Source organism: Myotis daubentonii, chromosome 11 (assembly GCF_963259705.1).
Source record: "Myotis daubentonii chromosome 11, mMyoDau2.1, whole genome shotgun sequence".
Lineage (NCBI taxonomy): Eukaryota > Metazoa > Chordata > Mammalia > Chiroptera > Vespertilionidae > Myotis > Myotis daubentonii.
The window spans coordinates 71,760,804-71,832,892 of NC_081850.1; the positions used below are offsets into that span (position 1 = coordinate 71,760,804).

The 72,089-nt window shown below is 44.3% G+C and overlaps 1 protein-coding gene across 1 annotated transcript; it reads left to right on the forward strand.

Moving 5' to 3' along the window:
- Positions 1-6,210: 6,210 nt before the first annotated feature.
- TNFSF8 (TNF superfamily member 8) lies at positions 6,211-35,843 on the forward strand. The gene is made up of 4 exons (XM_059657858.1): positions 6,211-6,690; positions 18,309-18,351; positions 28,639-28,710; positions 31,763-35,843. Exons 1-4 carry the CDS (start codon positions 6,496-6,498, stop codon positions 32,155-32,157), a joined length of 705 nt encoding a protein of 234 aa, XP_059513841.1. The 5' UTR covers positions 6,211-6,495; the 3' UTR covers positions 32,158-35,843.
- The last annotated feature ends 36,246 nt before the right edge of the window (positions 35,844-72,089 follow it).

The window sequence follows — 72,089 nt, forward strand, 5'->3', positions numbered from 1 at the left end:
GCATGCTTTAAATTCATCGATTACAATCATCTGCCATTTCAGAAAAGGTATATTTCAAAGCACCTATACAGCAAGCAAAGGATCCATTTCTCCTTTTGAACTCATATGCTTCTTATGATCAAAGAGAGTTATGCAACCCAATGTGTTTTCTTCTTTGCCTTGGTTACCGGGAAGCTCAGAGGTATACATGTTGTGCTCAGCTGCTGAGACTGTCATCAGCCAGGGTTTCTTAATCCATTCACTCTCTCCACTTTCTCTCTATCTTTATATCCTGGCTCCTACCTTTGTCTTTGTCTTATGGCTTCAGTTCTTATAAATTTGTGTATTTATGTAAACATTTTTTGAGTCGGCAGTAATAACATAGATAAGTATGTGTATATGTATTATATAATTAATGTATATATATGCATATATTCATAGATATGTATATGTGTATTATGTATTATTTATAAACACACACATATATCCAAAACTGAAAATATATCATGTTTATTTTCCAGATGGCTTCTTCCACATCTCTCTCCCAGCCCCTGTGTCCTCTATTTTTGTCATGCACCAATCAGGACATCTGACTCCTCTACAACTGGTGAATTCCAAAAATGAATATTCTCCCAGGAAGGCATGAACTAGCAATGTAAATGTAAGATTTTGTAGAGGAGTCAGGAAACACATTTCTCTTCTATTCTCCAAATCCCTTCTTTGTTATCCTGCCTTGAGTTTATTTTAATACCCTAAACCAGGGGTCAGCAAACTTTTTCTGTAAAGGGCTAACTAGTAATATTTAAGACCTTGTGGGCCACGAGGGCTCTGTTGCAGCTACTCAGCGCTGCCGTTGTAGTGCAAACTCAGCCATAGATGATGAGTAAGTGAAGGGACCAGACTGCATTACTATACATTTTTATTTATAAAAGAGTGCCAGGCTGGATCTGGCCAGTGACCAGTTTTGTGACCTACTCTAAACCTTCCCCCACTGTGTCTGTCCTCGCTGCATCTTCTCAGTGAGTATCACTCTGGTCAACTCCAATGTCCAATCTATTCAAGGTAACCCTAGCGAACCAGAGGGCTCTCAGCTCCTGGGACAGGGCCCTCCCTCCTCAGTAATCAGTGTCATTTCATATTTTATTGCTTGAAAATACTCTGGGGAAGTTTATCCTTCTCTCACATATACCAACAGTTTTAGATATATCTTCCTACCACAGACAATGATCACCATAAGAGAACTTCCAGTGCATATTACAAATATATCTCCATCTGCATAAGCAACAGTATTTTCACAGCCATATTTGAGGTTGGAAAGAAGGTTCAATCAAGGGGCAGAGAAATGAGTCTTCATGTTAACATTCCCCAGACGCATGACCCTAGACAATAACCTCTCAATGCATCAGTTTTCTCATCTATAGGACGGAAGTAGGCATTCACCTACCCAAAGGCCACAGTCTGGACCAGAAAATCCCTTGGAAGTTCATCCTAGAATAGACTGGTCATTTCCTTAAACTAGTGATTTCTGAAGGGTTTCAGGAATCAAAACTCCCTGAGGTGCTTGTTAAAATACAAATTGCTGGATCCCAGCCTGAGTTTTGATTCTTGGATGGAACCCAAGAATTTTCAGTGCCCCAAGTTTTGCTACTGCTGGTTCAGGGACCACACTTTGGGAACCACTGGTCTACATGGTAGTGCTCTCATAGTCCTTCTATGGGGAAGCACTAGTGGTGGTGGTGGTGATGAGGTGTTCTTGAAATCGTTCCTCTTTTTGAAAATGGGAATAAGCAATTAGTTCTTTTTGCCCACTGAGTCTCAGAAGCTGCAGCCTCACCTCACCACTAATTATAGGCTAAAAAGAGGCTGGTGGTCACTCTTGAGGGGCCAGGTGAGCCATCTAGAGAAGGACAGGGAAATGGGGGACAGCTAAGAAGAGGCAAATATGCCATCATGCAATTTCTTTGTATAAGCCAACCTTCCAGAACTTTCTCTTTCCATAAACCCAAAATCAACACAGCATTGACTGAGGGTGGTTCATACCTAGGCCCAGTGCCAAGTCATGCAGGGTGGGATGCAAGGAATCAGAAGAAGGCTGAGAAAGTGCAGGCTTCCCCCAGGGATCTCATCTTATGGGGAAGAAAAAATTCACATGTGTTCACACATTTGATAGGCGTACGTCAAGGCAACTAGTAGATCATTAGATGCCATGTTAGGTGGCATGGAGACAGAGTTCTGGAGAGAGGATGTTGGTGGACTTGAGAGATCTGGACAGGCCTTCCTGGAGGAGGGGAGGCAGGCTGGCAGGGCCTGGAGGGACTGGAAGGGTGCAGGGAAAGGTGAGGAGAACATGGGGAGAAACCTGGGTGCTACTGGAACATTAGCAGAGAAGGGATGAGAATGAGCACAGGGACTTCTAAGCTTATCTCTACCCTCCCCATGTGAACTCCCACAAGTCATTTCCACTTATTTGTCTCAGTTTTCCGATTTGAGCAATGAGTGTTTTGAGCTAAATCACAAGTTTTCAAATGCTGTTCCATCTTTAACAGACCCAAGGCCATTAGCAGGTAAAACGAGCAGCTGGGCTCAGCCCTTCCCCGTGTCCCATCCACCTCTCCAGAGAACCTCTGCTTTCCTACAGTTTCACGCCCTGCACTTTCACCTTCAGAAAGGATTTGAGAACCACACAACAAGACAGTTTGCCAAGACTCTCTCCATTGGTATGTTGGTTGGCCGAACAGAAAGAAGAAAGCAGCCTGTAAGCACATGGATGTGGCCGGGCTAGCTTCTGGAACAGCGCAGCACAGAGAGAAGTTTAACGCACGGGGGCAGTGGTCAAGAAACCGCTTAAGTCTATGAGTGGAGGAGTGCCCAGGGAGAGAAGTGAAATCAGGCCCAGGAGCTGCCAGAGAAGCAAACTGACCTGGAAATCTCAACTGCGCAGAAGGTTCTGAGTAAACACAAAGCTTGATTTTCCCCCCTGTCAGCCTTCCCTCCCAGGACATTGTACTGTATGCAAAACGGGTGACTGTGAGACAAACATTTTTTTCCACTGCCCTTCTCAGCCCCACGGGCCTTCAGGAAGACCTGCATTTCAAGCAAAGATTTTTTATTTTCAACACCCACAGCTTCCATTTAACAATCAGAAGTTTTCCACTTTCATCAAAGAAACTGAAGAGAGAGGCCGAGGGAGCAACTTTTCTCAGCAGCTCTGGGCAGATGATTGAGCCCCCGCTACCCACTCACTGCCCATGCCCATCACAGGACACAGCCTTCTCCTCACATCAGGCACACATGCAAAAAGAACAACAGCACTAGCTTTCTTCATTCCCACCCCAGTTACCAGACCAAATGAGTATGTGTGCCGACTTCTTCCTAAACAAAGTTCAGAAGTTAGCTGAACCTATTGTGGGAATCATTTCACCATTTAAAAAAAATTGTGCTATACACCTTAAATGTACACAGTGATGTGTGTCAATTATTTCTCAAAAAATAGGGTGGGGATAAAATCCCAACTTGGGATCGGGGGACTTCAGCTTTCTTGAGTATAAAATAGGTACACAGCCTACCATTCTATTCAGTCCAAGAAAACAAGTTATTTCTTGATGGCTCTTCCATATCCAGAATCTATGCTGTTATAGATTCACTGGGAAGGAACAACTAGGCCAGTTCCTAGAGCAGGGGTGGACAAGCCCTGGCACGCATGCCAAACATGGCACACCAGTAACTTTCGCTGGCACGCGAAACCCTCTCTTATAATCTTCCATTTACAATTTTTGTGAACATTTGAATGACTTAAATGTTAAATTACAAGGAACTGGCAAGACATTTGATGTTGTGTTTGGTTACATAAAGGCTTTTGAAAAGAAACTAGAAGTCCTTAAGAGGGATGTGGATGGTGAGAGATTTAGATATTTCCCAAATCTCAAGAGACACATCAAAGACTCCCAAAAGATGACAAAACAGACTGTCAAAGCCTTCAAAAGCTGTTTTTAAAAATCATCGAGTCAACTATTGAGCAGTTCTTCTCAAGATTTGCGAAATTCAGAGAACTGGGAAGAGACAGCAAAATCCATGAGGTTTCCAGACAGCATAAAACTGGAGGAACTAAACTTACAAATGTTTTCATGGATAGCCATGGCTGACTTTGAAATGCAGTTGATTGAATTTCAGAGTAGCTCAATTTGGAAGCAGAAATTTATTGACCTTCGAGTTGACTTAGAAAACATTGAAAAAAAGTGATTATAGACAGGAGTATCAGAGGGAAGTGTCGAAAACGAAAAGTCCTATTGAGGACTTGGAATGCCATTCCAGAAAATTTTTTCCGTTTAAAAAACTTTGCAACAGCATTACTCTCCATGTTTTCATCCTCATATGCTTGTGAATCTTTGTTCTCAGTGATGAATTTTGTTAAGTCTCGTAATAGGAGTAGCCTGACAGATGAAAAGTAGTAGCTCGTGCATATCTCTGAAGGTCACAAAATATAGACCTGATGTAAAATCTCTGTCATCAGTGATGCAGCAACAAAAGTCCCACTGATAATATCAAACGGAGTCATAAAGTTTTCTGTCGGACTATCAGTGTACATGTATACATTAACAAATAAATGTATTTTTCATCATCATATACTGTGTTCTTATTGCTCGAATGAATTTTATTATTTCTTCAAGGTTCTTCACATACATATACCTTAAGAGATACCAAGTAGGCGTAACATGTTCTCAAAAAATTAGGGTTGGCACGCAGAAGAATTTTGAGTCAGAGATTTTGCTGGTTTTGGCACGCACTCACAAAAAGGTTGCCCACCCCTGTCCTAGAGTCTGACTAACTGGGTGATGCTCAGCAGCCTGGGATCCCCGCAGAGGCCGCAGTGGTAATAATCCAAGCTTGGCTCGGGCCACATTTCCTTGGGCGGATCTGGGGTTTCTGCTGGCACTCGGAGATACACTGCAGCCAAACAGAGAGCAGAAAGGGGAGGGGTGCTGCAAAGAACTGAGTACTTCCAGAGGAAGTTTTCAAAGAGCTGTATCCAGAGGCACGGGCTCAGCAGTGGCTCACATTTTCAATGGTGTTTTGACATGGAGAGCATTAGTAAGCAGTTCTGTCCCCCAGAGAATCTACTCACTGAACCCATCTGAATTCCAGACCGGGCCCAGGGGACCACTTCAGATGCTTAACCGGAATGGTACAACACCACAGCCAAGTCTATTCCCACTCACAAAGCGCTGTTACACCACCATCCCATTTCATCTTCACAGTGGCTGTCAAAGGGAGGGCCATAAGGATCTGTACAAGGACCCAAGACCAGTAACAAGCAGGGCTGAGGCCCAACCTCAGGCTTCCAGCCTTCAAGTGCAGAGATGGTTGAATGGTTTAGCATGGGCTTGGGGGCTAGCCAGGTATGGCTATGCACCCCTTAGCTCATTGATCAACATTAGCAACTTTGCTTGAAACAGTTTTCATTCTCTCTGACTCTCAATTTTCCCATCTGGAAAAAAGAAGTATCACCTGCCTCAGACTGTGGAGGTGAGGGTGGAGTGAGGCCATGCATAAAGTTCCTAGCACTGTGCTTCAGACAATAAAAATTCAAGTGTAATAGTCACATACACAGACACCACACACAGTACACCACACATACATATGCACCACACTCGCATACAGCACAGGCACATACCCCCACATTTGGCACAAGATCACTTCCCCACCCTCTCCTTCACGGCCCATCCCTTCCTCTTTTTGTGCGTTTTATGAAAAGCCCAAGTTTGTTTGCAACTTCAACAGATCCCAATACACTCGGCAGAAAGTTTTATTCCAAAGATCAGTGTTTTCAGATTTCCTGTGCACAGTCCCTTTGCACCTGCCCCACATTTCATACTGCCACAAGTCTGTCCTTTGGATCAATCTCTACATCAATGAATGGACTCTTCCTTCCTGGATATCCAGTAGCAATCCAATTTTCAGCAGGAGGGATACTGTCCAGCTGAACCCAAGGAATCCAGCTCCCCCCCACCCCGCTCCCCCCGCTCACAAGGCCCCCGAGAGAGGCATTTCTGACAGGTCTTCTGACCCGCAGGCCTCCCTGAAGAGAGTGTGCAGCTTCTCAAGCAGGAAGGCACTTTGCGGCTAAGTCTAAACGAAACAGAAGTGACTATGCGCGCGCGCGCGCGCGCACACACACACACACACACACACACACACACACACACACACACACACCAGAATAGGGAAACCGTCATTTTCCTACTCGCCCTCTGACATCAGCCACCTCCTGAGTCTCTGCAGAGTGTCTGCGCTAAACCTAATCCCTGGCGATGAAAAATGAGCCTCTCCCCCACTCGTGCTGCTGCCTTGTGCCTCACGCCCCCAGAGAAGAGTTTCTTTGTGAGGCAGCTGGTGAAGGTTTTTTTCCAAGTCACATGATCAAGGATGCAGGGGAGAATCCTTCTTGGAACCGAGATGGGCCCAGAACCGGAGCAGATGTGGAGCGATAAGGTGTGATGTGGGGAAGACTATATAAGAATGGGCCCTGGGCTGCAGCGAGCACTCCACCGAGTGGCCCCTTCTCAAGACACAGCCATGCACGAGCCAGCAGGCTCCGTCGCCAGCCACTGGGGGACCACGAGCCGCAGTTACTTCTACTTCACCACGGCCACGCTGGCTGTGTGTCTCATCTTTGCTGTGGCGACCATCATGGTGCTGGTGGTTCGGAAGTCGGTAAGTGGACTTCTCCTCCTCGCCTTTCCTGATTTACGTTCAGTTTTCCCCAGAGAGAGCCTTGGGAATCAGCTAATAAATTAGCGGCGAGGTTTGAAAATAAAAAATGCATAGATCATGTGGAGAAAGGGAGTAGAGAAACGGGAACTTAACTCTCTGAAATATTTTGGCTTTTGGAAAGAAAAGTTTGTTGAGCTATCTCAAAACTTTCCAGACTCCCTGAGCCAAGAGAGGGAGGAGAGCTCTCAGCTCTGAGAAATGAAGGTTTAAATCATGTAGAGCCAGGGACTCTGAGCAAGGAAGGAGGCAATAAGGAAACCGGGTAACATTATTTGCACAACTTCTCACGTTTTCAAAGTCTTCAGACCAGATTCCCAGGGTCTGTATTCTCAGATCAAATATTCCTGAGATTCCTGTGACCTCGTCCATTGCCAAGGGCTTTTTTCTCTTTTTTTTTTAACAAGAAGCTAAGTATCCAAGACCAAGGTCTGAAAGGGAAGGGGGCAAAAGGGAAGACCAGGGCCGCTTAGAGCTTTGAGCATTTCAGCATTAAAACCCACAAGAAAAATTGAAAGCTCCCTCGCAAGTCAGTGCTTTGAAGAGCTGAGGGTCACAAAGAAACAGAGCCCAGAGATGGATCATAGAAATGTTTTTAACGCCTGTTCCCTCCGAGACTGCTCAGAATGCTGAAGCTACAAGCCATGACGGGTGCACATGGTAGAGTCACACCTCTCAGGAGGCTTTGTTTGAAGTAAAGTGTGAGCTTTGGTGCAAAAACAGAAGCGATGAAGGAGGAAGCCTTCTCATATTTTAAGAAATTGGAGTTTACAGAGAATCCACCCATAGGTATGATAAAGAGCAGTGTCTGGAAGTATATGTTGTTGAATTCTGGAGTAAAGGTTTTGTTAATTTCAATAGCTTAAGAACTGTACCCTCTCCCCACCCTGCCAGAGTGAGAACATTTCTGTTTGTTCCTTCATAGTTCCCACTTGTGGTGACATTACAGCCCTGCAGAATTGGCCCTGGTTTCCCTCCCACTCCCTTAGGCTGAAGGCTCTGTAACTCGTGGATTACTAAAAAGAATTGGGCTTTAAAAGGCTTTGGTATCTTTTCTTAAGTGTCCTCAAGCTTTGAAATTTACATGACGCTTTGAGTCTCATATCTCCATAAAAGTGAAAAAAAAAAAACACCCAGAATTGCTCTATTTGATTTCGTTGGTAGAGTTTATGAAACTCGTCATTTAATGGCCTTATCTACATCTACTAAAACTAATACTCTGAAAACATTCTAGGGCACTCTTTTTTTGGTAGAGGCTGTATAATTTTCTGTAATTCTAATTTGATGTAAACACAGGTGTATCATTTTATAGCAATGGCCAAAGAAAAGAAATTGAAGTGGCCTTTAAGGTATTTAAAGTTTGCATCTAGAACTTGAGAGAGAGAGAGAGAGAGAGAGAGAGAGAGAGAGAGAAAGAAAGAAAGAGAGGTGATTGCAGTGGGATGGTGATGGTGACATATAAAGCCAGAGAACTCCAGAATGGTTCTTATTAAATCCCAGTTTTAGTTGAATTGATTCTTTTCATAAAGGAACTGGCATGGATCTTTCTGCCTCATTTTTGTAAACATGGAAAATGAGGAACAGAAAGGGGACAGAGCTTGAACTAAGTCATCTTGAGAAAGTGGTAGAGTGAGCTGCTTGCTTGTTTAATGAGAAAACATTCCCTTTTCCAATACAGACAGCAATAGAAGCACTAAGAAACTTTGTTCTCAGTCTTCTCTGGGGAGCTTTATTATCTTGTGCATCCATTTCTTTGACTTAGCCCTCATGTTTGGATGTGAAAAGATTCATTTCACAATCTGACTGTGTGGTTTGGTATGTTATGATTTCTTAGCCTGAGAAGTATCAGTTACTCAAAAGCAGTGCTAAGTATTAAGTGTTTTACACATTATTGTTTCTAATAACTTGTTTAGATATTAACTGTTATAAGAGATGAGAAGGGTTATCTCCATGAGCTCAAGCATTCAGGGAAGGCTTCTTCAGGAAGAGGGAATTCAGGCGGACTTTAGGGTAGGTGTAACTTAGACAAATAAAGAGACTCTAAAAGGACTTCTGCTTTTTAAAAAAAATCAATGGGAGGTACCCAAGGAACGTAAACTCACATCCCAATTATTGAAAACGAAATAGGTTCATGGCCACATAGCACTCTGTGAGGATGGATGGGGGCAGGGGTAGAGAACCATGAGAAAGGTTTTACTGGCATAAGAAGTGACAGTTGTACATAAAAAGGCACATGTACAGACAAAATTAAAGTAAGTCATAATCTATTTTAAGTGATGGAAAGGAGGCACCTAGGGCTACCATAAGACCCCAAGTTAAGGAGACAGAACAGGAAAGTTTAACAAAAACTCCACTGGAGATTGAAGATTTGGGTTGGCTTGAGAGATGTGTATAACTTCAAACAGGTGAAGAAGGGGGATCAAAATAAAAAGGCCCTCCTGGTCAATAGAACAACATGAGCAAAGGGATGGAGAAGAGAAGATGTAAGTCATGTAGGAAAATCAACAAAGATTGCCTTGAGGTTTGTCCTGAAGATCAAGTAACTCCAAAGTCAAACTCCTTGAGTGAGACAAAGAAGGCACTTGGGTTTCAATCACAAATTTTTATTGAGCATCTACTGTGTGCAGACACTGTTCTGAGAAATGGGGATATATACAGCCTTGAAATAGCCAACAGAAGTCCTGCTTTCATGTTGCTTATAGAACAGTGGTCTAATAATGCCTCTGTGTCTGTGTGTACTTTGTTTTATTTACATTTAAACCAGTACACTTACTATAAAATATTATATTTAAATTACTTAAGAGAAATAAAAAGGAAACAAGGAAAAAGGGAGAAAAAAAGTAACAGTCTCTTACACCCTTCCCACCCAACCACCAATCCCCCTTTCCTGAGATAACCACCATTAACAACAGATACTTTGTCCTTCCCGAAATCTGTGTATCTACAAATATATAGTACACACATATAATTATAGTAAACTCATAAATTTGCATCTTACTTTATTGACTGGCAGTATATCTTGGGGAGTCATCCATGCCAATACATGGAAATCCACGTATTATATTGAATAACTGCATTATAATTCGTCTGTGTCTAGAATTGTGCTCGCTGTGCATGTCTACAAGTATATCTGTGGGATAAATTCCTAGCTGTGGGACTAGAATGTGTATTTCTCATTTCAGTAAATATTGTCAATCAGCTTCCAACGAGATTGTACCAGGATACTCTTGAGGAAGTAATAGTACTACCAACAAAGAGACATCTCTTCCCCTCAAGACAAAGAAAGAAAAGTAATTTATTATAGAGTGAGCACAACATAGTACACACAGGTATGTCAGGATGAAATTCCACACAGTTTACACAGCAAAGCAAAAACAGTAAAATTTCTCTTGTCTCCTCCAGAGACAAAGGGTTAGTTAGAGAAGGAGGTAGGCTGCATGCCAGGTTGACTCTAGAAAGGACCATCTCTGTTGCAAACCTGAGGCTGGGCTTATCCAGCCCCTTGAGAGATCCAATTACATTCAACAAGGTTAGAGCAAAGCAAGAGGCTCAGGATCACTAGGTTTGAAAGGAGGCCCTTTGTAGAAAGAAAAGAAAGCAGCTGCCTCTTTATAAGCAAAGAAAATTCCTTTTTAAAACAGTGTATCCTTGCCAAGAGTGGAGCAGTGCCTGTTTAAGGGTAGTGAGTGGGGCGGTGGTCTGGTTTTTCTAGTTTACTTCTTAGTTTAAATAAAATAAAGAGGTGTGTTGAAATACCCTGTGATGCTTCCCTCTACCCAAGTTACTCTCTTCTCAGGGTCAAGCCCTATGCTTGATCCAATGGGCTGTGATGGGAGGACCGAGTGGACAGGGCAGGACTTCCGTTTTCTGGGAATTCTCTAGTTTGGGGCAGAATGGCACACAATGCCATAGACCACACGAAAGGAAGGCAGTTTCTGCTTAGGAACATCTTTGCAGTGAGGGAGGGGTTTACAGAAGAGCTGGAATGCAAGCTGAGTCTCCTTCAAGGTTAGAAGGATCATGTCTTATGCCCAGAGTTTTATTTTGAAAATGTTCAACCTTCAGTAAACTAGAATAGTAAATACTCATATAACCTATATACAAAGTTGCAGTGTGACCTTTTGCCTACATGGATTTCAGCCTGTCTCCTACTTACTGCAAAGACATTCTCATAGCCAAGAGAGTTAATGTTAATTCAGTAATATCACTTAATAATGATATGCAGCCCATACTTTAATTTCCCCACTTGTCCAAAGACATCTTCTACAGGCACTGTGCCCTGTTTGGTTTGGAGATCCAGAATCCACTCTCAGGTTGCACACTGCATTTGGTTATTCCTATTAATCTAGAACGTTGCTATTTCAAGGGTGGTCCTGGAAGCTGATTAGAAATGCAGAATCCCAGGCCCCATTCTAGACCTACTGGATTGAAATTTTCGTTTTAACAAGGTCCCCAGGGATCTATGCACATTCAAGCCTGAGAAGCAATGATCCAACCACCTTCTCTGCCCTTTGTTCTTTGTTTCCATGACACTGACTTTTTCGGAGGGTCCAAGCTAGTTTCGTTGTAGAATAACTCACCTTTTGGATTTGACTTAGTGTTTACTTGTCATTATATGAGAGGAAACATTTTGGCAGTTATAGTGCACAGGTAATGTTTTATATACTTCTTATTGTAGTACGGCTAGAGACATATGTCAGGTTGTCCCATGAGTGGCAATGATGGTTAGTCACTTGATTAAGTTAGTCTCTTCTGTAAAATTCTTTCTTTCTTTCTTTTTTTCTTTCTTTCTTTCTTTCTTACTAATGAGTAATCTATGGGGTGATGCTCTGGGGGTAGAAGGTTAATGATTGCCTAATTCTATCACTACTTCCACATTTATTAGCCGGCATTCTCCAATGGAGAAGAGCTTTCCATTGGAAAGATGGGGCAGGTGGAGTTGGGACAGAGCATTCCAGGTGAGGGAAAGAGTGAGCAGAGGTGCATTCCAGAGGAAGGCAAGCCCAGGTGTGAGGAGAGTAATGGAGAGCCAGAACTGTGGTCAGTTAGACTGCACAGGGGAGCAGCAGGAAGTAGACCCAAGTGGCAAGAAGCATTGATGGAGGAAGGGGAGAGGATAGGATTCCATCCCCATCAGCAGTCCAGGAAGAAGTTTTCCTCAACCCACACTCAGCCTCCTATAGCCATTCCCCATTCCTTGGAAAAGGAAGACCTCAGTTGTTCTAACTGCCTGTTGAGTGATGACTTTAAGCCCTGGTTCGTCAAAGTATGGTCCATGGCTTAGCAGACTGGCATCACTGGGAGCCCATTAGGAATGCATAGCTTAAAGACTCATCTCAGACCTACTGAACCAGAACCAGCATTTGAACAAGACCCCCACTGGGAGAATCGTTGCTTGGAGCCACTCTATTCCAATTTCCACTTTCACTAACCATATCAAGACAAAGACTGCTAATACAAATCTTCTTTCTCCTGGGAATTTTCTATGACCTCCATCCACTTTCTCATAATGTCCCAGGAGAATTTTCTGCCTCAGCTTAATCCTGCCCTACCCTAAGAAAGTCACTGTGGTATGCCATCCAACTCAACACACCTGAGTTTGAATCCTCTCCCTGCTATTTACTATCTGTGGGGCCTTCTGTAATCATTAAGTCACTTCTCTAAGTCTTGTTTAGTCACTAACGCTTGGAGTAAAAGCCAAATAAAATAAGGCATTTCACCTCAGAGGATTAAGTGCTTTGTCATGTTAACTTGAAAATAAGAGGCATTTCTGGCAAAGATCCACCTTGTGACCCACCTTACAAGACAGCGTGAGGCCAGCAAAGAAGGGGATATGGAGTCCCCTTTGGCCATTTTCAATCAAAGAGAGCATCTTCTGTCAAAAGCAAATTTGGGAGCTGATTCCCCTGCACAGCATTAGGATCAAGACAGTAGCCAAAATAGGTACAATTTTCAAGCATTCACTAACACTTTATATATAACATTTTATCATGCCTGTAACAACTCAGTGGAGGGAAGGATAATTAGCCCTGTAATCACAGTGATTAAAGGAAATGAGGTAACAGAGTCCTCGGTAGGCAAGATGATTGGGATTGGGTCATTTCACCTGGATGAGCAGGTTAAAAGTGACAGTTCCTCTCTCCATGCACAGAAATGTTGGAGGCACCCATCAGACACCCAGAGTCTAAGCTAAAAGAGGTACACTGAAGGAAGTGTAGCTGGTTGGTAACCATGGAGATGAAGTTTCCTGAGCTACTCAGTGAAGCTAAGAATGACAACCTGAGAGTCCATTGGTTTGTGCCTGTGTCTAGCCTACATACTTTCCCCCTCAAAGCCAAATCACTGAGCAAGATGGTTCACATTTCCACAGCCAGGATCCAGATCCCCAGGCAAGACATGGGAGAGAATTCTAGGATGAGAGGCACCTGCCAAAGAGAAACTAATGGACAGCCCTTAGCATAGTACCCAGGGCACATACAGTCCTCAGCAAATTTTAAAAGCCATCATCCCTTTGTACCTTGCGTTTCTATCTCCAAATGGGAGGGGAGAGGGGGGAAGAATGAGCTTTCCTATTATTGGCCTCTGAGGATAGCCACTGTTCTGGGGAAGTGGAAAGAGCACCAGAGAACTTTGGTTCAGATCTGCCACTAGCTGACTCACGAGTGCCTCAGTTTCCTCTTCTGAAAAGATAGTTTGATGGACTGAGAGATGTCTAGGCTCCCCTCTGGCTCTGATTCTCTGATCTTGCCTACCATGGGCAGCCAGGAGAAGTAGGAGACTTTGTCCCAAGAGCTCTTCAAAACAGGAATAGCCACACTCCTGTCTTGGATGCCCTGGGCACCCAAGGTTTAAGCCACAGGACTCTTTCTTGTCCAAAGATGCTTTGTTTCTGACCTCTCCTGTCTGAAGTTAGGAAACCAGAAAGCCCTCAAGTGACAGACAGAGGCCTCCCCTACCTCCTATGAATGAGGTCCTCCTCCTAGATATTGCCTCTTACAATCGTACTATCTAAAGTGTGTTCTGTGGGCCAGCAGCGGCAGCAGCATCACCTGGGAGCTTGTCAGAAATGGACTCCCAGGCTCTGCCCAAACCTGCCAAGTCAGAATTTGCATTTTAACAAATGCCTAGGAGGTACAGCAGTCCCCTCCCCACCCCACCCTTAACTGTGGTTTCAGTTGTCCGTGGTCAACTTTGATCTGAAAATATTAAATGGAAAATTCCAGAAATAAACACTTCTGAGTGGTGTGATAAAATCTCAACACATCCCACTCCACCCGCCTCCGTCCAGTCCAGAGGATGTGAATCATCCCTTTGTCCAGTGTCCCCATGTTGTGTGTACTCCCCACCCACTAGTCTTGCATGGCCATCTGAGTGGTCAGGCCCACTGTTGCCCTATCATATTGCTGTGTTTGTGCTCACATCACCCTCATTTACGTCACAATGGCTCCAAAGCCATCGGTAGCGGTAGTGATGCAGGCAATTTGGATATCATTTAAGTGAAAAGCTATGTATATACAGAAAAACCACAGCATCTACAGGTTTCAGTATTTTCCATGGTTTCAGGCATCCATGGAGAGTCTTAGGGTGTATCCCCCTTGGTTAAGAGGGAACTAGTACACAATCTTGAAATATTCAGACTCTTTTCCTTTTTGGCTCTTGCTGCCACCTGAAATTCTTATTACATATTTATTTGTGTATTTTAAATAACTACTTTAATAGCTAAGCCATAAAACCCACAGGATGTTTTTCCAGCACTAACTTGGTGCCTGGCCTACACCAGGTGCTCATTTAATATGTGCCGGATGTATGATTCTCTGGTAGTTCCCACCTGCCCATGGCCCTGGGATGGCTCCACGTTTTTGTTTTTGTTTTTCCTGCGGTGGCATTCTCTCATGGTACCTGCATACTTTCCTGGGCAGCCAACCAGGTCGCTGATCTTAGTACCGCACCCAAACATAGATGATTTTCTTTGTACATTTGAACATCACACTAAGCAATGGTCATGCTCAACAGTAAATGAGGTGCTGATTACATTTTGAAATGCTGTTTATTGTCTCACAGAGGCAACACAGGGGGGAATTTTATGATGTCAGGATTTCCTATGAATTGCAAGCATAACTAAGAAACCACAATGAACAGCATTGTTATTTAAGTTAAGAGCTTTCAACTAAAACAATAAAATCATAGACTATTAGTGCAAAGAGAGAAGGACCTTCCAAATCAAGTTCACTTTCTTTCCCCTGAAAAGCTGACGCCCAAAAGTTTAGACTGACTTCCACCATCTCCAGATTAGTGCTATGCTAGGGCTTTGCCTTCAGGAGACTTCTAAACTCATTACAACCCACTTGGGCTGGAGAAGAGATCCACTTACCTGGAAGGCAAAGGACAGAGCCTCTGGGGAAATCCAATATAATAAAAGCCTAATATGCAAATTGACCAAACGGTAGAATGACCAGTCGCTATGACATGCACTGATCACCAGGGGGCAGATGCTCAATGCAGGAGCTGGCCCCTGGTGATCAGTGCACTCCCACAGGGGGAGCACCGCTCAGCCAGAAGCCGGGCTCACAGCTGATGAGTGCAGCAGCAGTGGCGGGAGCCTCTCCCACTTCTGCAGCAGCACTAAGGAGCAGCAAGCCGAGCAGTTAGGAGCAGCGAGAAGGTTGGCAGTAAGGAGCAAGGGGTCCAGAACTACGAGAGGGATGTCCGACTGCCAGCTTAGTGGGCCTAAGCCAGCAGGTGGACATCCCCCAAGGGGTCCTGGACTGCAAGAGGGCACAGGCTGGGCTGAAGGACACCCTCCCCCCAGCCCAAGTGCATGAATTTCATGCAGCAGGCCTCTAGTGATAGAATAAAAGGGAACTCCAGATGGTCCCAGGTGTTTGTACTAAACGCTAAGAAAAGAAGATATGGGCAACTGCTAACTTCTTGCTCTGCTGGATTGGGAAGGTGTTTTCATCTATGCATTATAAGGTCTCTAGGTCTTTATTAATATTGTAATCCAATGAACCATAGGAGATTCCCAACCTGGACAGGTCAAAACATGAGTAAGACATTTCATTCCTCCTTGGCAGGACACCTGAAGGGTGTCCCCATGGCTGAGGTGGGAAGTAGGGGGAGGGAGACTAGGTGTGCGGAAGTTAGTCTCTGTAGAGTTAGTTGGGGTGAAAAACTATGCCCAACTGCTCTACTGCCTACTTGCTCAGTGCACCTCAAAAAGACCTCCCTTTCATCCACTGCAACCCCCCAGCCCAGGAGGCCCCTCCAGAAGACAATCTCTTTCTATCAAACTCTTACTTATCTGTGTCAAGATTGATGTATATATTCATGTTTATTATAGAACTAGAGGCCCGGTGCACAAAAATTTGTGCACTTGGGGGGGAGGTGGGGTCCCTCAGGCCGGCCTGTGCCCTCTCACGGTCTGGGACCCCTCAGGAGATAACGACCTGCTGGCTTAGGCCTGCTCCCGGGTGGCAGAGGGCAGGCCCAATCCCTAGGTGCAGCCCTTGGTCAGGCTCAGAGCAGGGCCGATTGGGGAGTTGGGGCGCCTTCCCCCGTCATACACAGAGCAGGGCAGATCGGGAGGTTGCGATGCCACCCTCAGTCACGCTCAGGGTAGGGCCGATTGGGGGGTTGGGGCACCGCCACCTGTCACACTCAAGGTAGGGTCGATGGGGAGGTTGCAGCGCCACCCCCAGTCATGCACAGAGCAGGGCCCATCAGGGGGGTTGGGGCTCCATACCCTGTCATGCACAGAGCAGGGTCAATCAGGGGGTTGTGGAGCTCCCCCCTGTCACTCACAGAGTAGGGCCGATAGGGGAGTTGGGGCACCGCCCCCTGTCACACTCAGGGCAGGGCGGATCAGGGGGTTGGGGCGCTGCCCTCTATCACCCACAGAGCAGGGCCGATCAGGGGGTTGGGGCACTGCCACTGTCACACTCAGGGCAGGGCAGATGGGGAGGTTATGACTCTACCCCATCACACACAGAGCAGGGCCCGTGGGGGGGGGGGGGGGCGCCGCCCTCTAACACCCACAGAGCAGGGCCGATCAGGTGGTTGGGGCGCCACCACTCTCACACTCAGGGCAGGGCCAATGGGGAGGTTATGGCTCTACCCTGTCACACACAGAGCAGGGCCCATGGGGGGCGGGGGGGTTGGGGCCCTGCCCCGTCACACACAGAGCTGCAGGGCGATCAGGGGTTTGGGTGCTGCCCCCTGTCACGTTGATCCCGGTGTTGGGAGGCCTCTCGGCTCCGCTGATCCCGGCGCTGGGAGGCATATTACCCTTTTACTATATAGGGTAGAGGCCTAGTACATGGGTGGGGCTGGCTGGTTTGCCCTGAAGGGTGTCCTGGATCAGGGTGGGGGTCCCCACTGGGGTGCCTGGCCAGTCTGGCTGAGGGGCTGAGGGCTGTTTTCAGGCTGGGACTGAAGCTCCCAACTGCTCCTTTTTTTCTTTTTTTTCCTTTTTATTCTGGGCCAGCTTTAGCTCTGAGGCCTCGGCTGCTGAAAACAGGTTTCTGGCCTTTGTTTACCGTCTGTATTTGATACAATGTTGCCGTCCGGCTGGCTGAAGCCCCGCTGAGTAAAGCAGGTTTCTGGGGTTTTTTTAGCTTCTATATTCGCAACATAGTTGCTTAGAGTTGCAGCTGAGAGGCCAGCAAGTCAGGCGGGGAACGTTGGAGTCCTCCGTCACTGAAGCAAGCAAGCCTCCCTATTTGCATCAGCTGCCTGGCTGCAGGCCGCCATCTTGGCTGCCAGTTAATTTGCATATCTCGGCCCTACTCTGTGAGTGACAGGGGGATTAGCCAATGGGAAGGGTAGCAGTCGTACGCCAATTACCATGTTTCCCTTTTATTAGTGTAGATAAAGAATATGAAATATACAGTGAATATATAAATATATAAGATATCTGCATTTATTTATATGTTTAAAAATATTTGGATAACCTATCCAATTTTAAGCTGGTAATAAATCCAGAGGACAGGGACTCAATTTAATTATTTCATTATCCTCATGATGTTTGGCACATAAACATTCAATTAATTCAGAATTTCCAACCACAGGAGGGATATAAATGTACCTTCCCAGGTATGTTTACAACCTATTTTTACTGTTTGATGAAACAAAGATGGAAAAAACCCACATGTATTTATATTTGATTGTTCTTATGTTGACTGAATGGGGGGGGGGGGGTAATAACACATGTGGAGGTGAAAAAAAAAGCACTAGACTGGGGGTTGAGTTGTAGATACTGGTCCCTGAGCTGCCATAAACTTTTCATTTTCTCTCTCAACCCTGGCTCCTTGCCTGTGAAATGTGGATAGTAACTGAATTGCTTTTCTGATAGGCATGTTGTCAAGCAAATGCATGAGCAAGTTCATCATAACTAAGTCAGTGAATTTATCTTTTAAAATTTAAGAGTCAGATGGAAGGTGAATTCTAAATTGCACAGTACTTTGAGGACAACCAAAATGGAAAATAAAAAGGTGAGTTGTTTCAATTGAATATCTTCCTCACACCATTTTCTTTTTTTTCTTTCTTTCTTTCTTCTCTTCTAGGACTCCATTCCAACTCCCCCAGGAATATTCCCCCTTAAAGGAGGTAAGACCTCGGGGTTAGGAGTAAATGTGTAGTGAATCATCCACATGACATCATAGTTGTTCAACAGCGAGAGACATCATGGCAGCGCCCAACAGAAAAGAGGGTGGAGGCAGAGGTGGGCTGCTTAGGTCGGAGCTGCTGCAAATTGATTCACCAGAGCAGGCTGTGATCCACAAGCTCATCCCCACAAGTCTCCCACCACCCCTCACCTCCCCCACTGATGGAAATTCTACCTCTGGCATAGGCTGTCGCACAGACATGGACAGGAACACAAAGCAGTGATGTGTTAAGAGCCTAAAATCTGGAGTCAGGCAAATGTGAGTTTGAGTCTTGGCTCTACATTCCACGTAGGAGCCTCAGTTCCTTATCTATGAAATGGGAATAATAATACTACCTTACTAAGGTATGCAAGAAGCCAATCACATCTCATCCATACATTGCTTGGTATGGCGACAAATACATAGTAATCATTAAATAACTGGTAGCAGCCAAAATGCATAATGCAGTTAAGGACTTGGGAAAACAGACCTTCTTCTCCACCCCACCCCTCCACACTTCCTATCATTGAAGTCACTAAAATGCATTTGTCTCTACTCCAGAGGACTGGTAAGCAGAGTTAGGTTCACAACAAAGGTGAAAACATTGAGATCATCTGAATAATCTTTCCATAGCACAAAGGAGGAGAAGTGTTGTGTCCAAGGACATATGGAGCCAAACCTAGAATCCAGATGTCCTCATCTCTAATCCAGTGGTCTTATCACCCAAGAACATTAACCCATCTCAGTTCTGTAATCTTTAGAATCTAGGTAACAAGCACAGCTGGATAACCAGACAGCTCAGAGAGAGAAAAAAAGGAAAAGGGAAAGGATGGGTTATCATAGGCACCCAGGTAGAGACACCAGAGCATCCTTAGGACCAAAGGAGGACACAGTGTCTGGACACAGCCTCTCACACCAACAACATCACAGCACGGCACCTGGAGAGAGCTCCCATCATAGGCTGCCAAGCACAGGGGCTTTACCTAGTGGTTCTGCCCCTATGATAGTTTCCACCAGTCCAGAGTGGAATCAGAAAAAGGAAGACAAGGTCACCCATTTTCTCAGAGCCAATTATTTGTAAGTAAGGGGCACTCCTTTGCTCTGAGAGAATATACTTTTCTAAAATGTTAAAATGGTCTTTCTTTTAAAAGACGAAGCTGATATGGATGGAAGTTAAGTTGGTTTGCTTTTTGTCCAACTTATTTTTTTGTTTTAATGGTCACAATAGGCAAAACCAAAAGCTGCCTGCTCTGTATGGGTCACTGAATTTTCACTTGGGGTAATTTCATCGATCCATGAAATCCAAAATGTGGGCGCCATGGACTAGATCACAGTCAGATCTCTTCTTATCTTGGCCATCACTGTGAATTATCAGAAGAGAAACTAATCCAGTCTCAGTTTACAATTTAATGTTTCTGCAACATTAGCATAAAAATCTAATAAAAATCCCCACTAGGGCTATGGAACTTTTGGAAAGGGCCTTCCAGTACCTCTCTTGGTAGATCTTGCCTCCCTCCTGGGAGCGAGCAACATGGGGATTTAGTGATCCCATTTTGCAGGTGAGGAGCTGAGGCCCATGCAATCAAGGCGACTTGTCTAAGGTCGTCCAAGGAGCTGCTGGTCGTCCGGGTTCCTCTTCATTTCCCTGCATGACATGCTTCAGCCATAAGCGCCCATCACCCACTGTGTGTGGTCCCTAGCTTGCTCCTGCTTTTAATGCAAGCCTACTCTCCCCTTCACGGGGCAGACTGCAGGCCTGCTGGGAAGGAGAGGTAGAAAGTATAGTCCCGGAGAGCAAGACCTGGTCTCCAGAACCAACCTTCACTCTAGCAGCTGTTTCTCTGGGCACATCTTTCTTCCTCCCCGGGCCTCGTCTGTAACTGAATATACTCAATGAACTGGAAAGTCCTTCCAGCTCTGACACTTTATGATCATCCTGTTGTTTAACAGGTGAATATATAAGAAAAACTCTAACAAAGCCCTTGAGGCAATCTGCAGCCAGGGCTCCTGCCCCCAGCAAGCCAGCCTTACACAGGCACACACAGCACCTTGTCTCCTTTGAAAAGCCATTGCAAGATATTCCAGGCAGAGCGGAAGCAGCTCCTGGGGGGTGCTCCAGAGGCAGCATGTGGTTTGTCACTGGAGCGGACCAGGGCAGAAGCCAGACACTTTGCGGGAGCCCTGTGCCACCGGCTGATGGAAACTGTCCCCCAGGAGCAGGAAATGGGCAGCAACCCAGAGCCTGGGAAGCAGGGCCGTGACTGTGCACTAAAGTAACAGCACAGCCTGACAACTAGCTGCAGGGATACCATGGAAAACCAAGCCCTTTGTGTAGGAAAAGGAGTTCTCAGTCCCAAGACAAAAGCTTCCTATTCCCGCCCAAAACACTGGTCACCTGCAGACACCTCACACTTGCTCTGTTGTGCTTAGGACTCAGTGGACTGCTCTGGGGTTCAGCCAGGACTGTGGGCCAGCAAGAGCCTGGGGAGAACCTCCCATCACACACTCCTCTTCTCATCCAGAAAACAGAGTTAATAAATCTCACACAGAGCCACTGAGAGGGTGACATGGGACAGCACGTACAACCATCTCTGTCACCCGTGTCCTTTGGACACATGGTCCACTCTATTCTTTCATTGTCAATAAGATGGCTTAACTCCAGCCCATATATGGCGAGGAACCCAGGGGGGCTGCCGGGAGGGCGAGGCTTGTGCTGCTTCTCCTCACCTCTTGGTCTGATCTTCCGTTTCCACATTTTGAACCTTGCATGTGCTCATGTTATATGGCTTATTTGTCCAAACCACAGGCTGCGGACACCTCTGCCTTCTTTCCCGAGTTCGCACAGCACCCTGCCTTGTGTATAGCAACATTTACAGCAGGCTTCAGGGTGCGGAGAAAGCGGGCGGGCGGTGCAGTTCACGCAGAGGACCATGCACATGGTGTACTGTGCCCCTGTCCCAGGAGGCCGCTGTGGTCCCAGCCACAAGGCATTGCTGCAGGGACAGCATTCCTCTTGGGTTCAGCCCTCCACCATGCACACTGACTCCATCTCCTTCCTGCCTGTTTCTATGTCCTCCTTCTCCCCATTTCCACCTCTCACACACACATACATGCTTCCCCTCATAAACTCTGCAGAAAGTCCAATTCCACTGACTCTATTTTGTAGAAAAATTTTTGTTCCCTTGGTCTCACTCCCAGGCCTTCCCAACATGCCAGCAACCAAATGACAGTTCTTCCTGGCACTCGAGGAATTCTGTAGACAAGTTTTAAATCAGTTTTCTTTTATCCCCTTCACTTCATATGAATGAGGATCCAGCAGAGTAAAAATAATTACCATCGATGTGCCAAGCACTGGGCTGAGGGCTTTGTGATTCACTCACGCTTTCCTCACAACAAGCCCCAGGGATAAAAAGTATCTTTATGTGTAGGTATGGAAACTGGTGCACAGAGAGGTTTACTGACTCACCTAAAATTGCACAGTTAGCAAGGAGTGCGACAAAACCTCAAAATCCAGGCTAGCCTGCCTTGGAGCCTTTTTGCTTAACCAGGGCTGTACCACCAGACACTTAGTAACACACGGCTGCTTCCTTCCAGTCCCCCCCCCACCGCTCCCACGCACACACACCGGCCTGCCCCAGTTCTCTGTGGCTGGACTCCTCCCATCTCCTCCTCAACTCTAAGCCCCTGCTCCAGCGTCTGTCTATTTTGTTGCTGATGAATCATGCTCTCCATTACGTTGGAATACGTACCTACAATCCAGTTCTTGAAGCAACTCACTTTCTCTTGCAAGAACTGGAATTTCCTGCTTTCTAAAATATCAAAAGTGATGGGGGCCAGCCAGATAGCCTGACCCTGGCATAGACTTTGCTTGGAGCATAACTTCCAGAAATCAAGCAAATATCTTGGAACATAACTTCCAGGAATCAAGCAAATATCTTAAGATTTGTTGGCCATTTGACTGTTCTAATTTATACATTTTGCATGGCTTGCTTGGCAGACCACCCTTGTCCCCATGCCATGGCCTTGCTAAACAGAAAATGTGAGCATCAGAGAGATCAAGCAAGGTTGGCTCTCTAATTGCACCTAGTGAGCCCATGCCCAAAGAAACAATAAAGCTGCCCATAGAAAGGCAATAAAGTTAAACCACTCAGGCTGGCTCCTCACCAATCCCCAGCTATCCCCAATGTCACATGACTGCACTCCACAGGGTCACAGCCCCACCAGGACCCTGCGCTGCAACAGAAGAGGCAGGTGGAGGAGCAGCAGCCCCCTTTCCTAGAAAGACTGCAACTAGCAAGCAGAGACCCCAATTCTACTGTCTGGACTGAGCTGGATCTAGATAGGCCAACCCACCAGATGTTGTTGCTTTTCTTCTTCTTTTTTCATAGCAAGAGGGGGTACCTCTGCTTAGGGGGAAATTTCTTTTCAGACAGTCACAGGCCTCTGAGAGCCTATTTGCTTCTCCTTTTACATTAAACACACTCACTGCAAACCCTCTCTTACACTCGCTGTCTTGTTCTTAAGGCAGAGCTAACAGGAATCGGGAATCTCTCCACAAGAAAGAAAACAGAAAATGGGCCACTCAGAATAAAGTGGGATAGGGTGCTGGAGAGGCCATCTAGAGTGCTAAGGGATCTATACCTAATCCCACCTATTGCCCCCAAGAGGAGAGAGGGGGTGCTAGGAGGGGAGAGGGGAGGGAGGGAAGGGAGATAGGAGGAAAGGGGAGGAAAAGGGGGGAGAAATATTCTGATCCCTGAGAAATATTAAAAATTATACGTGAATTTAGCACATACAAATCATAAGTCTCTAAATACAGAGGAAATCCTCATCTTTTAACTATAAGGAAAAATAAAATAAATAGAGGTGGGGAAAGGAGGAGGGACTGAGAGAGGAAGGAAGGGAAGAAGGGAGGGGAAACAGGCCTATTCCTCAAACTTGCTTCATCACTTATTTCACCCTAGACCTCCGGACACCACATGTGTTGGTTTATATTTCTACAAAGCCCAGCAGTGCAAGCCCCGAACCATGGAATGGGAGCCAACCATTATTGAATATACTTTGGGTGACAGATAGAGATTCCTTGCTATGCATTATCTCATTCAATCCTCCCAGAAACCCTTCAAGGGATTTTATGATTGTCCTCACTTATACGAAAATTCAGAGGCTGAGTGACTAGTAAGTGGCAGAGGAATAATTTGAACCCGAGCCAGTCTGATCCCAAGCCTAACATGCTAAGTGTGCTGTCACACTTCTGCATTTAGAATAAGCTAGGAAGTTTTTTCCAAACGGAATTTAAAAGGTTAGCCAATCGCACCGCAAAACTCCAGATTTACTTTGCCTTTTAGCTTATAGACTTTAAAGGTGCTTCTTAAATGCCCCCAATAATATCTATTCAACCTGCATTTAGCAGGAGCGAATTTCAAGAAAATACCCATAGGGTCAGATAGGTTTATCTTACATACTGCAACAGGTCAGGATTGAAAAACCCCAACATCCTAAGGAACCGTCAAGGGATTCAACTGAGTCGCACCTTGATCTCAAGTTTGTACTACTGATCACTTTTTACATGTTTAACAGTGAGCATGCCAGCGTGGGTAGTCCCTAAAACTGCTGTTTGTAAGTCCAAGGTCACCTGTCATAGAGTTTCTCCATCACTAGTTGGCCTGGGGGCATCAAGAAAGCGGTTAAGTTAAAGCCAGTTGAGGATGAACTTTGATTCCAACTCCTACCGATACTGGAGAGACTCTCCCCTAGATGTCACTGTTGGGACTCTCCTGGCTCTGCTCCCCGGCGGATGGAATAGAAGCCAGGACAAGGTAGATGCAGAGTCATCAGAATAACCCCTCTCCTTCCTGGGAGGATTAAATATTTTCAACAGATGGAAGGAGGATTCTGCACACTTTTCCAGAAGTGTCAGATGACCTCAAACACTTATATATGTAATTGAGACACTCTGATGCATCAGGTAATGCCATGAGCTGTGTTTTAATGAGCATTTCATCAGCCAGATTGCTCTGCTAAGTGGTATTATTAGGAAAAGAGGAGTCTGGGAGGAAGGGACTACCACTTGCTGGCTGTCTCCTCTATGTCACATTCTGCATTGCCCACTGGACATCCATAATCTCTTGCATCATCATTACATCCATACATTTGGGTTGACCGCTATCCCCACTGTTATAGATGCAGTCACTGAGGGTCAGTAAGAGGAAGTGTCAGCTAAAAGCCTTGACCAGGACCCAGGGGCTTGTTTTGAGATGCACTGTGTCTGTCTCATCCTGATATCAACCTGTATGGTGCCTGGCACTCAGATACATACCATCTGGCTGCAGTGCTTACTGTGGCTTGTTTTGCCACCCTGGGCATTGTTGCATCTTACTGCTAGCCTGACTGCCCCTGACCGATGACTTGGCAAGGTTTGGCACAAGGGCCTGGAGTCACTTTCTGGGTATTCTCCCACAAGGGGAGCCCAGAGATTTGTTTTCCTAGCTGTCCTGTTTTCCATCCAGGGTTTATGGTGGCTGCAAACCCACTTCTTCTCTGCTCCATAGGAAGACCAAACAATAGGAACAGAGCCTTAGACTAGGGGTGTTCTGAGCCCAGCTCTGCTCTGACCTACTGCGGGGTCTTGGCCACACTTTCAGCCCCTTTGGGTTCAGTATCCCCACTCATAGGACTAGGATCATGGTTAACTTGGCATCTAATGGCCCTTTCAGGCCTAACCTTATAAGATTTCAAGGTGGGGTCCAGTCTTCAGATTATCACTATTCTGATGTCTAGAACATGATCCTTTCAACTACCTTAAGCAACACCTCTCTTCTGTGCAACTAGCTAGGAGGGTTTCATTGCCACATATTATTCTTAGGGCTTTCAAATAAAAGCCTAAGAAAGTTTCATGATCCTTCCAGAGGAGTCCAAAGCTTGGGAAAAGAGCTTACAAATCTTTCCAACTGGAAGGCCTTGTTCCTCAGAAGAATTCAGAGTACTTGAGTTGTTTGAAGGATGGAATGCCGCACATAAGGAGTAAGGAGCCCTGGACTCTGGTCCTGCCCCTGTCACTAACTCACAGAATGACCTAGGACAAGCATGCTGTGGGGATAACGTTGAGGAGCACAAACATTATGTGGCTACCATGCCTGGCCCTGGTGACCTCTCAGGGAATTTCCATTTCTATGAACCATGCAAATCCTAAGGAACCAGACTCTTTGTAACCTTGATTATCCCAGAGCTAAAATGTTCTGTTCTACCACGATATGTGTCTGGAAATCTGAATATGTGAAGACAGTCTCTTAGCTGGGATAAAGCAACATGCCCACAAAGGCAGACAGCTGGGGCTGTGACTAACTTTCCCCCCATAATAGGCCTGGCAGTATACAGTGAGTCTACACAGCCTACTAGAACAGGCTAGATGGGCCTTTCTAGGTAATCAAATCCACACTGCTCTTCATCTAGCTAGGGACACGAGGGCCCAGAGAGGGGAAACTCCCAGGCCCCCAACTCAACCATGACTTACAGAAGGTTCTCATTTTCCCCATGTAAGTCTTCAGCTCTTCAAACTAACCCCCACCCCCAGACATGACATTCATCTGGGAAATGAATGAAACAGGGAGTATGTTGCTCCCTATGCTCCCAGCATCCCAGATTCCAGGGACATGACAGGATTCCAACTATATGTAACACTAGCTATTCATAAGTCACTCCTCGTCTTCATAACCAAAAATGAAAGTCAGATCATGGTGTCCCAGGGTGATGAGGAGACATGAGCCACATATAAAGTTCACCCAGCTCTTGGCAAGAGCCCTACAACCCTGAAAAGCCACCCAATGCCTCTTTGACTGGCACCAACTGATCAGATATTTGAGGTGCCAGTACTGCGACTTCCAGTGTGGTTTGTGTGTCCTCAGATGAGGTCCTCCCATCGCCTCGCCTGAGAACTGAGGATAAGAGCAGCGTTGGCCATTAGCTGAGTGCACTTGGAGCCTCAGTGTGTGGGCTCCGCAGAGCAGGCTGCACCGTCTTCCTGCTGACAGCCTCCTTGTCAGGTGGCAAAGGCCCCTCTGGGCTCCTCTCCAGGTTCAGCCACCCCACCCATTCCATTTAAAACTCCTCCAGCATCCTGGGTCCCTTTTCCTTAGCCATGTCATGGGGGGCTGCCCATGTTTTTCTCTTGAAACCATCTAAAAGGTTCAAGAAAAAATAAAATACGCCATGCCATTTGACTTCAGGAAATGCAAATGTTTCAAAATAAGATGTGTGTTTTTCCATCCTTGGGTTTCTCAGAATTACAACTGAGGTCAACCCACCAAACATGCAAAGAGCAAAGGGGAAAGAACAAAAGCAGCTGCATGTGTGAGAGGCAAGCCCAGGCTTGTACTTCTGTAGTCATCTGCCTACAGAAGCTCACCTGAGATGGCATGCTGGGGGGGACCTCTGGCCTATGAGCAGAGCCTGTCCTTGCTGGGATATGTTGGCCTCAGTCTTATCCTCTCATGTAATCTAACAGAACCTGCAGGACTAATGGGAGAATGAACCCAGGTGTTATCTCAACCCTGAGGGGAAAAGCAAGCCAAGCATCCCATTCACCTCGTGCCTTGAGCACTTAGCTGACTTTCACAGAGAGAAGGAAGAGGGAAGAACTGGATGATTCAATTCAACCAACATTTGTGGAGCATCTTCTGGGCTGGGCAGTGGGGAATGTATGAACAGTAGTCTCTTTACAGTCCAATGGAGGAAGATAGGCAGGCAGAGGGAAGGGTCAGACAAATATGAGCTATTATTATCATTACTAGCACTACTATTGCTACTATTATTATTAATTAGGACAGAAGATGAGGGACAAGAACCCAGGGAGCATGGATGCCATGTGGAGGAGCATGGCCCTGATCCTGAAGAGCCTCTTTAAGGGTTGAGGACAGATAAGGATGAACCCAACCTCTGCTCCTGCTGAAGGGGCCTCTAGCAGCAAACTTGTTCAGACAGCAGAGGGAACTCTCCACTTAACATTCAACCTTTCCAAGTCCAGTGCTGTGAAGAACCAGGAGAGATTTTTCTTGGGCCTGGGAGGAGAGGGCGGTGAGGAAGACTGTGAGTCTGAGTACTGCTCAGAGACCAGTAAGCAAATTCATGATTGAGGTGGCTTCAATTGAATTGGCTCCTGGCTGCCTGATGCTGATGGCTGGAATGAATAGTCATTTGTGATATCATCCAAAAGATGTCAGTGTCTGGTTATAGACCTACCAGTTTTACAGCTGGGGCACAAAGACGAAAGGGAATTTCTCCGGAGTGAGTTGAGTCCATGAGGCACTGCAGGAAATGCGTAACTTGGTTCTTTGCCTACAAAAGAGTTACTATAAGAAGAAGAAGCTAAGCCAAAATCACCAATGTATATATTTAAAATATTTTTATATCTTAAATACCATAATGACATAAACATTGTCTTTTTCCACCTTCCAAGGGAGCTCATGATAGCAGGCTCCCTGCTTAGAACACTTTGATCCTATACTATATCCTCTTAAAACTGAGCACAAGGATGTGTTTATCTTGATCCTATATCCTCTCAAAATTAAGCACAAGGGTGTGTTTATTCCCACTGTCTAGCAAAACAGCCTCAAGGAGGAAGCCTAGCTTCTGGAACCGTGTAGACTTGGAGGTGAATCTCAGCATTTCTACCAACCTGCTTGACCTTGTACCACTGACCATGTGTCTAAGCGTCAGAATTAACCTTGCAGTTATTCTGAGAATCACATGAGCTGAAATACGTACAGGTACCCCGCCCAGTGCTTGGTGCACTCTTACAGGAAGGACAGCAACAATTTCTATCATATATTGTCCTGACTGCCCCCACTGGCTGAGTGACCTGGGACAAGGTACTTCATCTGTCTGGTCCCCAGGCTTTTTCTCTCTGTCCAAGGGACTTAATGATACCTCTCTTATGGAATTTCCCCAAAGATGAAGTGAGGTGAGATAAGTAATCGGACAGGAATGGCACCTGGTACACATAGGAACCCAGGTCATATATGTTTTCGTTCCCCCAACTTCCACAGTCTTTTGTAAAAGCCCAAGTGGAAGAAATCAACTTTTTGAAATCTAAGGTACCTGATGGCAAAATGAGAAACACACAGATAGATCTCCTTTGCCCCCAGATGGAAACTGAATGGTAACCGTCTCCATCAAAGGGTCACGGAAAAAGGTCTGGTGTCTCCAGGTCCCAGAGCAGAGGAAGACAGTCAACGTGTGCTCTTGTTTTTAGGAAACTGCTCAGAGGACATCTTATGTATCCTGCAGAGGGCTCCGTTCAAGAAGTCATGGGCCTACCTCCAAGGTCAGTAACCAAGCCCCTGAACCCCAACCACCGAGAGCCACTTCCTGTGGTCTTCCAGAAACTTCTAAGCCAGAGGCCATAAGTAGAGGCCCAAGGCCAAATGTGACCTGCAGATGTATTCTGCTTAGCCTGTAAGCTTTTGTTTTTTAATCATTTGAATTAAAATTCCTTAGGGGGAAAGAGAAGAGAGTTACTCTAAAACTACAAGACTCATCTTTCCTCAGCCCCATTCTCTCCTTCCCTTTGCCTACCTGGCCCCTGAAGGCATCTGGGCCTCAACTCCACCACTTCTATTCTGCCACCTACAAGTTGCAGGCCACATGCATAGTGCTTTTCCTCATACAAGGGAAGCAGGCTCTTAAGCTCTGCCTCTATCAAGTTATTCCCAAGGGAACCACAAAACTGCCCTGTCCTCAGATTGACAGCTTAATGAACATGTCGGTACAGGGCCTATTTGCATATTGCAGCAAGGTAAGAGGCCCCTTCTAAATGAAATAATGAGAGCTATTTACACCAGGAAAAATGAGATCTGGAGAAGATATCCAGGATTCTCCAAATAGCCCTTCTGCTCATTTTAGAAATTCAATTCTGCAGTTAAATTAGTTTGCACTTTTCAATTGAATTGCAATGAGGTTTAAAGGGAAGAAGACATAGAGGCAATTAAAACGAACACACCAGCTTCCCAGCTCTGAAAGGCACCCTGACCGATCAGGGCTGATGTTCACTTGTTAGGGATCAGAGAGCCTTGGCTTCTGACATGAACATGTTGGCTTAGAGCAGTGGTTCTCAACCTTCCTAATGCCACAACCCTTTAATACAGTTCCTCATGTTGTGGTGACCCCCAACCATAAAATTATTTTCGTTGCTACTTCAAAACTGTAATTTTGCTACTGTTATGAATCGTAATGTAAATATCTGATATGCAGGATGTATTTTCATTGTTAAAAATTGAACATAATTAAAGCATAGTGATTAATCACAAAAACAATATGTAATTATATATGCGTTTTCTGATGGTCTTAGGCGACCCCTATGAAAGGGTTGTTCGACCCCCAAGGGGTCGCGACCCACAGGTTGAGAACCGCTGGCTTAGCCTGTTGCTTAGCAGGCCAACTAGTTTTTTTTTAAACTATAGTCCGGCCCTCCAACGGTCTGAGGGACAGTGAACTGGCCCCCTGTTTAAAAAGTTTGAGGACCCCTGGCTTAGAGGATCTGCTAATGCTCTGCTTTTCTACAAGCCCAGCTGGGAAGAGCCCCTTAAAGTGTCTACATGTAAAGGGTCTACACAGTCATGTTTGGCTGCCCTTACAAAGAGAAGAAGACATTCAAAAATTTAGACAATGAATGGCTAAAGGATACATCTTAATATGAAAGCGAATAGATTAAGATTCTCCTGGACATCTTAATGCCTAAACTGGTTACTAACTGAACACAAATAAATGTCCTATCTATAGTATTTTGTGCAATGCCCACCAAATAGTAGCCCTCCCACATTGATCAAACATTTATTGATTGATTGAAAAAATGAACATGAGCCCTGGCTGGTTTGGCTCAGTGGATAGAGCATCAGCCTATGGACTAAAGGGTCCCAGGTTTGATTCTGGTCAAGGGCGCATGCCTGGGTTGCAGGCTTGGTCCCCAGTGGGGGCAGCCAATCAATGATTCTCTCTCATCATTGATGTTTCTCTCTCTCCCTCTCCCTTCCTCTCTGAAATCAATAAAAATATATTTTTTAAAAATGAACATGATAGTACAGAACTTGTGGGGAATACAGCCCAGGAGGTTATAGTCTGAAAAGGCAAAGATAATCCTATCTAATAAAGAGGGAATATGTTAATTGGCCCTCATGCTGTTGCAAAGATGGCACGCCCACAGCCAACAAAGAGAAAATATGCTAATTGATTGCCCCTCCCTGAAAGATGGAGGCACCCACAGCCACAGGATGGCAGGGCCCAGTCCCCTCAGCCCCGCTGGGGCAGCAGGTGCAAGGCAAGGCTGAGCCCACCCCCAGGTGGGAGTGGCAAGGCTGGGCCCGCCCCCAGGCAGGCCTAGCCCCTCTGTGCACTTGCCTCTGGAGTCCCCCAGTCTCCTCAGCCCCCCAGCTGCCCAGGGCCAGCCTGAGGCACAGGCAAGCCTCAGATGGCAGCTGCCCAGCGCCCAGGGCCGCCTGTGGCTTAGGTAACCAGGGCCAGCTAAGGCTTGCACTGCCAGCAGTGGCAGCAGCAGAGGTATGATGGGGTGTCACCTTCCCCTGATCACCGGTCGCCTCCCGCCCCTGAGGGCTCCCGGACTGTGGAAGGGGACAGGCCAGCTGAAGGACCCCCTCCTCCAGTGCATAAATTTTCATGCACCGGGCCTCTAGTAATTATGATAACAGAATCCTATATAATAAAGAGCTAATATGCTAATTAGACTGAACAGCAGAACAACCATCCCAACAACTGTCTGGATGACCTTTTGGATGAAGCTGGGGCTGCAAGGGCTGGTCAAGGCTGCAAGGGGCTGCGAGGGCCGGCTGAAGTAGCCAGGCTGCGAGGGCTGAGCCTCTTGCACGAATTTTGTGCATCGAGCCTCTAGTAATGTAATAAGTGGAAAACAATTCTATAGGAGGTTCAGACCCTCAACTTTGGCATTGGAAAAAGGGAAGAGGGGCAATTTTGTAGCTGTACCTTAAATATTAAGCAGCACCTAAAAAGAGTAACACAGGAGATATTCTGGATAGTTGGGACAGCAGATAATATAGAAGACAGGAAGGAGTCTTGAAGGGGGAACTTGCCAGAAGCCAGTCCATCCTTGTTGCTTGACATGGTTGCTGCAGGGAAGAAACATCTGCACAGCCTATGTCTTGGGGGACCTGGCATATATGGCATACTGTTCTTGATGTGTTTGCTCCCCTTCTAGGCGCTATGTGTTTTAACCAAGGTCACCTCTCTGAGAAAGGTTGTTTCCGGGCTGGACCCCAACAGGAATTTTGAATAAAGGCTTCAAATTTTCTGGTCTGCACCTGCATTCTGCCCAATAATTGTGATTTTGTTTTTCCTTCTCTTTCCAGTGTCAAAGCACATAAACAAAACCAAGTTGTCTTGGAACCAAGATGGCATTGTCCATGGACTCAGATATCATGATGGGAACCTGGTGATCCAGTTTCCAGGTTGGTACTTCATTATTTGCCAACTGCAGTTTCTGGTGGAATGCCCAGAACATTCTGTCGACCTAAAATTGGAACTTCTCATCAACCAAGATGTCAAAAGGCAGACTTTGGTGACAGTGTGCGAGTCTGGAGTACAAACCAAAAACATATACCAGAACCTCTCTCAGTTCCTGCTGGAGCACCTCCAGGTCAATACCACCATCTCGGTCAAGGTGGATAAGTTCCAGTATGTGGATACAAACACCTTTCCTCTTGAGAATGTACTATCCATCTTCTTATACAGTAGTTCAGACTGAACCCTTTCTCCTGGCCTCTACCATACAGCACCTCATCCATCCAAACACTTGGGCAAAAAGGAAACTAGACCAAGACTGAAACCACAAAGGGTATTACATAGTATGCTTCTCCTTCTGTCTCTTGGAAAGATACAGCTCCAGGGTTAAAAAGAGAGTTTTGAGTGAAGTGTCTTTCAGAGAGAAGGCAAGGAAGCAATGTCGTGTGGTGGACAGAGCCCCCAAAGGGAATCAGAAGGGATGGATGTATGTTCCAACCACTAACTCACTGTATGACCTGGACCTATTCCTTTCCCCTCCTTGGAACTCAGGATCCACGTCTGAAAAATGAAGGGGCTGGATTCGAATCTCTCCAAGGTCTCCTCCATCTCAGAAGACCAGCCTCCCTCATCACAGACCTGGATTCCAGACAGAGTTCTGGAAGCCCCCAACCAAAGGGAAAGCCCCCCACCAGTGTGAAACCAATGGTACTGGCAGCATCTGGCTGCACACCACCTCAGCAGAGTCAGAATTTGGAGACAAAGTTCAGGACACCTGCCAAATGGTGTGAATTGTAGCACCTAAAATGCATAAGAAAGGACTGCCAAACTGACCACCCAGAACCGAAGAGGCCTTGTGGATATTTGAGAAACCATCTGATCAGGTTTGACTCCATTCCAGTTAAGATGGACAAGAACTCAACAACAGAGAGTTTCTGTTTCCTGTCAGAAAAGTGCTATGCCTTCAGCACACTCTCAAATCATCGTGCAATGGGCAGAAGATGCAATCATTTGGTCAGGGCATAGCTGCCCATCTCCCACATGATCTCTTCCTGCTCCCTGCTTCAAACACCTCTCAGAAAATCATTTCTTTGGGAGCTTTTAAGGCCCCACAAAGTTGTTGACAGACAATGACAACCTTGGAAATGGCGTAAAGAACTTCTCTGCACAATGACAACCTCGTCTCCTGATTTGGATAACCAGGAGATTCTCTAGCTCCATCAACCCTTACAACTGTCCATCATCTCTGAAGCAGCATCTTATTGTTTGAAAGTTCCACTGGACTTAAGTGTAAGCTGCTGAGGTTATTCCTCAGAAAGAAAAGGGGCTCTTAACTGCTACACAAAAGAATGAAACAAAATTTGCATGTTTCTCAAGAAGGAGGAGAGAAAAGAAAGGTGTCAAAATTCAGGAAAGTTTGTTAAAGTTTAGAAAAGATCTAAAAGAAGGGAAAAAATCAGTAGGGGTGGTATGGATGAGAAGGACTTGGGAGAACAGAAAAGACTAAAGGGAAATTTTAAGTCCTTTGCTGAACAGCATGCTCTGTTGCCTCCTCCTAAGTCAGTGAAATACTCAGTAAAAGTCTACATTTCTCTTCAATGCTTCTGTGAGTAGATTCTTGGGGAGCAGGGTGCATTGGAAGAGGTGTTGCACTCAGCAAGACAAGAGATATGTGATAATAACACAGACAGGTTTTGAGGGCCAAAAGCTAGAGAATAAGGTGGCCTGTGGGCATTTGAGTTCTACCCTAACTCTGTAAGACAAATGAATCTTGCTTTAAACCAAGTCATTCATGCACTCCTGGAAAGGTATCTGCAACCTAAGCAAATGTCAACAAAGCAATTTTTTACTGTTTCATATTCCAACTCGAGAAAGGTTTCATTTGCACTTTTTACCAACCATCCTCTGAGCAGAGGTGCCTGACTTTGACATTGTGAGTGATTCTCAATATTAGTCTCTATCAAGCAATACTCTCAAAGCCAACAGCTGAAGACATAGGGAGCACAGCTTAAAAGGAATCTTGTAGCAAGACAAAATAATAAGAGAATAATCTTTAGTAATTCACCTGATATGTAGGGGGTAGACAACCTAAGAAGTTCAAAACTAAATTCTGTTACTCTCTGAGGGTTAACCAGCCCCCTGGGAATATTATGAGCAAATGACACAATCTATGCAAATAAAATAAATGATTTTTGTAACTGGGAATTCAGGCTACCTGAAACATATATCTCTCTGGTAGAAACTCAACTGCTCTTTCCTCCACTCCCCAATACATACACACATTCATACATACATACATACATACATACATACATACATACACACACACACACACACACACACACACACACACACACACACTATACTTGTAAAACTTGTAGAGGAGGATGAGTTGATAAAAAAAAAAAAGTAACAAGTCAATGAAGACTAACTGTATTCCTGCCCTTGGGAAAATTCATACCACTGATTATTCTGACACAAGGCCAGAGCCTTTCAGTCAAGAAGATACAGTAGTCATTTGTATCATCTCTGGAAAGATCCTGAGAGATCAGCAGAGCCAACGTTTGAAAGGAAGTCCAGTGAAAGGCAGGGGTTTGTCAAGTCCTTACACATGATTAGTAGCAGAGCCAGGAATGGAGTCCAGCTTCCTGTCTCCACTATTTCCCATTGGGCTTTATTGGTCCCCTCCACAGCCTTTCTCTAAAAAAAAAATTATATATGTCTCAGAGAGGAAGGGAGAGGCAGAGAGAGAGAGAAACATCAGTGATGAGAGAGAATCATTGATCAGCTGCCTCCTGTATGCCCCCTACTGAGGATGGAGCCGCAACCCAGGCATATGCCCTGACTGGGAATTGAACCGGTGACCTCCTGGTTCCTGGGTCTATGCTCAAACACTGAGCCACACCCAGCTGGGCAGCCTTTCTGTAATTCCTTAGGTTACAGCTTTGGAGCCCTGCATTGGAGCAGCCAGTGTTCAGGGCTGTCCCCTGTTCTGCCTCTGCCACTCCAGTCACTGCTGGATGATCATGCTAATGTGAGACACAGATGGTCTCCAGATTCAATAAGTGGCCAAATCCAGAAAAAGGTTAGAGTCCCATGATATAAAGTTCTTTCTCAGAAACTGAAGAAATATGTAAGCCAATAAAAAAAGTTTGTTTAAATTTGAAGTTATACATATGTGTATATGTGTATATGCATATGTGTGTATACTATGTGTGCGCACACATATGTGTATATACGTGTGCACATGTGTGTATTATACATTTATGTGTATTATATATACATGTAGTGTGTGTGTGTGTGTGTACTTCTCCCTAATTGCTTTAAAGGTCATCTGCTTAATCCAGGGGTGGGCAAACTTTCTGACTCGAGGGCCACAATGGGTTCTTAAACTGGACAGGAGGGCCGGAACAAAAGCATGGATGGAGTGTTTGTGTGAACTAATATAAGTTCAAAGTAAACATCATTACATAAAAGGGTACGGTCTTTTTTTTTTAGTTTTATTCATTTCAAACGGGCCGGATCCGGCCCGTGGGCCGTAGTTTGCCCACGGCTGGCTTAATCAGAGGTCAGGGGAGGAAGCCTGATTCTTGCTCTGGGCATTATAAAATGTATATTCATTTGTAAATATTTTTTAATTATAGAAAGAACAGAAAATAGTATTTTTCCCATGCCTCACCAGCTAATTTAATAACTATTAATATGTTACTATATGTCTCTGCTTCTGTTTAAAAAGAAAATAATCCATATAGAGCTAAAATCTCAACCCTCCATCCACGTTCCTACACGCTCCTCAGAAAAAAGCCCTTGCCTGGAAGTTTGTGTGTCTCCTCCGCTTACATAAATTTATACTTGCTCTCCCATTAGACTATATAAGAGAGTTTTGTGTGGATTTTAACATTTCAATAAACAATATCATACTTTATATAACATTTTGTGCTTGAGTTTTTTTCACATAACCTTAGGTTTTTGAGATTCATGCAGATTGATACATGTAGATCGAGCTCATTCATTTAATTGCCACCTACTGGTATTTCCTTGTTTAACTATATGCAGTTTACCCATTTTTCTATGGATGCACATTCAGTTTGTCTCCTGAGTTAGCTGCAATAAGTCCACTGACCTTATTGCAGTTCCCACTCCTTATTGCCAGTTTTCTATGCAACAAAATACTCTTTAAAAATGATAGAGTGGTTCCTCCTTTATCCATAAGAAATACGTTCCAAGACCCCCAGTAAATGCCTGAAACCATGGCATACCAAACCCTATATGTACTGTGTTTTGTTTTGTTTTGTTTTGTTTTGTTTTTTCGTATACATACTTAACTTTTCATTCTTTTTCTTAAAAAAAAAAAAAAAAGCACTTTCTGGCTTCTCTTTGGAATATCTCAATTGCCAGCATCACTGTTCTTGTGCTTAGGGGCTACTGTGAAGTGAAATAAGGGTGACTTGAGCACAAGCACTCTGATACTGCAACAGTCGATCTGATCACCAAGAGAGCTACCGAGTGACTAATGGCAGGGAGTATGGAGAGAGTGGCTGCGAGTGACAAAGGAATGAGTCATGTCCCGGTTGGGATGGAGCTGGACAGTGTGAGATTTCATCACACTCCTCAGAACAGCCTGCTCTTTAACATTTATGAATTGCTCATTTCTGGAACTTCCCATTTAGTATTTCAGACCATGGTGGACTGTGGGTAAGTGAAAGCAGGAAACCTTGGATCACAGACCAGGAGGCTGCTGCAGTAGCCCAGAGCTACTGAGTCAACCTTGGCTGGTAAGATTAGCTCCCTCTGGACCAGCTCCTGAATGTTGGAATTTGAGGAACTCTTTCCAGCTTTCCTGAGAACTTCTCTGCTCTGCGTATCCATTCCATACATGTCACGGTGCCAGTATGGTGCCTGGACCCATGCCAGGTGCTGGCTTATGATCCAGTGTGGTGTGTGCCATGGCTGTGCCAGGCAGCAGCCAAATCAGCCCTAGTTCACGTGTGTTTGGAACACACCTTTCCAGCGCTCTGAGGCTTCCCCGGATCCAGCTCTTTTTCTGGAGAACATGTGAAAATTGCCAGAGTGCAAGCAGGACCAGCACATCACCGGAGAAAATTCCTGCCCCAAGATGAAATGCTTGTGCTCCCTGGGTTATGTTCCAGACCTCCTTCCCTTAACACTCCACACCATCTCCCTGGGTCACTTAACTCCCAGAGCTTCTTGCCAGTGACGATATAATACAGATACCCAGCTTTGATTTTCTCTTAAAACCCAACCCTACATATTCAGTAGACTCTGGGGTCTGCCCGTTAGTTCTCTCTGAGACCCCGCAAGACCAGTGCAGTGACTTTTGAGGGTTTGATTTTTTATCATGATCTAGAGGGAAGAATGTTCCACTTTGCAAATAAGGATACACACACTCACACACCTCAGACAGAAGTTTCATTACATTAAGTAATAGTTGCCTTTACTACTCATGACTAAGAAAAAAAGTCTTGTGACCTCCTGAATTGATCTGATGATGCTTTCGTGAGTCACAACTCACAATTTACAAAACACCGTTCTAGTGTGACCTTCTCTGCTCCAGAAGTTGGAAAACTAACTTCTGGGACAGTAGTTGCCAATGGACCATTGGTGGTCCATGAGGTCCAAAAGGTTGGCGACCGCTGCTTTAGAATAGCTTCATCTGAGGTGGACCGGATTGTGCTATGCTCATCCCATGCACCGCAAGCCCAGCTCTGGAGGCGCTTGGCTTCTCTGCAGCTGCTTTTGCAGAGGTCCCCACGTTCAGATACTGGCTTAGCAGGTGGGGCGCGTCTGGATGGAGAGAGAGGAGCATCCATTCTGCTGATATGGTCTGTTACAGATTCCCAGTGGTTCTATAACTGGCAGCAGTAGCAGCTTCCTGATTGTCAGGGTTTCCTGTTCGAAAACAGCAGTGTGGTGGCTCCCGAAGGGGGCAGCTTCCTGGTTGCAAGATTATCAATTAGATAGCAGCTACCCCAGCAGCGCAGTTCCTAGGAGAGGGGGTAGAGGTTGCTCCTGCAAGCTCAAGCTGGACTGTTTCCTCAGCCCTCCAGACAATTCTGTAAGCCTGTAATACCCTCTAATAAATGCCTTCCCGCTAAGCTTCCTGTACTCCACAACCGGTACCTGATAGATACAATCTCAGCATGCACAACATTGACCTCACGACACCCCGAACTTCTTACCATTCCTGCATTCTCAATCTCAAAGGCACTCAAAGTGAGTTTCACATGACCCTTCTTTCCTATTTCCCATCCAATCCGCATCTGTCCATTCGCCCAATTGTCTAGTCCTAGCCACAATCATCTCACTTGCACTACTCTCATTAGCTCCTAACTCACATCTTTGCCTCTTGTCTTTTCCTCACAAATCCCAGCTCCTAATAGCAATAACAACTCTCCATTGTCCTTGGGCTCGATAGTAATAATCGTTTGCCCAGCTTTTCATGTACTCACTCATTTAATTCTCAAAACAACTTACTATGAGGTAGACATTATTATCCCCCCTCAGCAATGACATTAACACTCAAAGACACTGAGTAGCATGACCAACATCACACAGTCAATGGGTGGCAGAGCTGGGATTCAAGTCCTGGTGTGTGAACATCCGCCTTCCAACATTCCTTGCTCCAATCACTACAAATGCAACCTTCTTGAAATCTAAGGTATCTGAACCAGCTCTCTCTCCATCTAGACCCCGCCTTTCTCACTAGCTTCATGCTCCCTCTCCCCTCCAGGTGCTCTCTGCTCAGATCACATGGAACTTCTCCCAGTTCCTCAAGCCTTCTGTTCTCAGTCTTGCCACCAGATGTTGGCAGATACTCTGTCCTTGTTTTCCTTTTTTGCCTGGTAAACTCCTATCATTGCTCTGATCTGAAAGAGGTCTTCTTGCCTCTTCTGGCCTCTCCAAATTCCTTTCTGCCTTCCTCCATACGTGTTCCATCCTTATGTGCGTAACAGGGCTGTCCAGCCCTGGTTCTCGCTGTAGTATCCCTCCAACATCCAAACTCCTCAAAGGCAGGAACTCTATCTTATTCAGCACTGAGTCCTCATAGCCCAGCAATCTCCTGGGGCAAAACAGATCGCCCTTCAATGACTATTTCTTAGATGAATAATCAAAGAAAATCTCTTTCAACAGGGGCTTCATTCTAGGGAAAAATAGCAAATTAGCACCCCACCCGTGAAAAAGGAATAAAAACTCTTTACAACGATATGAAAATGTGAATGGAGAGCCATCTTTTTCCTTCAAAAGGCTGTTGAGCACTCAGGAGAGTAAGTATGCCAATTAAAAAAGGGGGGCATTTTCAGGAGACAAAGCCCACTGCTGCCACCTGGGATTTTGGAAGAAAAAACACAAATGTTGGTTTAGTTTACTGAGCCTCTTATGAGCCAGGTACAGTATAGCCTCCATATAACTCATCTATATTCCTACCACTATGAGATAGCTAGATGCCATTCTATTCATTTTGTAGGTGGAAATACTCACCATAGAGAATTAAAATCGAATTTTATCTCAGATCAATTAAGTTAGACTCTCTGGGGTTAGAAGCCAGGCATCGGGTTTACTCCCAGACTTTAGGCTACTTTTGAGAGTCAGTGGTTTAAATCCTTGCTGTCCAAATTGTGTCCTGGACCAGTAGCCCAGAATCTCACCCCCCACCCAGAACTATTAAAACAGAACTTCTATTTTCATAAGATCTGCAAGAGACTCACTGACACCTACATTCTGTTTCCTCGGCGTTCTGGGCAATTCCTTAAGCCATGGGTTTAAAAACGCGGGTTTCAATGACTTTCCCTGAATCCATTATGCTTCCCAAGCTGATTTGGGAGATGGGTTCCCCCTCCTCTTCAGCTGCTTATGCAAATGTGAGAGTCCAGACACCCCTGAAAACATCCTCAAGACACCATGACAGTATTCATTTGTAATATGGTCTTGGTCCAGCTCCCTCCAGAATCTTAGGCAAGTTCTGGAACAAGGTTCTGGCCAATATGTTGGAAGCTTAGGGTATAGTCAGGAGTGTGCTATGTACTTTCCCTATGGCCAAGGAAAGAGAGGAGACAAGTCTGGGGGCGGCAATTGGGAAGACTGTTTGGAAACTTGAGTTTGAATCCTAGCTCAGGCAATTTTTCACACTGGGATCTTGCTGAGCCACAAACACCCTCTAAACTTACATTTCCACCGCTGCAAAATGAGAAGCATAATCCATCCCAAAGCTGTGGGGAAAACAAACACTCAAGAAGCTTGAAAAGCGAGTATGTGTGTGGTGTTTTATGATACTCAGTATCGTCAGCGGATAGTCTGGCTCTGGGGAAAGGTGCAGGTTTGAGAGGAATGAAGCTTCTTCAAACTCACTGAATCCAACTCCCACCTGCATCGGGGGGAAAAACAGCCACTGGACCAACAAAGCTGTATATGAGGCCAACGCCCAGGGGAGCCTTTCATACTTTAGGGAAAACTGGCCTGGTTAAATCAACTGATATTGAGAGATGGGGGTCCCTTCCCTGTCTCCTTGGTGTTTTCATGTCTTTTTTCCACTTAGAATGGAGCACCTAGGAGGGGAGAATCTGAACCCCAGCACCCAGATCAGTGTCTGGCACTAAGTCAACACTCAGGAAATCTGTAAATTTCACTCACAGCAAGACAGGTAAGGATATCAGCACAACTAGTTAAGAACACGCTGGGCTGAAGTCCCCTCCACCTCCCTCACCAGAAGGCTCTGAGTGAAAACTAGCTGAGGAATGTCATCATCTCACTCCCTGTGCTGGCAGTACGGATGACATAACTGTCGTGACCTCTGAGTTGCCTTCCGCTCTCAGGAGGAGTTTCAACAGCTGGCCTGATGCACTCAGCATCAGGTGCAGGAGGAGTCAAAGGAAGAAAGGCCACAACCTGTCATGGGATTGACACATTGAGATGAGGACAGCACGAGAAAATGCATAAGGAGGCTGACTTCCTTGTCAGAGCAACATGCATATACTCAGACAGCCCTGCGTTGCACCTGACTTTTACATGTTCCTCCATCAATCATGGTGTGTTTATTTAAATCACTTTATAGTATATAAATCTATGTAACTGCTAACATTTACTGAATGCTTGCTTGCCGGTTTCAGGCATCATAACGAAGCCTTCGAATAGTGCTCTGTTCCCACAATCCCTCATGCGAAAGATTGCCATGCCCATGTTACAGATGATAAAACCCAGCCCTGAAGAGATGCATAAGCGTGTCCAACTTTAAGCAGCTTGGAGCCAGGATGTAATGCTTCAAGTCTGACTCCACAGCCACCTCCCTAAAGACCCTGCACTGCTCTGCTGTGAAGCCACCTGACCACCCATGCCTGTTTCCTTTGTCTACAAGGACCTTGCCCTCCCATCTCAGCTTGGTTCACTGACCTCATTCATAAAATCTCAACTCAGAGATTTTATTGTTTTTCAAGAACCATTCCCAGGGTAAATTAGGCATCCAACCCAGGCCTGGTGTCCTCACCTCTAAACACTCATCACCCTGCATTAGCATTGTATGGTTGTGTGTTTATCTCCATTGCCAGACTATGCACTTCATGGTAAGAACGATGTTTACACATAGTACACTTCACCACCACTGTCTAAAACATGAAGTGATTCTTCCAAATTATTTGGGCATGGTCGACCATCATTCACAACTTCTTTGGACTCTGGAAGGAACACTGCTACCCGAGGCCACAACTCTACAATCCTGAGCCTTCATGCTGGCCATTCCCGAAATGCTGGCTGCTTCCCCTTCCTGGTCACTGTCACAACTTAGTTGAAAATCACAAACTTAATGGTCCTAATCACTCTAGGCTGAACTTCACATAGCCAGGAAGCCTCTCAGTCCCCACAACCAGAATGACCGAGGCCTTTCCGTAACTCAGAATCTTGGTCTGATTCTCCGTGGCCCCAGAGAGAGAAAGAAGCGTGACCACCCCCAACCCAAAGTGCCAACTCATTTCCTGCCCAGAATTAACCACTTCCCAAAATGAGTGACCGTGTGAACATGAATTCCTTTCATCAGGGGAAAACCCCACCTCCACCCACCGGGCTATCATCTTACCCTATGACCCCAACTTGACAATCGCCCCCAACAGTCCAATATCAGGACCCTTCCCAATGTTGATGTGACTCATCCTTATTTATTACCACTTTGTTGTTCTAGGACAGTTCTTAACACACATTGCTCAGTGGACATGCATTTGTTGAATAAATGATAGATTAAATGAATACCATCTTGCATGTCTACATAGTACTTTTTAAAATTTTATTTTTCAAAAACAGTTTATATTCAATATTATTTTGCATTAGTTTCAGATGTAAGCATAGTGGTTCGATAATCATATACTTTACAAGGTGTCCCCCCATATTTCCAGTACCCACCTGCCACCCACCACACATAGTTATTACAATATTATTGACTATATTCCCTATGTGTGGTTTTTTGTAACTGCCAATTTGTGCTTCTTAATCCCTCCATCTTTTTCACTCAGTCCCCAACCCCCATCTCCTCTGTCAATCATCAGTCTGTTCTCTATGTGCATAGCACTTTAGAGCACTTTAGAGCTTATGAAACTATTCTTTCAAGTGAGAGATGAGGGGAGTAAGCTGCTCAGAGCTTGTAGCCCCTGGTATTCTGATCTCTTGTCCAGACTACACTATATTCTGGGATCAGCAAACCACAGCCTCTAGGGCTTCTACATGTTTTAGTAAATAAAATTTTATTAGAACCCAGCTCAATCCACTCATTTATGTACAGTCTGTGGCTGCTTTTGTGCTACAATGACTACATGTTGAGTAGTTGTCTCAGAATGTGAGAGACTCTATGGCCTGCAAAGCCTAAAAACAGTTGCTATGTGTCCCTTTACAGAAAATGTTTGCCAATCCTGCTATGTGTGTTAAGATATGTATGCTTACAGACCACACACATATGCTAAATTCACCTACAAAGAGAATGATTTGGCTACTGCCTCTATCTGAACTTCTCAACCTTGCCAGCTTTAAGAGGGGAGTGTCAAGTGTGTTAGAATTGAGCATAGGACATGCCTGTCGGCATTTAGATGCTTGCCAGATGGGCAAGGATTAGGGAGATGGGTGAGAAAGGGGGAGGGGTGAAGATGTACAAATTGCCAGTTATAAAAACAGTCACAGGGACATAAAGTCCAGCATAGGATATATAGTCAATAAAGTTGTCATACCTACGTACAGTGTCAGATGGGTAGACTTATCAGAGGGATCACTTCCTGAGCTATATGTAAATGTCTAATCACTATGCTGCACAGCTGAAACTAAGATAATACTGCAGGTCAACTGTAATTAAAAACCAAAAACAAGTCTCAAAAAGGACATGTCTGTGAGTGCTGAGTAAGAGGTTCTATGAGGGAATGTGTGGGCTTTGACCATGGTAGTGTCTATCTCCCAACAAAAGAAGAAACGGCCTGAGAGGCATGTCCAACAAAAGCAGTGAGAAGGAATAGCTTGCAGTAAGAGGTGACAGAAAAACCACGAAAAGACATAAAAATTTTAAATCACAACTTAGCTCAGGGGTGAAAGCCCTACACATACTTATAATGACACAGTTCAGTTCAGTCATAATATCGTGGCTGACACTGAAGCACATTTCTTGTATTTTTATTATTATTATTATTATTATTATTATTATTATTATTATTATTATTATTTGATCTTGATGACTTAAGTTAGAGAAAAAGCTGCCAGGAGCTTTCTAACTTCAAAAGTGTGAATTACCCTTTGAGAACAAAGAGTTCTTTGTTTTTAAAAACTACATCAATGGACCTTTTTGTTCTACAAAAACAAAGGGAAGACTGGGTTCTAAATAAAAGATTTTCGAGATGTGAGGATTTGAGCTTCTTTATAATAATGAAAAGGTTTTAAGTGGAAATATCTCTCTCTAAAATATGGGTCCGGAATATCCTGCTCCAGGAAAATTACTTGTTTGCTCTTAGATGTGTATGTTTTGTTTGTATTTTTTTCAATCAGTTACCCAACGGAGTTTGAAAAAAGTGGTAGATGGTGCCTGAAGGGATATGAAAATGCATCTTTCATTTACACTAGTAAAGGAGACTTACATGAATTCTGTATGAATTATGGAACCCCACATATGGCTATTTTCCAGAATAAATTATCAAGACTTCCAGAACTATACTATCAGAAACGGGGTTCCATTCAAACATGGGGTAAAACCCAACACAGTGGGTAGTGGAATACTGTAGGTGTCCAATAAAGACAGGGTATCATTATTCCTCTTTGAATCACATCGTAGGTCCTTATGAAATATTTACTGATTTGAATAGAAGCTGAAATTGTAACTGCATAGAAACGTCCTTCCTTTAATATGACCTTTTATCTTTTCTTTCCATTTGATTCAAATTGGCCTCACCCAGCACCATGAGTCACTTTCCTCCCTCCTTTTCTTGGTCCACTCCCTTTTTCATTAAGCTCTCAGGAAAATGAGGTTCTGGTCAGCACCAAGTAATCTTAGGAACAGAGCCTCGGGTCTACTGACCACAGAGGCAGTTTCAGTCAAATTAGAGAGAAGTGACCCCACTGCCCACACATCTTTACAAAACCAGACAGAACACCACTAAGGCTGACATCAGGACCAGAAGCAATGATCAAACACCCCCAACACCCCCCCAACCCCCCACCTCAGCGCCAACCAATCAGTAGAGATTACAACCCTAACCACAACCCTAACTCTCTTAGTCCTCTGTATAACCCAACCCTAGAAGCCATCAAGGAGCCAGGTCTTGGAGCAATAGCTCACCTGTGACTGAGTTTGGCACTGGTTCCTTAAATAAACCTTTACTTTCTTTGCTGTAAACTCCTGTTGGCATTTAATTGGGCTCTGGGGTGCACAGGAGAACAAACCTCTATAGTTCAGTAACAAAATCACCTTTAAAAAAAACTTCCTATATGTTAGTTCATTCACTTTTCCAACTGAAAATGTGCTAATCAAATACTCACTAAATGACTGTATACTAGTATACTTATATGACTCCTTTTATATAAAGGACTAGAGGCCCGGTGCACAAGAATTTGTGCACTCGGAGGGGAGGGGGGTCCCTCAGCCCGGCATGTGCCCTCTCGCAGTCTGGGACCCCTCGGGAGATAACGACCTGCTGGCTTAGGCCTGCTCCCTGGTGGCAGAGGGCAGGCCCAATCCCTAGGTGCAGCCCCTGGTCAGGCAGAGAGCAGGGCCGACTGGGGAGTTGGGGCGCCGCCCCCTGTCATGCACAGAGCAGAGCGGATTGGGAGGTTGCGATGCCACCCTCAGTCACGCTCAGGGTAGGGCCGATTGGGGGGTTGAGGCACTGCCCCCTGTCACACTCAAGGCAGGGTCAGTGGGGAGGTTGCAGCAACATCCCGTCACGCACAGAGCAGGGCCAATCGGGGTTGGGGCGCTGCCCCGTCACGCACAGAGCAGGGCCGATCAGGTGGCTGAGGAGCTCCCCCCTGTCACTCACAGAGTAGGGCCCACAGGGGAGTTGGGGCACCGCCCCGGCACCCACAGAGCAGGGCCGATCAGGAGGTTGGGGCACCGCACCCTGTCACACACAGAGCCGCAAGGCGATCAGGAGGTTGGGGAGCTCCCCCCTATCAGGCACAGAGCAGGGCTGATCAGGGGGTTGGGGCGCCTTCCCCTGTCACGAACAGAGCAGGGCTGAGAGTGAGGTTGTGGCCCCACCCCCTGTCACACACAGAGCCACAGGGTGATCAGGGGGTTTGGGCGCTGCCCCGTCACGCTGATCCTGGTGCCGGGAGGCCTTGCAGCTCCACTGATCCCGGTGCTGGGAGGCATATTACCCTTCTACTATATAGGATAGAGGCCTGGTGCATGGGTGGGGCCGGCTGGTTTGCCCTGAAGGGTGTCCTGGATCAGGGTGGGGGTCCCCACTGGGGTGCCTGGCCAGCCTGGGTGAGTGGATGATGGCTGTTTTCAGGCTGGCGGGTGACTGAAGCTCCCAACTGCTCCTTTTTTTCTTTTTTTTTCTTTTTATTCTGGGCCAGCTTTAGCTTTGAGGCTTGGCTCCAGCTCTTAGGCCTCCGCTGCTGAAAGCAGGTTTCTGGCCTTTGTTTACCTTCTGTATTTGAAACAATGTTTCGATCCTGCTGGCTGAAGCCCTGCGACTAAAGCAGGTTTCTGGGGTTTTGTTTAGCTTCTATATTTGTAACATAGTTGCTTAGAGTTGCAGCTCAGAGGCCAGCAGCAGCAGGCAGGGAACGTTGGAGTCCTCCATCACTGAAGCAAGCAAGCCTCATGTTCACTTTAAGATTCCTGGCTGCCGGCCGCCATCTTGGCTGGCAGTTAATTTGCATATTGCCCTGATTAGCCAATGGGAAGGGTAGCGGTCATACGCTAATTACCATGTTTCTCTTTTATTAGATAGGAGGATTAGCAAGAACAATATTGTATTTGAGAAAACATGTGGTACAAGAAAAAATTGTGAAACACTGAAATTTAGTGAGAGTATTGACTTCAATTGTTATTTTAAGTTTTTGTTGTCTCTGAGATTTTTTACAATCCTGAAAGGAAAATTATATAAAAAATTCTTGTTCATCAAAATAGAAATTGTGCCCCATGAAATGCAACTGATTAGTATTGTGTGAATATTGACCAGTTTTGCAAGTTTTCCATCTATCTGTAACTACTTCCCCCATCCAGGAGCCTCTATTAGCATCTCCAGAGAACCTTCTCTGGAAAACATTGGTCTGTCTATCCCCTTTTCTGCAATTGTTAACAATACCATCTATCTATCTATCTATCTATCTATCTATCTATCTATCTATCTATCTTCCTACCTACCTAGATAGATATGCATATATACATGTACATATATATGTATATCTCATACACACACACACACACGTGACTGCACTACAGATTTATAGTATTCTGGTGGCCCAGGTATTCTTAAGACATATTTTTGTTGAAAAAAATATTATTATGATATTTTAATCTGAATAATGAAATACAGAAGAAAGCTAAATGCTACATTATAAAGGCATTATTGTCCTCATTATTCACTGACATAGAGAAGCTGAGAATCAGAGATGAAAATCATGGAGCTAATAAATAAATAGAAAAAACAAGACTTCAACCCAGATTTTTCAGCAACCACATTAATTTTCATTTGATTTCCACATCTCTTTCTCTGAATACTTGAAGAATTTAAATCTCCACACACAAAAAAAACACATCCGTTATCCCTAAAATAACATCACTTCAAAAAGGATCAGGCTTATGGTATTTCAGAAATACAGGTAAAAAAAATACTGGAATATCAAAATCATCATTTTGCTATTTTCTTGCAGATAGTGAATTGAACTAGCACAAAGGAAATGAAAGAAAGTGTAAGACTCATATGTGCTTTTATAGAGCTTAAAAACTAATTTGGAAAATAAGTTATATATACCCCAAAACGTCCCAATAAAAGTATAAAATGATATATTAGAAAGCTCAACAAGTGCAATAATATCAGCTAATAATAACAACAGCTAGCATATAATAAAAGCATACTAAGTGCCACACATTAGTCTAAGTTAAGGTCATCAAAGCAGTGTGGTCTAACAATAGACCCACATACATATGATTATTTGAATAGCAATGCAAAAAACTCAGTGATGGAACAATGCTCTTTTTAATAAATAATGCTGGGACAACTGTATGAAAAATAAACTTTTACCCCTATTTTGTACCATACATAAAAATTTGAGATGGAGCACTGACCTAAATATAAATAATAAAACAATATATAACTACTACAATAAAATATAGGAGAATATTTTCATGATCTTGAGATAGACAAAAAATGTCATAAAATGATAAATTAGTATTCACTTAAATTAAGAACTTCTGTTCATCAAAAGACACCATTATGAAAGTGAATAGAAAAGCCACATATATACAGATGTTTACTACAAAAATATGATAAAGGATTCACATTCACAATATGAATAAAACACCTATATATGTAACACTTTCAACATAGATATTTAATAAATAAATAAATATTACTACTAACTCAACTTAAAAAACCTATAAATCAATTAATCATTAAGTGGGCAAAAGAATTTTTAAATGGGCAAAAGAATTGAACAAGACTTCAAAAAAGAGAATACCTAGATGGCCAATAAGTATTTGAGAAGATGTTTGGCATTATTGGTAGTCAGGGAAATGGAAATCAAAACCACAGTGAGATACCACATGCACCAGAGTTGCTAAAATTAAAATGACTGACAATATAAAGTGTCAGTGAGGATGTGAAGCAACTAGAAATCTTATAAACTGCTTGGGGAAGTGAAAATGGTACAATCACTTTGGTAAACTGTTTGGCAATATCTACTAAAGCTAAAGATATGCTTGCCTTATGACTCAATCGTACTACTCCTAGGCATATTCGTAAGAGAACTGAGGTTACATATCCACAAAAAGACAGGTAGAAGAATGTAGTAGCTTTATTCGTAATAGCCCTAAAGTGAAAATAACTCAAATGTCCTCAACAAAAGGATGGATAGATAAATAGTGGTATATTCATACACTGAAATCCTGAGCAGCAACAAAGGGGGAAAGCCACACACAATTGTATGAATGAATCTTAAAGACAATTTGTTAAGCAAAAAAAGGCAGACACAAAAGAATATGTTCCACTTGACTGCGTTTGCTGAATGGAATATACTCGTGTGTAATTGCATTTATATAATGTTCAGAATGGGTGAAACTAATCTGCATTGATACATGTCAAAGAGAGGAGACTTGGGGTGGTGAACACACAATCAATGTTTGGATGATGTATTGTACCTTATATTGATGATGATGAATTATACACCTATATCATTTTATTAACCAATGTTGCAGTTTTTTGCTATTTTAACATTACTGCAATCAACATCCTTGACATCTTTATGCACCTAAAATATAATTTAAAATTTGTAAATTAGATTTCTGGAAGCGAAATTTGATGTCAATAGATATGGGCATTTAAGATTTTAACAGATATCATAAACCCAAATCCACGAATTTTGAGCCAATTCACTATCCATCCGATTGTGTTTAGTGGTGCCGCACTTTCACTAGTCAGGGAGACTACCAATCTGCATTATTTTTGCTAATATGAGGGGGATTAGAAGACATTTTATTTGACATTTTTTAAATAACCTAATTACATATATATGCTAGAAACTGCCAACACTAAAATAAATGAGACCCTAGAAATGGTATAGAGAATACTTTTGTTTTGAAAAAGGGTTTTATATGTAGTTCCCACCTTATCCATCCTGACACTGAGGATGGTATCAAACCCTGGTCAACTTCAATTCTGCCGGAAATGTGGCCACAGCTTCTTCAGCGACAGGTGCAGCCTCCCCAGTCACATTTATATTTTTCAGTCCAAGTCTTTTCCTGGGTCTGTGGAGCCATCCCTTGCTGGCAGTAAACAGCGTGGTGTCACTCTTTCTGGGGATCACTTGCAAAGTCTCCATAACAGGCTCAATGCTCTCTGGCACAACACATTGCCATCAATCACAGCATGTGTTCTGTTCATTTGTCTTCCACCCACAAATTTAATGCCTTTTCCACCTTAACTAAGCACTTACTACCCACCGTGGCCGTAACTTTTGCAGTTTGAGGTGTGACAGCAAAACTAGCACACATTTGTTTCCTTCTTAACAATTTCAGGAGTAGAAGATTCATTCTTACTGTAGATCTTAGCAATCTCAGCATACGATTTTTTTCTTTCCTTACTAAGTCAAGAACTTTCACCTTTTCACTTCAAGGAAGCACGTTACGGCTCCTCTTTGGCATATTCGAATTGCGAGCATCACTGCTCTTGTGCTGTGGGGCCATTGTGAAGTAAAATAAGGGGGACTTGAACACAAGCATCGTGGTACTGTGATAGTCACTCCGACAATCAGATGGCTACTATGTAACTAACGGACAGAGAACATCTGCAATGTGGAGATGCTGAACAAAGAGGTGATTCACATCCCCAAGGAGATGGAGCAGGATGCGTAGAATTTTATCATGTTACTCAGAACCACCCACAATTTAAAACTTTTGAATTGTTACTGATGAATAAAGTAGATCCAGAGACAGAGAAGTATGGAACAGACTGATGAATTTCAGAGGGAAGGTGGGGAGTAGGGAGGTGGGGAGGAGGGGGGAGTGATTAACCAAGGAACTCATATGCATACTAGTATATGCATAACCCATGGACACAGACAATAGAGTGATGAAGGCCTGGGAGGAGCAGGTATGGGGTAAGGGGGTCAATCGGGAACAAAAAAACACACAACCAAACAAAGGGGACATCTGTATTACTTGCAACAATAAAGATAAATTTAAAACTTTTGAACTGTTTACTTCTGGAAGTTTCCATTTAATATTTTTGGACCATGATTGACTGCAGGTAACTAAAACTGTGGCAAATAAGCCACAGATAACCTGAGATTCGTGTAAAGGAATCCGTTCTCTAAGAGTGCCTACTCTGCCTTCAGCCTTTGCTGAGGGAAATAGGTCCAGGTAGCTTCTTAAACATAGGAAGCCCACTCCATACCCAAATCATCACCATCTGACTTTATGCGATCTGGCCAACAATAGGTCATACCCGACAAAGCATATAGAATGGTTAGTTACCTATGAATTAGTCTAGCTCGGCAGGGACAACAGACAGTAAGAGGGGCGGGAAGGGGAGCATATCTCCATGTGAAAGGGCAAGGGCTACGCCCTCCATCTTGCCCCAGGGCGAGGGCTATGCCCTCCATCTTGTCCCAGGGCGAGGGCTATGCCCTCCATCTTACCCCGGATCCTCCATTTTGGGGCAGCAGCCATTAGCCATGTGCTCAGCAAGGAGCTTCTTCCTGGAAGCCCAAGCCTCTGCTAGCCACACCTAGAATTTCTTTAAACTAACCAATGATAATCAAGGGAAGTGTGCGCCATAGATACGACCACATCCTGTATAACAAGACACCGACTTGCGCCCAGCCAATCGGCAGGGCCCACAGTCCTCTCTCCTCCCCTTACTCCAACCCCCCTATCAAACCCCTCCCACACAAAGCTCGCTCACTCTCTCTGCCTCCTGCCGCTGCATCGGTGAGTGTGCTGGACAGGGAGCTCAAACTAGCTCGAATAAAGACTCTTTGCTTTTGCATCAGACTCAGCTGGCTCCCTGGTGGTCTTTTGGGGGATCCTGAAATCTGGGCATAACACATGCTGCTTTGTATATCTTCTAATCTAACCCAATCCCTCCCAACAAACTCTTCCACTGTAACCCTCTGGAAATCCTAGTCTGGGGTCAGCAAACATCCATAAATCATCAACTGTTCTTGGTAAGTTCTTTTTAGCTTTTTGCATTAGTTGGTTCCAGCTGTTCTCTGAGACACCACTTTTCCTGTGGCTCTCAATGGAGAGAGTGCTTTGTTATCTCATATCTCACACCATCAGAGTCTTGAGATGGGGTTCCAGTCCTTGTTCCCATTTCTTCTTCCACACCCTTCCTCCCCTTTACGCTTATAAAACACTCAGGCTCTCCTTCTCCTTGTTGTGATTATCTACTGACCACCTGACCACTCCCTTATCCTTAAAGACCTGAGCTCCTGGCTCAGTTTTCCTCTTTATCCCAACTCCTGTTACTACTCTCACAGGTCTCAACATCCACACAGTGGACCATCCAGCACCATGGTATCTCAGCTCCTTCACTTTTTCTCCACTTTACCTCATCTACCCACTCCCCCATGGTCACATCCTGAATCTCTCTACCAACAGAAACTATATCATCTATGAAACATTATCTTAAACACTCCACACCCTGACCACTACCTCCCATCATTTCAAATGACATTCTCCAGGACAGCCCCTACCACTCCCACCACCATAACTCTCTGACCTTTTTCTTTAATCCCTACCATTTCCTCACCATCCCTTAGTCTCACTTGACTTCACCTCCTTTCTTGCCCATCCTAGATTTCGTGAGCACACACTCTGATTACTGTCTAACAAATCCCCTCATATTCCTTGTCCACAGCCTCCTTTATCATTCTTGCCTGCCCATGCCAACCATCTCCCCTCTCTGAGGCTGCCCCAAGCAGCCGTTATGTTGCTGGAGAAAACAATGCACAACTGAGGGGATGGGGTTCACATGAATGGAACAGTTCCAAGTATCAATGGGCTCTCACATCTGGACCCTCTTTCCCTCATAGGCTCACTTGCCACTCACCGAGGTGAACAACTTCTCTCTACCCAAGCCTCCCACACCTTCTCCTCCATCCAGTTTCAGTTGATGACCTTGCCTCATGCTTTGTTGAGAAAAATACAAGTCACCAGAAGCAAACTCCCTCAACTTCTCACCACCCATGCCCAAGCCTACGGTATCTATTCTCATTTTTTATTGTAACCTGCCATGATGAAGGAAGCATCCTCAGGCCTAATAAAAGCCAACCCTCCTCTTGGCCCTGAATCCCATCCCATGAAGTCATCCTTCGGAAGGACCTCACTTCCTACATTATGCCATTTCCTGGAATATGATTAGTCTCTCCCTCTCTCCACTAAATAATTCCCATCAGTAAGCAAGCATGCTTTAGTGTCTGCTCTTACCAGAAAGTCGTCTTGACTGCTGCAGTGCCCACAGCATTCCTCTATCTGTATTCATCATCAAATTTGTGAGGAGTTATCTATACACAATATTTACAAGTTTTTCCCCTTATTTCTCTTTTTCACTTAATGTATTTTTCTAGAAATTTTATAAATACAGGGAAAGAGTTGGATATTTACCTGTATATGTATTTTTTATATGAATTGAAAGGGTACACATGAAATCCATAACAGAGGTTGCTCCTATAATGGGAATATCAGAATAAAACTGAAAGTATGGGATAAAGCGGACTTTACCCTTTACTCTCAATATTCTCTACTTTGGCTTCCACCCCCAACACTCAACAGACACTGCTCATGTTAAGATCATCAATCAATAACCTCCATGTTTTTAAATCCAGTAGACATCTCTTTGTCCTCATCTTATTCAAAATTTCAGCATTCTTCACAGTTGACTACTCCCTCCCTGGCACATGCTTCTGTTTCAGCTTCCATAATGCCACAATCATCTGGTGCTTTCTCCCACCTCTATGAGACATCTTTCTCCCTGATATTTCAAATGTAAAATGTCCAAATTTCTGTACTATAACATCTTCTATTCCCTGCCTGCCTCCCATTCTCTAGACTTCCTCAGTAAGTGTTATCTCATCAACTCAATTGCTCAAACCAGCAATCACCCTTTCAGTAATAACCAACATCCAAGCACCAATAAGTTCTCACATTTTTCCTCTTTATTTCTCCTCTCAGCACTGTAATCCAAACCATCATGGGTTCTGAACTAGACTCCTGCCTGTTTTCACCTCCTTGCTGCCTCCTCCATACCCCTGATCCCTGATGCATTCTCCATCCATGAACAATAATCTTTACTCTCTCATTAAATCAGGAATCCCCAGAACTGATCTCAACACTGATACATAGCAGGAGGACCATAAATACTGGTTAAACGCATCTGTGAGGTGGAACAATCAGGTGTAAATTAGCTCATGTACTTTGAAGACACAGAAACGCAATGGAAAGAAGATGGTTCAGGCCAACATAAAGATTGGGGGTACAGGGTAATTCCTGGAGAGTTGTACCTTTCATCTTTTATGTTAGATATAGAGATTTGGCTTTTTATTTATTTTAAAAAAAACATGTTTATTGACTTCACTGTATACTGGAAAGTACATTAGGCAGTTGGATAAAAAGTTGAATAAGATATAATCTCTGCTCTGTAGCACTCACAGTATACTTTAGGGATTCTCAAATTTGGCTGTTCATCAAAATTAACTAGAAAAAAATGTTTAAATTATAGATTCCCTCCAGACACGCTCAACAATCACAAGGCTGGAACCCAGAAATCTGTCTGTTTTAAAGCTCGATGGTCCCAGATAGAGTTGAGAACACTGGACATTCAAGGAAATTAATAAACTACTGGCACACTTAGCAATTCTTGCAACATTTTTGCTTCTACCATCTCATTTAAATCTCACAGCAAAGCAGTGAGGCAATTGGTTAAATTCACTTTACACTAGTAAATGTGAACATTTAGAAGAATTTGGTTTCAGAAATTCACAGCCAGTGAATGACAAAGGTGAGCCTGAACTGATATTCATTTCTCTCAATTCTATATGCTTTACTTCACCCACAGTTGATGAAATCAAAGGAAGGAATGATAGTACATAAGAGCATAAGAGGAAATAGGAAAATCCCTATTCTTATTACTAAGAGGTTGGCCAAGAGCCTAGCATGGTGTCTGGATTACAATAGAAGCTTAATAAATATTTTTCAATTGAATTGAATTGACACTCCTAGGCCTACTACCAATGAGAAAAGGCCAGACTGGATTAATGGTGCAATGCCCCAAACCCAGAATCCAAGCCCTAGGATAATTATAATTATCACCCAATCAACCAACCAGTGCTCACCAAATGCTAGGTCCTGTTAATATGTCACATTAAATATTACGTATCTGTGTGTGTTTTAATATTATACACACACACCTACACACACCACACCAATATTTTTGTTTATTTTATTCCTCACCCGAGGATATTTTTCCATTGATCTTTTACAGAGAGTGGAAGAGAGAAACATCAATGTGAATGAGAGAAACACATCAATTGGTTGCCTCCTGCATGTACCCTGACCAGGGCCCTAGCCTGGGAGGAGCCTGCAACCAAGGTACATGCCCCCGACCAGAATCAAACCCAGAACCCTTTGGTCTGCAGGCCCACACTCTAGCCCAGCCATGGGCAAACTACGGCCCGCGGGCTGGATCCAGCCCGTTTGAAATGAATAAAACTAAAAAAAAAAAAAAGCCCATGCCCTTTTATGTAATGATGTTTACTTTGAATTTATATTAGTTCACACAAACACTCCATCCATGCTTTTGTTCTGGCCCTCTGGTCCAGTTTAAGAACCCATTGTGGCCCTCGAGTCAAAAAGTTTGCCCACCCCTGCTCTAGCCACTGAGCCAAACCAGCTAGGGCCAAAATTTAATTCTCACAACAAATTTATAAGGTTTAAACCATTATTAATCCCATTTTCTTGGTGAGAAAACTGAGGAACAGAGAATTTACCAAGGGTCACAAAACTAACACGTATTGGAAGCAGGATTAGAAGGCAGCCAGTCCTGGCCCAGAGACCATGTTTTTAACCATTTCACCATACAGCAGCTATAGATAATCCTGGACTTCTAGACTTCAGCCATTTTCATAGTTAGAATTAAATAATGACATTTTGGGGGTCTATAATTTTATTTCCAGTTGTACCATATTCTCCACAGCCCCAGAATCATTACTCAGCTAGAAAAATCACATTTGGCCACATCCCCTTAGCCTTGGCCTGATTTCAGCACATGTGAGTCTATTTCATGCACATGGCCAGGGTTCGACCTATGCATGTCATGGGGCCTCTGTTTTTCTGTCTCAGGATTTTCTCCAAAACCATGGAGGCCTGCTCAGTCCCAATTCATGTGAAACCTGGTGGTTAGAGGTCATCATGTTCCCGGAGGTAACCCAGAGGGGGACTAGAGTTGATGGGCAGATGCTCTATGCTCAGCATCTATAAGAGAGACAATTCTGAGGCAGGTTTCTCAGTGTGAGTGCCTTTGATATTTGGGACCAGATAATTCTTTATTGTTGGGAGCTGTCCTGTGTGTCCCTGGATGCCACTAGCACCTCCCAGTATGACAGCCAAACATGTCTCCACACCAAATGCCAAAGAGAGAGAGAAAAAAATCACTTTTGGTTGAAAACCACTGAACTCCATGGGCTGGCAGAGGGACCTCAAAGGGGTTAAGCTCCAACTACCCACAGTAGTGGCCAGTTCAATGGTCACTATTTATTGGCTTTTCTCCCTTCCCTCTTTTCTATTTCCTGGAGTCACCTCCTCAACAAACTTCTCACCTAAATCCTTGCCTTAGGCTTTTTTTTTCAGGGGAACCCAAACCCAGGTATTAGATTGTTAGCAAGTATCCCTCAATTCTATAAAAAATACCAACCTAGGGGAACTTATTTCATTAACACCCTAAATGTAAAGAAAGGACTCACAGCTGATTCTGTCGGAGACCCTCAGACAGATCCTCATGGCTCACTGGAGACCTGGAGGCCACAATTTCAGAACAACGGCCCGATGACAATCCTGGGCAAGAGGAAACTTGCTTGAAATCCCTCACATTTCAGTAAGTGGGTGAGTCATGCCACATATCAGGAATCCTGGACCTCTAGGAGTCTTGGGTCAGGAGCAGTGACTCACAAAAACAACTCATCTTTGACTTTTCTAAATCAGCACCTCTGAGAGTGAGGTCTGAGCATGTGTATTTTTAATAATATGCCCTTTGGTCCTCCTGATGCATGGAGCTGTGCATTCATTCCAGCCTGCCCACTCACAAGCACAGAACCTGCAGAGGCAGATGGGACAAGAGACCCACTCAAGGCCCCATGGAGAACAGAGGCTGAAGAACCAGGACTAAATCCCAAGACTGGATTCCCAGGCCTGGCCCACGGCAGCTGTGCTGCAGCTGTGGACGGTCGTTATCATCGCTCCATTCCAAGGGACTGGGGCTGGGAAGATAAGAGATGGCAGAGAGGAAAGGAAAGCCTTGATGGCTGCTCTGCTCCAGGAAGCTGCCTGAGAGAGAACCCAAATGTCCTTTGATTCATGCCAATGGTTTACACAGAAAGTTCTTGCTCAAGAAATGGAGGTCATACAGCACAGCTCTGGGGAACAGTTCCTCATCCAGAGACCTGCTCTCCTTCCCAGATTGTGCTCTCTTTCTGCCTCTGTTTGACAGCATGAAAAACTGGTACTTTTTCAGCTTTGAATCTTACCATCCAGGTGTACTATTTGTCCTTTTGTTCTTTAAAACTTGACTCCATAAAAAAAATTTTCTTTCTTTCAGATGAACCAGGCCAGAATAACTATAAAATAGAAAGAGAATAAAGATGCATTAATAAAACTAAGCTTGAAGAATACCATGGGACACACCAAGGAAAGGAGAAAATAGGCACTGGGACCAAAATTATAAGGGAAAAATAATATAGCCAATTTTATTGAAACCCTAAGTACATTATTTTATCCACTAGTCAGAATAACTTCAGGAGATAGGTATTATTATTGTTGTTGTTGTTATCCCTATTTTATGAATGATGAATCCCATAGAGAATAATTTCTAATCTGCAGACCACACAACCCAGCATGAGTTGAATTAGGGAAGTCAAGCTTCTGACCCTTCCTTTCTTCAGAACATCAGACGTGCTTTCTTGAGTGCTAAGATTGCTTTCCGAGTCCCAAACTGCACAGATCCTGTTCAGTTTGACCACAGAACAAGTATAATTCTTCCTAGATGCAGGTCAACCTTTCGCTTCTATATAATAGGTGTCCTTTGTCTAAGAAGGTGCCAGAACAGTCTATAATAATAAACGCGTAATATGCTAATTAGACCAGATGACCTTCCGGAAAGAAGCCGGGGCTGTCAGGGAAGCCCGGGTCCTGGGTGCCAGAAGGAAGCTGGTGCCGGCAACTGGGGGAAGGAAGGCCTACTCTTGCACAAATTTCGTGCACTGGGCCTCTAGTGTCATAAGAATGCCTTATACTTTTGCAAAGTTTCAGCTGGAAGGACTTCACCTTTCTTTGAACAGATAGAGAAGCTGACGCCCAGAGAGAGCAAGGAGCTTGCCCACAGTCACACAAGCAAGCCAGTGTCAGAGGCAGCTCAAGGTTCAAGTCTCCTGATACCCTGTCTAGGTTACATGAAGACGAGCAGAGAGAGAGAGAGAGGAAAAAAGCAGTAGAGTTTAGTGGCCTCTAAAACGTTTTCTTAGCTCTGTGACCTCCCAAAACGTGGAGTCCATGATATCATAAATGGAAAAATACAAACAATTTCCCCAGTAAAAACAGAATTTATTTTCCTGTGAGGCTATCAGCACATACTTCACGTTTACTCAGAAAGTTCTCTGGAACAATGAGAGCCCTGGTTTGATTTTGTTCTCTGCCTACTCCCAATTTTCAGTTAAGCTGAATCAGGGGGACTATTTCCTGGCTTCAATGGGCTGCTCCTAGTATTTGCTGTGGCCTAAACAAACACTGATAGCCCAAAATAACCGTAAATGTTTTCTTTTTCTCCGAAGCAAGTTATGTCACTCTCCTGTCTCCAGCACCACCAGTAATCACACCCCTAGCTCAAACTGCTGTATTCTTGGCACCTGGGAACTAAAAAAACAGTTAATGGGGTCGGATATGATTTCCTAGCTGATTCTGGAGCTATGGAGAATACGGTATAACTGGAGGAATAACTGTGGGCGAAAAAACTTCCTAATTTAATTCTAATTACTGTCAGTGTATCTTGAGTTTTATCCTTTTGTTGTTATTAAATTAGGTCCCTGCAAGTAGGGCCTGAGCAGTGGTAATTTTTTTTAAGTTTCCCACTGAGGCTTCAGGGTTGGAACCATTGGTAATGGGTTAGGTTATATTCCCCAAATTTGTCTATAATTAAAAAAAAAAAGGCAAGAAAATCATCTGGCATGCCTAATGGAGTCAGATGCAATTTTCCTAGCTGAGATAGCACCCGAGCCCCTCCCCTGGTCAGTGTGTCTTATAGGGATCCCTGGAATCTGTGTCCTTAACAAGTACTTCTAGATCATTCTTGTTATTTGGGAAAGTTTAGGACCCAGCAAGTTTGGGAAACACTGAATGAAGGCATAGCCTTTTAATCACACCCAAGAGACACATCTGATGACCAGTAAGTTTCCATCAGCTACAGAAGAAAACCCAGTCTTAGACCAAGAGTTCCCCTCCAGAAGACTGTTTCTCTTTTCCAGCAGGCCCTTGCCTTTCCCTACATCCCTACAATGATCTCAAGGGTCCCTACATCCCCACAATGATATCAGATTTCCACAAGCCTACTCATCTCTTCCCCACCCAGCCTGGCTCCTTTCACTCAACTCTGCTCTCTTAACCCTGCCTGCTCTTCTGGGTTTAAGTCCAGACTCAGAATCCCTTATCATACCTGTCCACACTGATGTCTCCCTAGATTATAAACTCCTTAGGGGCTGTGCTAAACTAGAGTAGACCCTGAGGATAGCTGCTAAAGGGAAAGCTGAGTAAAGGAAGGCTAAGATGGAGCTCTGAGAGAGCAGGCTGTCTTGTTCCTCATTGTTGCCCCAGTGCTTACCCAGCACCTGGCACACAGCTAGTGTTCAATAAATATCCATTGACTTTAGTAATAAATAAATGAATACATGTCAAGCTATACATATTCCAGCACACACGCAGAGTTAAATTGTGATCTTAGAAGCAAACTTAGATACCACCTATGACTTAGATTCTTTTTAGCATCTCTACAGCAGAGGTTCTCAAACTTTTTGGTCTCAGAATCCCTTTTCACTCCCCAAAATTACTGAGGATCTTAAAGGGCTTTTGTTTATGTGGGTTATATCTATTGATTTAAAACTGATATTTAAGAATATTTATGTTAAATTAACAGTAATAAACCCAGTATATGTTCATGGGTTAGCATAAATATTTTTATTATATACTAGTAGCCTGGTGCACAAAATTCATGCACATTAAAAGGGAATTAATTAGCAGAGATATTTTAATATTGCTACTTGCCCTTTCTCTATAATAGAAGTGTGAGAGATGAAAGGAAATTAGTAAAATGTATATGAAAATAATATATAAATTTATTAATAAACAGTAACAAAAGGATATAACAGCAGAGGCATGATATAAAAACAAAACATGATATAAAAACAACAGTGATGCAAACAATGACTGATAAAGTGATTCAACTTATTCTAATATCTCCCTGTACACCACATTAAGAGTGAAAACACTTTCAGAGTGCTTGACTAATTTCCCTTGTGATGAAGTACTTAGAACTTTAACTGTAATGTCACATGACGCTCTTCAAACTCGAGAGAAAGCAACATATAACTGACCATGTGCAAAAACGGGTTCAGGTAGGAATATGCCTACTCTGTCTGGAGTTTGTCCTTGTGATTTATTAATAGTCTTCACAAATGCTGGCATCATGGGAAACCGTCATCGAATCAATTTGAATGGGAGCCAGTGTCAGATGGGGACAAATTAATTCTTGGAATCAGAACAACCTCTCCCTCTGCAGATCCTGTTAATATTTCAGCTTCGATAATGTTAGGTCGTAATCTTTTGATAATAAATCTGGTACCATTACAAAGACCCCATTTACTATTGAGGTTTCTCAATAGCATGATGATTGCACCCACTTTCAATTTTAATTTATGACACAGCATTCCCGAAGGAGTAATACTATTAAGAAATTCAATGGGAAAATTTTCCTTTTCAGCATCATCTGTGAAATCAATGGAATCATCACTCAAATATGTGTGAAAATCTCCATCGAGTATATCCAAAATTTCTTCATTTAATTTTTGAACATGCTCATTTTTTGGACAAAGAATTGCATGTTTAGATATATTTTTAATATTATCTATAGATATAGTATTTCCAAAGGTAGCTTCAATAATAGATCCATTACAAATCATTTCACAGATTGCAATAATATCCATTCCTAAATGAAAACTGCTATCAAGTTTGCCATCTCCAAGTTTTACTAACCATCCACTATAAGTAGAATCCTCTGATCTCATGTTTGTTTTTAGAGATAACTTTCTGAAACATCCCCAAACATTACAGTACTTTAAACTCGTTTGTACTATGGTTGATAGATCGCATAGCATACTGAGACATTGTCTAAAATCCTCTCTAAGAAGGAGAACATTCCCACCAAATACAACATTCAGACTCATAATTTCTCTTAGTAATCTGTCTATGGCGTTTATAGCATGACTGGATGCCATGGTGCATTCATCAATAATGAGAAGTTAGGCCTTTTTAATAGTTTTAGCAACTTCACTCTTTATATTGAGTCTAGATATTGAAGTTTCATTTAATGAAATCGGTAATTTATATTGGAATGAAAGGTGCTTCCACTAAAAAGTAAATTTGCAGCAATTCCTATAGATGCTGTGGATAAAACAGTACCGCCACGGCCTCTAATATAATGTATTAAAACTTTATACAGATATGCAGGTGAATAGGAGTCCTAACTGGCAGGCCCCTGACAGCAAGCTGGCCACCTGTCGATTCTGTGAGGAATGGGGCTCCCTCCTCCCTCCTGTCAGGGTCCGGGGTGCAGGTGAATGGTGTTCCTGGCTGGCAGGCCACTGACAGCAAACTATACAACAGCAGATTCTGTGAGGAATGGGGCTGCCTCCTCCCTACTGTCAGGGTCTGGTTTGAAGGCCGGCCACGCCCCCTGTTGGGCCAGACCCAGAGTTCTACCACACAGTGGACTCCGCCTCAGCAACCCAGGACTGACTTCCATTGGGTGCTCCTGGCACTCCGAGGGTGGGTTCTTCCCTCAGGCCTCTCGGGAAACAGCTCAGGGAGGGCGCAGCCCTTGGCAAGGCAACCCAGGACTCAGTACTTCTACACTCTGCTCCAAGTGCAGGTTCCTGCCTGAAACCTCGCCCTCCGGGGGAAACAGCTGGGGGAGGGCGCAGCTGTTTCCAAGACGACCCCTGCAGGACTGACTTCCTTCAGGTTGGTCGAGCTTCAGGATGTGATGTTACACCCAGGGTTTTTATATAAGTAGATTATAAAATATTTCCAAAACAAATTAACTTAATGAGAAGAATGGCACTGTTTTACATTTTGCAAACCTCTTTAATGATTGTCTCAGTAGAAGTCAATTAGATGCTCAGGTCTGCTTCTGCATTCAACCTGTTGACTAAGGAAAACTTCCTGTGCACTTGTGAAAGAATGAGAATGAAAAAGTCAGATGACATCTTTGTATCATTGTGAAATTAGCATTGGCCTCGTGGACTCTCTAAAAGGATCTCAGAAACCCCCATGGAGCCCCTGACCACACTTTGAGAAATATTGCTCTATTCATTTCAAGTTCTACACATAGTTGGGAAAATTAATGAAAGTTTTGTTTTCCTGCTTTGAAAGAGATCTAATGGTTTATCCCACTAGGATAGATCTTTATATACTAGAATGTCATAACAGAGACATTTGAGTCTACATTGTCATTAACACTAGAAAGACTGAAATTTAGTATATACCTATATTGCCCAAAAGCAGTCAAAATGACTGCATTGTGAAAGAATAACTAATGTGTAAAGAAATTTGTTTAAAATTAATTTTTAATATTTTGTATAGTATTTATAGTTATATAACAAGGTATTAGTAGATATTAAAAAAAATGTACCTCACTTGGAAAAAAAATAATTTTATGCATTATTATTTGTACATTTCATGCAAATGAAAGTGGAAATCTTTTTATGTGTACATCTTCTGCAAACATACTTTTGACATTTTTCACATATATTATTTGTTTTGTTGTTGTGGCAAAGTCATACTTGACAAATTTTGCGTTTCTTAGAATGGGTTGCATTTGATGATGTTGCAGTTGATCTTTGTGGGTCTTCATGTTCTGATGAATTTTTCTGTCTTGCAGCTCTGTATTCAGTGGAAAGCTGTTCTGCTAATTGAAACAAGAACTCTTTCCGTTGTATTTGTATTCCTGTCGTTTCTTTGTAAAGGATCCAAGCATTCATAGCAGCCAAATCTAAAATATTGAAAAATATTTGGAGGGGCCATCTACGAGAACTAGCTTTTACTGTGTATTTTCTGGCCATTTGATCCGCCATATCAACTCCAAATCTTGTGCTGTTATAAAATTGAATAGATTCCGGTAACATTTTTTTATTACTCTTATCAATTTTCACAAATTTATGCCTAGAACTTAGAACAGCTACTCTTTTATTTGGTTTGCTTTTATATATTGTAAGAACACAATTCTCTGATTTATACAGCAGAGTGGAAAAACGAGGCATGTTATCCTTCGTTTGTTTGGCTGCTTTGGGTAGTTCTCTTTTGTTTCCTCTAATAGTTCCAACTAGAATTGTTTGTTTGGCCAATAATTTTGTCGTGAGTGACATGCTAGTGAAAAAGTTATCGGTCGTGACATTTCTTTCACAGCCTGTATATGGCTCGACAAGTTTCAGAACAACGTGTTCACTGAGAAGCATTGACGATGGTTGCTGTTCATCTTTCCCCAAATAAGGAAAACCATTCAAAACATATTTGCTACTAACATCTGATGCAAGCCAGAATTTGATGCCAAATTTGTTGGGTTTATTAGGCATATACTGTGTAAACCTGCACCTGGCTTTTGATGGAAATAATTGCTCGTCAACTGTTATATTTTGCCCTCGTTGATAGCAAGCTTGACTCTTTTCAATGAACTTGTCCCATACTTCCGAAACCAAGGCAAACTTATTTGTTTGTAGGTGCCTACTTCTTTCGGTTCTTCTGTCAAAACGAATAAATTGTAGGATTTGCTTGAACTTTTCTCTGGCCATAGTTTTCCTGAAGAATTCGGGACCCCACTTTGCTGACCATAAATAACTGAGTTTTAAATTTTTTGCCTCGTAGGCTCCACAAGCATATGAAATCCCAGTAAATGCACGTATTCCCGGTAATGTTGTCCAATCGTTCTTCAAACTTCGGGCAGCCTCCTTCTTCTGTGCACTTCTTTATATGTTTGATAATATAGTTATCTATTATCAACAAGAATGCACTGATAAGATTATCTGCCATAATGTTCCTTTCTGCGTAGTCTGTTGGCCTTTTCACACCCTTGAAAATACAAGTAACCTTCCAGGAATACCACCTTCGTCAAATTTTGACCACACAGTACCATCGGCAGCTGTTTCGGTCTCCTGAACAGTGTGTTCAGTTTCTTCATCAGAGTCTGAACTACTTAGCACCCTACACCTTTTCCTGGGCATATTGATGGCACTTTCCTTTTCATCATTGGTGATCGACTCTTCATCGCTATCTTCAGTGTCAGATGTTTCACTTTGAATATAATCCGCTTCATTTTCAGATGATACTTCAGAATTTGCTGCATCTGATTCTATATCGGAGCACTCTTCACTTATGTTCATTAGCTTTTCCAGTAACTCCCTTCTCTTCGACATTTCTTTCATGAATTTAGGGAGCAAAAGAAATACAATAAACAACCTATTAGAACAAGTATCACTGCATAAAGATTCGAATACCAAGTACTAGTTTACCTTATTGAGCAACTGCAACTTATCAAGTATCGACAATTTATCATGTACTTGTATGTTATCATGTGACGGTAATCGAAAAAAAATGAAAACTGTTATTTCAATACAGAGCCGAACTGTTATTACTCAATTCAATAATAAGAGTCATTTGATTATTTATTTTTAAAATTTCCCAAGCAGTCAAAATGACTGCTTTTGGGCAATATAGGTATAACACACATATATATATAGGAAATGAAAGAGGAGGAGATAACTACAATTATTAATAAACGCATTTATATGTTGTACAAAAAGTCACAAAATTCTAAGACATTGTGTCCTTATATACATAATTGTTTTTCTAATTGAAATTAAAAAGCAGTCAAAATGACTTCCTTGGGCAATCTAGTGTTAAATAACTAAAATACCATAGATCTTAAAATTCATAAAACGCTTATCTACAAAAAAGCTTATCTGCATAAAACAGAATATTCATAGCAGTAGCACAAAACTACAGAGTCTGTAATATTTCTTCTAACTTCTACCTTGTCATCATTCTGCATCTTTGACTGTGCCGTCTACATCAGCAGGCATTCTAGCAAGAAAGCCAAAAGTAGAGTAAGATGGTAGAGGAATACAGTCTTGAACTCTCATAACTATAGATGTAGCAAAAAAATTTCCCCATTGTACTCCTGTCCCTTAAAGCCTATGGTTATTGCAAAAGTAATTTATATTAAATGGCTTTGAATTAACTATGTATCTCCTTGGTGGTCAATAAAAATATGCCTTAGAGTTTGCTTCAGAGTGCAAGTTCAGAAATCCAACTACCTGAGTTTAAATCTTGGTTCCTTCACTTACTAGCTGTGGGACTTAAAGCAAATTACTTAAAACTCTCTTTCCCTTTTATAGCACACAGCTCCGGTCTAGCACAGGGAGAAGTAGTTGGGGCATTTACAATGAGAAGAGGAAAAGAGGATGTGACCTTTGTTTTAAAAGAAGACTCCAGGAGGAGAAACTAAGATGGCGGCATAGATAAACACCGGGAAATTGTCGCCTCACACAACAATTGAAGAATGCCGCAAGGGTCAGAACAAACATCGTCCAGAACAACAGGAAGGCTGGCTGAGTGTAATTTCTACAACTAGAAGAAAACAGGGGCACGCTGAGAGCCAGCGGAGCTGCAGAGGTGAAGTGCAGAGGTATGGCAGCGGCTCGCGCGCGCGGAAAGGGGGTGGCGCCTGAGGACGCGGCTGTCTTTTTGAATAACAAGCTCCCGACTGCTCTGAACTCCGGTTCTAGCGGGTCTCTGGGGACCCAGGGCTCATACGGGGAGAGGCTGGTCTGTCAGGCGGCAGCGGGCGAACCTGAGGGCGGCTTTCCCTCAGAGGTGCTTGCAGCCGTTACCGGGACACTGAGACGCGCGACTCCAGGCACGGAGAATCACCAAAGCTGCTTTCACCGCCCTTTGACTCCCTGAGACCCCGCCCCACCCAGGCTGCGGCAGAGGCTTTTGCATGTGAATGTACCTAACTACAGCCCAGCCAGGCAGACCCGGAACTTCCAAGAGAAGGCCCAAGGCCCCGCAGCGGCTTGCATTGCTTCACAGCTGAGCCTCTTCGTGGCTCCTGCTGTGTGGCCTCAGGCAGGGGCTGAATTAGCACCTCCTTAGATCCAGGAGCCACTGCACCCAGTGGTCAGAGGGGGACCATTCTCCCACTTCAGACACAGCTGATTCCCACAGCCAATTGGCCTGGAGGTCAATTCCTCCCAGTGATCCTACAACAACCACGGCACCAAGAGTGCACCAAGAGTGTCTACCCCAGGTAACTGGGGAGGCTGAGCCACTGGGCCCTACAGGACACCTGGCACGCAGGGCCACTCTATCAACACAGGGAAGCAGCCAAAATGCGGAGACAAAGAAAAAGGTCACAAATGGCAGAAACGGAGGAAAGCAAACGACTGGATATAGAGTTCAAGGCCACGTTTATAAGGTTTTTCAAGAATTTTATGGAAACCGCCGATAAATTTAATGAATCCCTCAAGGAGTATAGTGAGACCATGGAGGACATGAAAAAGGACCAACTAGAAATTAAGCATACACTGACTGAAATAAAGAATAATTTACAGAGATCCAACAGCAGACAAGAGGATCCCAAGAATCAAGTCAAAGATTTGAAATACAAAGAAACAAAAAATACCCAACCGAAAAAGAAAAAAGAAAAGAGATTCAAAAAATATGAAGATAGTGTAAGGAGCCTCTGGGACAACTTCAAGCGTACCAACATCAGAATTATAGGGGTACCAGAAGGAGAGAGAGGGCAAGATATTGAAAACCTTTTTGAAGAAATAATGACAGAAAACTTCCCATACCTGGTGAAAGAAATGGACTTACAAGTCCAGGAAGCGCAGAGAACCCCAAACAAAAGGAATCCAAAGAGGACCACACCAAGACACATCATAATTAAAATGCCAAGAGCAAAAGATAAAGAGAGAATCTTAAAAGCAGCAAGAGAAAGACAGTCAGTTACCTACAAGGGAGTACCCATTCGACTGTCAGCTGATTTCTCAACAGAAACCATGCAGGCCAGAAGAGAGTGGCAAGAAATATTCAAAGAGATGAATAGCAAGAACCTGCAACCAAGATTACTTTATCCAGCAAAGCTATCATTCAGAATGGAAGGTCAGATAAAGAGCTTCACGGATAAGAAAAAGCTAAAGGAGTTCATCACCACCAAACCAGCATTATATGAAATGCTGAAAGATATTCTTTAAGAAGAGGAAGAAGAAAAAGGAACTCTTACCATTTGCCACAGCATGGATGGAACTGGAGAGCGGATAAATACCACAGGATCTCACTCATTTGTGGAATATAATGAACAACATAAACTGATGAACAAGGACTGATCCAGAGACGGAGAGGCATTGATTGGACTGTCGGGCCTTGGAGGGAAGGTAGGGGAGGGTGGGGGCAAGGGGGAAAGATCAACCAAAGGACTTATATGCAAGCATATAGGCCTAACCAATGGACACGGACAACGGGGGGTGAGGGGATGAGCGGGGGGGGGGGGGGGGTAGAGGGTACACATATGTAATATCTTAGTCAATAAAAAATATTAAAAAAATAATAATAATAATAATAAAAATAAAAATAAAAGAAGACTCCATTTCATTCTAAAATGAAAGTGGTCATTGTACGTATGTCTTAGACCTATTATGAGGATTAAATAAAATACAGTGCTTATAACAGTGCATGACATGTAGCAAATTGTCAGTAACTGTTGCCTATTATATATCTTTTAAAATTTCTTAAAAGGAACTAGAAAAGTAAATTCCTACAATTGATCCACTTCCCATAATTCAGCATGACTTACAAATATCTGTTTATAGTAGTAATTTTAGGGCTGAATTCGCTTACCCTAAAAGGATCAATTATATAAAGTACTAGTAGAGGCCTGGTGCACAAAAATTTGTGCACTCGGGGGGGAGGTGGGGTCCCTCAGCCCGGCCTGTGCCCTCTCGCAGTCTGGGACCCCTCGGGAGATAACAACCTGCTGGCTTAGACCTGCTCCCGGGTGGCAGAGGGCAGGCCTAATCCCTAGGTGCAGCCCCTGGTCGGGCTCAGAGCAGGGCCGATTGGGGAATTGGGGCGCCGCCCCCTGTCATACACAGAGCAGGGCGGATTGGAAGGTTGCGATGCCACCCTCAGTCACGCTCAGGGTAGGGCTGATTGGGGGGTTGGGGCACCGCCCCCTGTCACACTCAAGGCAGGGTCGATGGGGAGGTTGCGGTGCCACCCCCTGTCACGCACAGAGCAGGGCCAATCAGGGGGTTGGGGAGCTCCCCCTGTCATGCACAGAGCAGGGCCCATCAGGGGGTTGGGGAGCTCCCCCTGTCATGCACAGAGCAGGGCCCATCAGGGGGTTGGGGAGCCCCCCCCTGTCACGCACAGAGCAGGGCAGATCAGGGGGTTGGGGCGCCGCCCTCTATCACCCACAGAGCAGGGCCGATCAGGGAGTTGGGGCGCCGCCAGTGTCACACTCAGGGCAGGGCCGATGTGGAGGTTATGGCTCTACCCCATCACACACAGAGTAGGGCCCGTGGGGTGGGGGGGTTGGGGTGCCGCCCTCTATCACCCACAGAGCAGGGCCGATCAGGGGGTTGGAACGCCGCCACTGTCACACTCAGGGCAGGGCCGATGGGGAGGTTATGGCTCTACCCGGTCACACACAGAGCAGGGCCCGTGGGGTGGGGGGGTTGGGGCGCCGCCCTCTATCACCCACAGAGCAGGGCCGATCAGGGAGTTGGGGCGCCGCCAGTGTCACACTCAGGGCAGGGCCGATGTGGAGGTTATGGCTCTACCCCATCACACACAGAGTAGGGCCCGTGGGGTGGGGGGGTTGGGGTGCCGCCCTCTATCACCCACAGAGCAGGGCCGATCAGGGGGTTGGGGCGCCGCCACTCTCACACTCAGGGCAGGGCCCATGGGGAGGTTATGGCTCTACCCCGTCACACACAGAGCAGGGCCAGTGGGGTGGGGGAGGTTGGGGCGCCGCACCCTGTCACACACAGAGCCGCAGGGCGATCAGGAGGTTGGGGAGCTCCCCCCTATCAGGCACAGAGCAAAGCCGATCAGGTGGTTGGGGCGCCGCCACTGTCACACTCAGGGCAGGGCCGATGGGGAGGTTATGGCTCTACCCCGTCACACACAGAGCAGGGCCCGTGGGGTGGGGGGGTTGGGGCGCCGCCCTCTATCACCCACAGAGCAGGGCCGATCAGGGGGTTGGAACGCCGCCACTGTCACACTCAGGGCAGGGCCGATGGGGAGGTTATGGCTCTACCCGGTCACACACAGAGCAAAGCCCGTGGGGTGGGGGGGTTGGGGCGTTGCACCCTGTCACACACAAAGCCGCAGGGCGATCAGGAGGTTGGGGAGCTCCCCCCTATCAGGCACAGAGCAGGGTCGATCAGGAGGTTGGGGCTCCTTCCCCTGTCAGGAACAGAGCAGGGCCGATAGGGAGGTTGTGGCCCCGCCCCCTGTCACACACAGAGCCACAGGGCGATCAGGGGGTTTGGGCGCTGCCCCCTGTCACGCTGATCCCGGTGCCAGGAGGCATATTACCCTTTTACTATATAGGATAGAGGCCTGGTGCATGGGTGGGGGCTGGCTGGTTTGCCCTGAAGGGTGTCCCGGATCAGGGTGGGGGTCCCCACTGGGGTGCCTGGCCAGCCTGGATGAGGGGATGATGGCTGTTTGCAGCTGGTCACACACCCTTCAGGGTGGGGGTCCCCACTGGGGTGCCTGTCCAGTCTGGGTGAGTGGCTGAGGGCTGTTTTCAGGCTTGGACTGAAGCTCCCAACTGCTCCTTTTTTTCTTTCTTTTTTTTTATTCTGGGCCAGCTTTAGCTCTGAGGCTCCAGCTCTTAGGCCTCCGCTCCTGAAAGCAGGTATCTGGTTTGTTTAGGTTCTACAATCGAAACTCTGTATCAACTCCAGGTCTAAGATCCCGGCTAGCTGAAAGCTGGTTTCTGGGGTTTTGTTTAGCTTCTATTTTTGTAACTATGTTTCAAACTGCCAGCTCAGAGGCCTGCAGTGGCAGGCGGGGAACGTTGGAGTCCTCTGTCACTGAAGCAAGCAAGCCTCATGTTAGTTTCAAGCTGCCTGGCTGCCGGCCGCCATCTTAGCTGGCAGTTAATTTGCATATCGCCCTGATTAGCCAATGGGAAGGGTAGCGGTCGTACGCCAATTACCATGTTTCTCTTTTATTAGATAGGATTATAGAGTCCTCTGCTAACAAATTAAAGATGAGATTTGAAAATCCATTCTACAAACGAACTGTGGAAAGTACCTCCTTTCCCAAAAGCACTTGTGCCTATAGTGGTAATCAGCCTTGCTCTAGCAAAGGCTAAGTGGCAATTAAATTTAAGTTGGCCCCTGGGTAAATTGTACACCAAGAGGAATTGTTAATGTCAAACATTTACTGAGCACTAGCAGATTCAAGCAGCACACATTGATCATCACTCCACATAAACCCACCAATGTGATGAGGACACAGGTTTACATGAGGCAGAGTTCTGCCTTCAGGGAGTAGTGGAGAGCTCTTTGTGTACAGAACAGTGATACAGGCAAGATGTCCTAAATGCTCCAATAGACAGTAAAAATGCTTAAGAAAGAGCAAAGAGGAGGCATTCTGACTTGAGGAATCTAGAAAGTCAAGATGTAGCTTTTGAGGAGGACAATGAAAAAATGGGTGAGATTTACCAAAAGGACAAAAGGAAATGGCACTAGCAGAAGCAGGATTAGGCATGGTAGGCTGATATAAGAGCATAAGGCAATGATGAAAAGGCTGATTGGAACTGCATGGAGCAGGTCTTACATGCTAGGCTAAGTCTGAACTTTCCTCAACAAGCAAAAGGTCAGTCTTAGCAACGAGTATAAAGCTGTGTCAATCACACCTGAGTGCTTTGTCACTGATATACCGGAGGCTGGATGAAAAGGAAAGCATTAAAAGAGAGGAAACCAATTAGGAGGCCATGGCAATAATCCAAAGGGAGAAGTAGTTGGGGCATTTATGATGAGAAGAGGAAAAGAGGCTGTGACCTTTGCTTTAAAAGAAGACTCTAGCCCTAGCTAGTTTAGCTCAGTGGATAGAGTGTCGGCCTGTGAATTGAAGAATCCCAGGTTCAATTTTGGTCAAGGAAAGGCAGCTTGGTTGCAGACTCAATCTCCAGCCTGGTCGGGGCACATGTGGGAGGCAACCAATCGATGTGTCTCTCTCACATTGATGTTTCTCTGTCTGTCACTCCGTCTCCTTTCCACTCTCTCTAAAAAAATCAATTAAAAAAAATCCTCTGGTGAGGATTAATAACACACACAAAAATCAATCAATCAATAAATACTCCAGGAGATTGAGGACTAACTAAATGTTGGTGGGAAACTCTTCTGTGCTAGACTGGAGTTGTGTGTGTTATTTAAAAAAGAATGTTTGAGACATCTTCAAGAAGGTGAATTTGGAAGGTATATTGAATTGAGGAAAAGAAAGAACTCAGAATTGCCTGATTTGGAGTTAAAGAAATGAGGAAGAAAATCATAACCCCACTAGAAAAATAATAAGCAATGAACTCTTATAAATCAATAAGAAAAATGAATATACCAATAGAAAAACTGAGACATGTACATGAATAGGCAATTCATAAAGGAAGAAATAAAAATGACCAAGAAATGTGGAGGAAAATGCCTATTTGAATTGAAAAGAACACATAAACAAGCCTGTGAAAAATCACCCTTTTGCCTCCAAGATTGGCACAAAACATAAGACTGGCTTGTTAACTACCCAACAGCATCCCTCCTTGCCAACAGAACACAGATCTGTTCTGTTATCCAAGCTCTTCCAGGTGGCTTTGTTTTTCTTGGTCCCAGTCCCAGCCCAGTAGGAAAGAATTATTAGTCTAAGCCAAAATTAGCAATTTCATTATTCTTATCAGCGACTTGTTTCAGGAAGGATATACATTTTACCTCTGGCTAATGATATGTGACAGAAACATATGGACAAAGGTGGGACGCCTCTGAGGAATAGGAAACTGTTTTAGGAATAGTTTCTTAGATCTCAGGAAAAGAGCTGCAGGCATCTCAATGCCCACTCTATTTGCCCCTAGATGCATAAAAATACAATGCCTGGAGCGATGCAGCTATATTGGGGAAATAAGGAGATCAACTAACATGCTGAGAATGGCTCAGAGAAAAGACAGAAAAAAACTGGTATTTAATGTCATGCGACCACTAAATTAACCTACTTTTGAGTGAGCCTATCTTGGGACATCTTGTTATGTAAGATTTTTGAAGTCTTATTTAGGACACTTTAATTTGGGATCTTAGTTTCTTGAAAACCTTTCAATACCATTTAGACTAGTTGTACAAACAATTTCTACATTTATAATAGCTGCCTAATGAATATTTTCGGAA

Coding starts and splice junctions, on each gene's coding strand:
- TNFSF8 (XM_059657858.1), top strand. CDS start 6,496: ATGGGCCCTGGGCTGCAGCGAGCACTCCACCGAGTGGCCCCTTCTCAA. Junction 6,691..18,308: donor TGCTGGTGGTTCGGAAGTCG/GTAAGTGGACTT, acceptor CTTCTCTTCTAG/GACTCCATTCCAACTCCCCC. Junction 28,711..31,762: donor GTCATGGGCCTACCTCCAAG/GTCAGTAACCAA, acceptor TTCTCTTTCCAG/TGTCAAAGCACATAAACAAA.